The sequence below is a fragment of the Schistocerca piceifrons genome, chromosome 2, assembly GCF_021461385.2.
Source record: "Schistocerca piceifrons isolate TAMUIC-IGC-003096 chromosome 2, iqSchPice1.1, whole genome shotgun sequence".
Lineage (NCBI taxonomy): Eukaryota > Metazoa > Arthropoda > Insecta > Orthoptera > Acrididae > Schistocerca > Schistocerca piceifrons.
The window spans coordinates 176625646-176693124 of NC_060139.1; the positions used below are offsets into that span (position 1 = coordinate 176625646).

Consider the following 67479-nt stretch of genomic DNA (forward strand, 5'->3'; position numbering starts at 1 on the left):
GATTGCTCTGTAGGACAAAATGGTGGTTGGTTTATTTGTCTTTCAGTAAGAATGCCAAATTAAATCATTAACAGTTCTACAAACTCAGACTTCTTTAACTTAAATGTGACCATATTTCATTACAATAGCTAATCATTGTTTCTTTTCTGTTAGGCAAACAATGGAGATTTATTGCCAGAAGTGCTAAAATTTCAAGAGGGGTGCTCATTTATAAGATGGCAGAGCGAAATTGATCCTCTAGTTACCACCTAGTATTTCTGACACTGGGTTATCCGAAGTTTTAAAATCTGTCATCTATCACCCATTATGCGATTGTTTGTAACATAGTAGCATTCTTTCTGCTGCAAAATATAGCTGTAGGAGGGAAAAATCTACTGCTCATGCTCCTGATTCTTTAATTAAAAAGGTGCTTAGTGCTTATGAGGAGAATAATGTGGCTTTGGCTACTTTTTGCGACCTTAGTAATGCTTTCGATTGTGTAGAGCATGAAATTTGTTCGCTATGGAATCATTAATAACAATATTGGTAACACTTTTGATTCATTTCTTAATAACTGTAAACAAACTGTGTTTACTGAAAAGGAGAGATCATAGATAGCTGACACTAATTGTGGTGTGCTACAAGGTTCTGCTTTGGGACCATTGCTATTTATTCTGATGATAAATGATTTACCATTTTATATAAATATTCACTCCATTCTCTAGGCTAATGATAGCATTTTTTCAGTGTCAGTTTAGATGTTGATATCCTTCTTACTATGACTAAGGACAGGAATGCAAGTATCAATCTGATTTTGAGTTAATGGATTTTTTTCAGTGAGAGCAAAACTAAACAAACTGTATTTACTTTAAGAGATTTGTCAGTAGGAGACTATTTAGACAGTTTTTAGGTATTGTTATTGACAGTAAACCTCGATTGGGATCTACACATTAAATATGAGTATAGTAGTACAAGTTTGGCTATAACAGTGTACTTGTTAAGAAATTTAAAAGAGCCATGCACTTTTGGTTTATGTAAGATGAGCCTATTTTGCTTTTTTTGCAGTATTATGTCCTATGGGCTTTCATTTTGGGACAATAGCACTCACAATATGGGGATTTTGCTGCTGAAAAAGAAAGCTATAAGGATCATTACAAACTCAGACCTGTGTTTACTGACCTAAACATATTTACTGTAATACATTTGTACATTTACACTGTTGTCTTTGTACACAAAGAACAGCTTATCAGAATACTATCTTAGACAGGATTTACACTCTCATAGTACTAGAAATAATAGGCATATTGACATACAATAATAGGCATATTGACATACAATACTATAGACTATCTAAATCAAGGAACAGCTATTGAAATGTTACATATAAAGATGTTTAACAAACTGCCTCTCAAGGGGTGGAACAATCATTCGATTTATTTGAGCACAGATTGTACAGTTGGTTATCTATTATGCAGATCCTTTTTACTCTGCTAAAGAATTTTTCTTTTCATCAGTCTACTGACTGGTTTGATGTGGCCTGTCACGAATTCCTCTCCTGTGCTAACCTCTTCATCTCAGAGTAGCACTTGCATCTTATGTCCTCAGTTATTTGCTAGATGTATTCCAATCTCTGTCTTCCTCTACAGTGTTTGCCCTCTACAGCTCCCTCTGGTACCATGGAAGTCATTCCCTCATGTCTTAACAGATGTCCTATCGCCCTGTCCCTTCTCTTTCTCAGTCTTTTCCACATATTCCTTTCCTCTCTAATTCTGCATAAAACCTCCTCATTCCTTACCTTCACTCCACCTAATTTTCAGCATTCGTCTGTAGCACCATATCTCAAATGTTTCGATTCTCTTCTGTTCTGGTTTGCGCACAGACCGTCTTTCATTACCATACAATGCTGTGCTCCAGATGTACGTTCTCAGAAATTTCTTCCTCAAATTAAGGCCTATGTTTGATAGTAACAGACTTCTGTTGGCCAAGAATACCCTTTTTGCCATTGCTAGTCTGCTTTTGATGTCCTCCTTGCTCTGTCCATCACTGGTTATTTTACTGCCTAGGTAGCAGAATTCCTTAACTTCATCTACTTAGTGGTGATCAATACTAATGTTAAGTTTCTCGTTGTTCTCATTTCTACTACTTCTCATTGCCTTCGTCTTTCTTCGATTTACTCTCAATCCACACTCTGTACTCATTAGACTGTTCAGCAAATCATGTAATTCTTCTTCACTTTCACTCAGGATAGCAATGTCACCAGCGAATCATATCACTGATATTCTTTCACCTCGAATTTTAATTCCACTCCTGAATCTTTTTTTATTTCCATCACTGCTTCCTCTATGTACAGATTGAACAGCAGGGGTGAAAGTCTACATCCTTGTCTTACACCCTTTATAATATGAGGACTTTGTCCTTGTTCGTCCACTTTTATTATCACCTCTTGGCTCTTGTAAATATTGTATATGACCCATCTCCCCCATATAGCTTACCCCTACTTTTCTCAGAATTTCGAACATCTTTCACCATTTTACACTGTCGAACGCTTTTCCCAGGTCCACAAATCCTATGAATGTGTCTTGAGTTTTCTTTAGTCTTGCTTCCATTATTAACCACAGTGTCAGAATTGCCTCTCTCGTACCTTTACTTTTCCTAAAGCCAAACTGATCGTCATCTAGCGCATCCTCAATTTTCTTTTCCATTCTTCTGTATATCCTTGTAAGCAACGTGCGTGCATGAGCTGTAAGCTGATTGTGCGATGATTCTCGCACTTGTCAGCTCTTGCCATCTTTGGAATTGTGTGGACGATGCTTTTCCGAAAGTCAGACGGTATGTCGCTAGACTCATACATTCTACACACCAACGTGAATAGTCGTTTTGTTGCCACTTCTCCGAATGATTTTAGAAATTCTGATGGAATGTTATCTGTCCCTTGTGCCTTATTTTATCTTAAGTCCTCCAAAGTTCTTTTAAATTGTGATTCTAATACTGGATCCCCTATATCTTCTAAATCGACTCCTGTTTCTTCTTCTATCACGTCAGACAAATCTCCCCCTTCATAGAAGCTTTCAGTGTATTCTTCCCACCTATCTGTTCCCTCCTCTGCATTTAACAGCAGAATTCCCGTTGCACTCTTCATTTTACCACCCTTGCTTTCAATGTCACTGAAGGTTGTTTTGGTTTTCCTGTACGCTGAGTCTATCCTTCCGACAATTATTTCTTTTTCAATGTCTTCGCATTTTTCCTGCAGCAATTTCGTCTTAGCTTCCCTGTACTTCCTATTTATTTCATTCCTCAGGGACTCATATTTCTGTATACCTGAGTTTCCCAGAACGTTTCTGTACTTCCTCCTTTCATCAATCAACTGAAGTATTTCTTCTGTTACCCTGTGATGGCACTTTTTTGAGATGTTCACTCCTCTTCAACTGTTTTTCCTACTGAGCTATTCTTTATTGCTGTACCCATAGCCTTAGAGAACTTGAAGCGTATTTCGTCATTCCTTAATACTTCTGTATCCTACTTCTTTATGTATTGATTCTTCCTGACTAAATTAAACCTACTCTTCATCACTACTATACTGCTATCTGTCTATATCTACTCCTGGGTACGCCTTACAATCCAGTATCTGATTTTGGGATCTCTTTGTGACCATGATGTAATTTAACTGAAATCTTCCCGCCTTTTCCAAGTATACCTCCTCCTCTTGTGATTCTTGAACAGGGTATTCGCTATTACTAGCTGAAACTTTTTACATAACTAAATTAGTCTTTCTCCTCTCTCATTCCTTGTCCCAAGCCCACATTCTCCTGTAACCGTTTCTTCCATTCCATACCCTACAACTGCATTCCAGTCCCCCAAGACTATTAGAGTTCATCCCCCTTTACATACTATATTACCCATAAAAATCCTCATACACTTTCTCTATCTCTTCATTTCAGTTTGTAATGCCAGCGTGTATACGTCAACTATCAGCTGGCCGCAGTGGCCGAGCGGTTCTAGGCGCTTCAGTCTGGAACCGCGCGACCGCTACAGTCGCAGGTTCGAATCCTGCCTCGGGCATGGATGTGTGTGATGTCCTTAGGTTAGTTAGGTTTAAGTAATCTAACTTCTAGGGGACTGATGACCTCAGATGTTAAGTCCCATAGTGCTCAGAGCCATTTGAACCATTTTGAACTATCGTTGTCTGTGTTGGTTTGCTGTCGATTCTGATAATAAAAACCCTATCACTGAACTATTTACAGTAACACACCCTCTGCCCTACCTTCCTATTCATAACAAATCCTCCTCACACTCTACCATTTTCTGCTGCTATTGACATTACCCTATACTCATCTGACCAGAGATCCTTGTCTTCTTTCCACTTCATTGACTGCTACTATATCTAGACTGAGCTTTTGCATTTCCCTTTTCAGATTTTATACTTTGCCTGCCATGTTCAGGCTTCTGCCATTCCACTCCCCGACTCATAGAACGTTATTATTTCGTTGAGTATTCAATCTTTTTCTCATGGTAACCTCCCCTTTGGCAGCCCCCTTCCCAGAGATCCGAATGGGGGACTATTCCAGAATCTTTTGCTAAGGGAGAGATTATCATGAGACTTCTTCAATTACAGGTCTGTGGATACCTGTTATGTGTCTTTAATGCAGTGGTTTCCATTGCCTTCTGCATTCTCATGCCGTTGATCATTGCGGATTCTTCCGCCTTTAGGGCAGTTTCCCACCCCTAGGACAAGAGAGTGCCCCCTGAACTTCTGTCTGCTTTTACGCCCTCTTTGACAAGGCCATTGGCAGAATGAGGGCGACTTCTTATGCCACAAATCTTTGGCCGCCAATGCTGACTATTAATCAAAATTTAAGTAGCGGCGGAATTCGAACCCGGGAGCAAAGACGTTTTGATTATGAATCAAAGACCCTACCCATAGACCATGGTTGCTTTTTATTTATTTATTTATTTTGTTATTGAAAATTGGGCAGCCTAGTGGTCATTGTGTAGAGAATGTACCATAATTTCTTTAACATTGTTATTGTAAGAGATTTTGTCGAAATTGTTTTAGCTTGAATGGTATGTAACTTCTATTGGAACTTATTTCAGTTTTAGCTTTCAGTAACTAACCTTTTTTATGTATATACTGTATATTTATAGGCCTACACATTTTTAATTTGATGTTACATGTTGCTCTAAAGTTGAACAACAGAAAAACGAATTTATTTTATTTTATTCACAAAGATAAGCTTAACTTATTAACACTGGAGTAAAAACCAAGTTTGTAAAGTCACTACTCTTTGAGCTACAATTGAATTCTTAAATAAATTGGTGATTGTGTCTTGCTTATAGTTCTGTGGTCAGATTTTATAATTCCTCACTAAAATAAATCTTGTCAGACATCAGAGCACTGCTCTATCTTTCTTTATTAGGAGACTGATAATGGGTTTTGGGAATAGGATTCCAAGATTTCTAAGTTCTGAGAGTAATAATTTTCAATGTTCATCATGCTTTAGGCAGGTGAAGATTAAACGGTCAATGTCCTCCACATCTGAGTCTTCTCAATCACAAGTGTCAGAATTCCTAAGTTGTAGATGTAATAAATTAAAAGGAAAGCTGCTGTGATTAAACCTCATCCTCATGATTGTGGAAGGTCCTGTAAATTGTTTCTGACGTCTTAAATTTTTAGGTTAGGTTCCTCCCCATGGGAAACAAACGGCTGGCTTGAAAAATTACCAGTTCATGACACTGATATGGGTGTGCCAACTGTAAAAGTTGTTAGTTCACCTAAACAGGTCATTTCAAAGGATTAAAATGTGCTTAATCTCATGTTAGTAAATTGTCGAAGTGTCTGTAGCAAGAACCCCCTAGTTAATCTCCGAAATAAACAGTAGCAATGCCAGTATTGTATTAGGTAAAGAAAGCTGGTTGAAACCAGACATGAAAAGCAGTAAAATTTTGAACTCGGATTGAACAATGTTTAGGAAGGATAGGACTGATGCTATGGGAGGTAAGTGTTCATTGCAGTTAAAAGCTGTTAAACACAGTTGAGATCGGTACTGGGTTGGACTGTAAAATAGTCTGGATAAAGCTGTCAAACTGATAAGGATTGACCATTGTATAAGGATGTTTTTGTAGACCACCAGCATCTGCAACAAAAGTTGCAGAACGTTTCAGGGAAAGTCTTGAGTACATAGGAAGTAAATATCAAAATTATCCATTAGTTATAGGTGGAGACTTTAATCTGGCATCCATTGACTGTGAAAATTACATGTTTATCACAGGGGACAGAAGGAAAGATTTGTGTGAAGTTATTCTAGGAGCGCTCTCAACATACAGCATTAAACAATTGGTTAGAAAACCAACTCGAGATGGGAACACATTAGATATCTTGGAGACAAACAGACCTGATCTTTTTGAGGAAGTTAATCTAGAAGAAGGTATTAGCGACCATAATGTTGTTGTGGCTTCTATGTCAGGGGAAGTTGCAAAAAAAAAAAAAAAAAAAAACAAAGAATAAGTGTAGAGTTTTCTTGTTTGGGAAAGCAAATAAAAGTGTCATTAATGAATATCTTCATAGTCAGCTCCAAGCACTCACCGCGGGACACAAAGATATCGGGCATCTTTGGTCGGAATTTTAAGGTATTGTCCACCATGTGCTAGAGAAGCATATGTGCCTAGCAAAAGTATAGGGGAGGGAAAGGATCCACCTTGGTACAACAAACATTTTAGGAAGTTGCTGAGAAAGCAGAGAATTTTGCACAGTTGTTTTAAACGTAGTTACTGCCTCGCTGAGAAACAGAAATTATGCGAAATGAAAGCAGCTGTCAGAAGGACATTGAGAGGTTCTTTTAACGAATTTGAAAGCAAATTTTTATCTCCAGATTCTAAAAATAGCCCCAAAATATTTTGGTCGTATGTAAAATCTATGAACGCTACGAATAATTCAATACCTCCTCTTGCTGACAGTATGGGTAATATAACTGATGATGATAAACAGAAGGCCAACATTCTAAACCTAGCTTTCAAAAACTCGTTTACGACAGAGGACTGCAGCACCATTCCCCCTTTCAGTTATCGAACTAACAAAAGGATAGCTGACATGATGTTTAGTGTATCTGGGATTGTAAAACAGTTAAGATCCTTAGACGCCAGGAAGGCATCTGGCCCAGACAGTATCCCTGTAAGATTTTATGTTGACTATGCTACAAATATAGCACCATTCTTATCCGTTATCTATCAGAGATCATTGGATCGGCAGAAAGTTCCATGGGACTGGAAGAAGACCCAGTTCATAGCAATCTATAAAAAGGGTAGAAAATCGGATGCACATAATTACCGGCCAATTTCACTAACATTGATTTATTGTAGAATCATGGAACATATTTTGTGTTCAGACATAATAACCTTTCTAGATTCTGAGAAGCTCATCTGCAGAAACCAGCACGGTTTTCAGAAACAGCAGTCATGCGAGACACATGATTTGTGCATTATATACAACAGGCTCTAGATACTGGCTCCCAGGTTGATGCCAAATTTCTCGAATTTCGAAAGACGTTCGACTCAATTCCGTACTGTCGCTTGCTGCAAAAAGTGAGCACTTACGGTCTATCCGATGACACATGCTGTTGGATAGAAAGTTTTCTAACAGACAGGGAGCAATATGTCGTCCTGAGCGGGGTGACTTCAACAGAAACAAGCGTTAACTTCAGGTGTGCCCCAGGGCAGCGTAATACGTCCTCTGTTTTTTACGATTTTCATAACGATCTGGCTGATGGTATTGACAGCGGCCTTAGACTATTTGCTGATGATGCTGTAGTCTACAGGAAAGTAGTGTCACGCGAAAGTTGTGAACAAATCAACGAGGATCTGCAGAAAATAAATGCGTGGTGTAATGACTGGCAGTTATCTCTCAATATTAGTAAGTGTAACCTACTGTGTATAACAAGGCGAAAAGCCCCATTAATGTACGAGTACGAAGTAAATGCCCAGTTTTTGGAAGCGGTAACGTCCGTCAAGTATCTGGGTGTAACTATTCGAAATGATCTCAAATGGAATGATCAGATTACACAAGTAACGGATAAGACGAACTGTAGACTGTCGTTTATTGGTAGAATCCTGAAGTGATGCAGTCCTTCAACAAAGGATATAGCTTACAATATGTTAGTTCGTTCAGTCTTGGAGTATTGTTCGTCCGTGTGGGATTCTTACCAGTTGAGTCTGATTCAAGAGATTGAGAAGGTCCAAAGAAGAGCGGCAAGATTCATGACTGGTACATTCAGCTATCGCGAGAGCGTTACAAATCTCATAGAAAGTTTGAAGTGGGATACACTTGCAGATAGACGGCGCGGTAAACAGAAGGGGCTGCTCACTAAATTTCGAAATCCGATCTTCATCGAGGATGCCTTTACAAATGTCTGCTTGTGTCTGTGTATGTGTGGATGGATATGTGTGTGTGTGCGAGTGTATACCTGTCCTTTTTTCCCCCTAAGGTAAGTCTTTCCGCTCCCGGGATTGGAATGACTCCTTACCCTCTCCCTTAAAACCCATATCCTTTTGTCTTTCCTTCTCCTTCCCTCTTTCCTGACGAGGCAACCATTGGTTGCGAAAGCTAGAATTTTGTGTGTATGTTTGTGTTTGTTTGTGTGTCTATCGACCTGCCAGCGCTTTTGTTTGGTAAGTTTCATCATCTTTCTTTTTATATATATATATATATATATATATATATATATATATATATATATGAGAGAGAGAGAGAGAGAGAGAGAGAGAGAGAGAGAGAGAGAGGCAGGCTTCTGTGGAATCTAGGATGTAATGTATTTGTCATATAGTGCAACTGCACTATAGATAAACTGTGACAACAGATAGGAAGCATCGAACTTCAAAATTTTTGAAAATTCAATTTGTATACTGATGTGCATGCATGTTCTGTCATATATAGCAAATTTTGAAAAGTTGTGTACATTGTAAGTTATGCGAGATAAGTTTTCTATATGGCTGTTTATTCAAAAAATGTTCAAATGTGTGTGAAATCTTATGGGACTTAACTGCTAAGGTCATCAGTCCCTAAGCTTTCACACTACTTAACCTAAATTATCCTAAGGACAAACACCCACACCCATGCCCGAGCGAGGACTCGAACCTCTGCTGGGACCAGCCACACAGTCCATGACTGCACTGCCTTAGACCGCTTGGCTAATCACGTGCAGTGGGCTGATTCATGACATGTTTTTCAGGTACCTGGCAAGTGGTGACTCCTTTCTGACAATGGCATTCAGCTTCCGACTTGGACATTCAACTGTCCATTATATAGTGAAAGACGTCTGCGAGGCTATAATTGATAAAATACTCCCTGAAGTAATTTCAACTACAACAGACGAAGACGTATAGCACAACAGTTTTGGGATGTCTGGAACTTTCCCAGTTTTTAGGTGCAATTGATGGGCAACATATTGCGATTGTGGCTCCTACAAACAGTGGATCCCAGTTTTTTAATTAGAAACAAACATATTCTATAGTTCTTGCACTAGTTGATGGGAACTATAAATTCATAACTGTAGACATTGGGTCTTATGGTAAAAATAGTGATGGGGGCATATTTGCCCATTCCAAGTTGGGGAAAGCTTTGGAACTTGGCAAACTGCATGTGCCAGAGGATAAGGGACTTCTTGGTACTGATTTTGTAGTACCACATGTGATTGTTGGTGATGAAACCCTCCCATTGAAATATTATTTATTAAATTCGTATCCGAAAAATAAAGCAAATGGAGATATGAGCATGACTGCTTTTAATGCCAGGCTATCCAGAGCTCGTCGAGTCTCTGAAAATGCGTTTGGGCAGTTAGCTCAGAAATTTAGATTTTTTTAAGGAGAATTAACGCAATGCCAGAGAATGTGGACATGATAGTTATGACAACATGTAGTTTACATAAATACATTAAAGAAAATGTTCCTGCACAACTTGGGACCCTCATGCTGCAGTAACTAGGTGGACAAGGTGGTTCCACTAGATCATCTGCTTTTATTGTGAGGGAACAGTTCAAAGATTTTTTTAATTCCCCTACTGGTGGACTCCCATGAGAGTAATTTAAATTTGTGTTCAAAAAGTTTCCAAACAACTTCCTCTATTTGTTTTTTTAAAAAAATGTCTGTAATTCTACTATACATCACAGTGAGTGACTGCCTATGTTTGTGTGTAACTTTTTCCTAATACCAGATCACTTGAAGTGCTCAGCTGTGAGTAATTAAAGATAAAGTTAGGAGAAAAGGGGTATCATGTATTCAGCCATTTAACACTCTGGTAGCTTCCTACTTCATTGGGACAGTGATAACTGAAGAATAAAGAAACTGAAATAGTACAGTTTTGTGTTTTATTCACAAATAAGTGGCCACATACAATTATTCCCCATCCGTAACCTGGAAAATAGGCTCGGGCACTACAATTTTCCATATATGTTTTTCTTTGAATTGGAGTGAAAAAGGGCTATATACATTCTCACTATGAAAAGGAATTCATATCACAAGAAAAAACTTGTTGCCACTGTAAGGGATTAACATGATTTATAAGTATGTCTTCATCTCTCAAGTTATTCCACCCTCCCCAACTCGATCAATCAAAAATAGAGCCTAGTCTAGCTTGAAAGAAAATCCCTTTTTAATATGATGTTAAGTCACTATTGACTTGGCGTTTTGGTTCTCTAAAATACAAGTCATCAGCATAAATAAGTCACAAACACAACAGAAAATACTTTGGGTGTAAGGAATAGGTGATCATGTCAAAAATTTGGTTAGTAAGACAGAATCATATTTTCAAAAGACTTTTTATTTAATTCAATTTATACATACAATCAACATTACAGGTTGTAACAAACAACACTGTGCAAGGTGAATTACCATTTATACTTTCCAGTACGTGCTCCCTTTCTAGGGCAGACACTATTCCATAAATTTCATCTTTAGCTTTTATCTGTCGCATTGGGAACAATGTTTTTATACTGGTTCTTATCCCTCAAAGAAAATTGTCAATACGATTTTCCTTTGGCTGCACTGTTAGAATATAATTCATCAGAGAAGCTGATGCGGATTCTGCAATTCTCCTTTTTATGCCTCTTGCACTACCCTATTGCATATTAATTGTCTCTGGCCTCGAATCACTGTCAATTTCACTGCCCAGAATAGGTGATGAAGACATATCCTTGTTTTGTTCCTCATCTGAACAAATGTCAACAGTCACATTAGTAACTGTTTCCCACTCCTACATGCATGGGCGCAGGAAAGCCATAACCTCCTCATACTTCCATGGCTTCTTGGGTATGGCACCTTGGCAACTCTTCGTGTTTTCATTCACACATTTTCTAAATTGGTCTCTCAGTGACACCCATCATCACTTGGATTCAGGGCCTGAAATCAGAGAACATACACAACCGTTAATAGAGTGCATAGAGAAGTCAAAAGCTTTTTTAAAAATGACTTAGGGACACTCCAAACTTTTAACGAGAACACCAACTGTGGTTTGCTTTCTTCTATTTTTTACAGCTTTCCAGGAATATGAGGTAGTTTACATTTGCTATGCTGTTAAGGAGAACATAGTATTATACTGTGCTAATTTTCCGCAGCACTTTTGCAAATAAATGAGTTATTTCCTAACAACACCATAACATAACTTTTGCTACATTTTATAGTGTTGTTGCTAACAAAGGAATGCAGTTGGCAGGTGTCTATAAAAACATAATTTTGTTCAAAATTTTTCATTTGTAACCACACACTACAAAATTTTTAATTATAGCCTATACACAGCTGAAGAAACTTTATAAGCCTAATGTAGTAATGTATACTACAAACAAACATATTTGCATCCTGTAGACTACTTCTGGCTCCATATGTATATTAGAATAGGACAAACAGGGATCCTTTAAATGGTAGCTACGAAAATGATTACCTATGTATTTCATTGTCACATAGCTTCATTTTTACAAATGAATTATTGTAGTCAGTGACTCTATATTCTGTGATCCCTTTAAAGGTTTTTTGATCACTATCCAGTAACAGAGAATAATAAATACTTTCAGAAATGTGTCTGTCTCAAATTACAATTAATTCCCAACAAATGTGCCTTTTATACATTAAAAGTGTTTCTTCCTTCTGTTGAAAACAGCAATAACACTTTTGTAATTTAAAACATGCACATGTGTGCGGACCCATGTCCATTTTCCTTCACTGGAAATTGCCAGCTTTACTATATGGCGTGTTCTTTACAGAAATATTAACAGTGTGGAATATTTCGAAATTATGGGAACAGTGTTGCATTTTATGAAGCATGTCTTTTACTTTTCGGATTTGTACACTGTGCAGCCTAAAAATTTCTGCTAAATTACCGAATACTACACTCAGAAAAATACTGGAAATATTCAGCACAAAAAAATCTGACAAACTATCTGCTGTTCGAAACAGGATCCACGTGCAGTACACAATTTAACAGGTCCTGAAATGCTAGGTTCAAGTCAATACAACAAAAATTCAGTTAATTAATACTGTGTATTTATGTTACTGGCGTTTGCAAAGCTTTTAAAAAAAGGTCGTATATAACGTTTTTACTGTGGCACACTGCATACGGTAGTCCACTCATAGATATTTATCATTGTACTGAAAACTTTCACACATACATGTAAGTACCATTTAAAAGTCCTTACTAGAATGTGTTTCATTTACCTCTAATTTACCTCATTTACCTCTAATCTAATTTCCTTCCACAGTGATTCTTTCCTAAGGGAATCATTGTATCTACGATTGATCATGTTGTACAGCTCTGAGTGTGAACGAACTAATTCTATTAACTACTCTTCCAAGTCCATTGTCAGCTGGTCCTGGTGGAGGTTCGAGTCCTCCCTTGGGCATGGGTGTGTGTGTGTTTGTCCTTAGGATAATTTAGGTTAAATAGCGTGTAAGCTTAGGGACTGATGACCTTCGCAGTTAGGTCCCATAAGATTTCACACACATTTGAACATTTTTCCATTGTCTAACCAAAAAACGAAATAAAATAAAATAACAAGCACAGGAAGATACATGTAATTAGGATAAATAACAAAGCGAAACTTTGAGCAATAAAAATTGATACTTACATAACCAAATCCTTCGTACTTCTCCCCTCTATAACCTCACCCTTTCCAAATATTTACATGGCTCGAGCAAGAACCAGAGATGTACATCACGTCGACTCGCCGTCATGAATGGGAAACATTCTCCAAAAGAATGCGTGACGGTGACGTTACGGAGAGGCTCCGGGCCGGTGACGTCGAGTGTGGACAGCGCCATTAGAAACGCAGGGGACAATGTTTTGACGTGACGGGCGTGACGGAGACGTTCTCTTAAGTGTGAATCGACCTTAAATCCGTTTCACTTGCCTCCTTTTACAGTCTCAAAGAACTGCTAAACTCCATCACCTTCTCCACAGTGAGAATAGGACAGTAATAATTTCGTACACCAATCACTTGAATGGGAGATATTAAATAATGAATGGACATATGCCCTTCTGGCCAAGCTCTGCTCAGTGCTAAAAAAGTAAAGATATCAAAATGTGACAAAACGAAATCAACCTTAACGTATCTACTGTTTTTCTACAGAGATCATAATATTCCTTGTGGCACTGAAATTATTTATTGTAACGGTTTACTGCCCTCTTGGGCGAAGTCTGTGCAGTTCACATACAGCCGGCCAGTGTGGCCGTGCGGTTCTAGGTGCTTCAGTCTGGAACCGCATGCCCACTACGGTCACAAGTCTGAATCCTGCCTTGGGCATGGATGTGTGTGATGTCCTTAGGTTAGTTAGGTTTAAGTAGTTCTAAGTTCTAGGGGACTGATGACCACAGATGTTAAGTCCCATAGTGCTCAGAGCCATTTGAACCATTTTTGAGTTCACACCCACACTGTCAGCCCAATGATTCTCTTCACAAAATGTTTGCTACATACTGTCTTTCACTTGTGCCAGAGTTTTCTTGGGTATTTGAAAACCTTAGTATTCATAATGGTATTGCTCATGTTGCTTTGATGTTCAATGATCTCGTAGATGGTTCTTTCACATATCAGTTTTTACAATAATGTGAAATGGTCTTTCGTTCTGCTCTTTCAATTATGGTAACAAACAAAATATTGTCTTTACACATAAAAATCATTCTAACTTATCTAATTATATTGCATAATTTATCTCTTATCACATTATCTTCATATAATGTGATTTCTCTCTTTGTACATATTTTATACCTTCATATTCAAATAATATAATAAAATAATTGTTTTCCAGTAAAATAGTTACAGTTCCTCATACCTGAAATGAAAATAAGAAAAAAATACAAGATTCCTACATTGTTTTATGTTCTCTCCAGGTGTTTCAAGTCGAAGGATGTATCATGAATGGTGCAAATCAGAATGTTGGGAGAGGTCCCGAGAGTCATGTACCTTTGATACCTGTACCAGAAGCACCTCAAGTACTATCCTCTCCTTTTGATCGTATCTCCTCTGCAGAAAGTACAGGAACTGTCATTATCTATACACTTGACTGCAAGTGGTTTGTCATTGGTAGATCTAGGCACCTTGAACAGGATGGATGGAGACTAGGGAGGATTCTTGGTGTTGTAACAATCCCCCTAACCAACAAGTTAGATGTGTTGTCTTTCATTGAAACTGAAACAAAGCCAGTGGGACTCACTTCATCTGTTTCGGGGAAACACGTTTTGTCCAGCATCAGGAGGAGGCAAATGCAAAAGGGTGGGGTCTATTAATTGTTGGCAGTTCAAATGTACGGTGAATGATAGTACCCCACTGGGAAATGGAAGTAAGGGACAGGAAAGGACACCTAGTACACTCAGTATATATGCCTGGGGACTTCAACATGTTGAAGAAGCTATTGTGGCAGCCATTGAGGGAACAGGATGCAACCAACTGTATATTGTGGCACATGTTGGGACAAATGATGCCTTTCGTTTGGACTCTGATGTCATTCTTCGATCATTCCAGCAAATTGCAGAGAAGGTTGACAAGACCAGCCTTGCACATGGAGCTTACAATTTGCAGCATTGTCACCAGAACAGATCGTGGTCCTTTCGTTCTGAGTCGAGTGGAACGACTGATCGAGATACTTCGAAGGTTCTGTAACAGGCTAGTCTGCGACTTCCTGGACTTGCGCCATAGGGTTGAAAACTGTAGGGTCCCCTAAATAGGTCAGTTGTGCACTACATATCAGAGGTTGCTACTCAGTTAGCTGACTATGTGTGGGGTGCACACAAGGGTTTTTTTAGATTAGGCGACTCTCCATCCAGTCCAGATAACGATAGCTTAGGAAACCCAGAAGTATCAGTGTAAGATCGAACGAAAGAAATGCCTCCCACAGGTGAGAATATTAAAATCGTAATGGTAAACTGCCAAAAGATTTGCAACAAAGTGCCAGAGTTTGAAGCGCTCACCAAAAGCAGTGAAGCTCACATAATACTGGTGCAGAAAGCTGGTTGAATCCTGGAATTGATAGCAGTGAGTTTTATGTTGAAAAGTGTACATCGAAAGGACAGGCAAATGGGAAATGGGGATAGTGTCTATGTCGCAATAGACAAGAAAGAGATAGAAATTGTAGCTGTACGTGAATTTGTTTGGGCAATACTCAGTATCAGGAGTGGGCATAAAATGATAATTGGATCCTTCTATTGGCCACTAGACGCATCTCCTGATGTAACAGAAATCATTAGAGAAAACTTCAGCTCACTAGTACATAAGTTCCCCAAGCATACTGTAATCATTGGTGGAGACATTAATCTTCCAACAATTAATTGGGAAAATTAGTTGTGTTAGTGGTGGGGATGATAAGACATCTTGTGAAACTTTACTAAATGGCTTCTCTGTATACTATCTAGAATGTAATTAGGAATCCCACTCATGATGGAAATTTATTGGAGCTAATCGCAACAAATTGACATGACCTGTTTCAGGATATCCACATCGAAACTGGTATCAGTGACCATGATGCAGTTGTGACAACAATGATTACCAAAGTACAAAGGACAATTCAAACAAGCAGAAAGATATGTATGTTCAGTGAAGTACATAAAAATCGGTAGTGTTATACCTCAACGAGGAACGTGAGACTTTCAGCACTGACATGAGCATTTAGATGAAGTCTGGCTCAAGTTTAAAAGAATAGTTGACCATGCACTGAATGGATATGTACCCAGTAGAACAATTCATAATGGGAGGAAACCTCCATGGTATACAGTCACTGTACAGACACTTCTAGAGAAAAAGAGATTACTCCACAACAGCTGAAAACAATAGGGGCCGGCCAGGGCGGCCGAGTGGTTCTAGGTGCTGCAGTCTGGAACTGCGCGACCGCTACGGTCGCAGGTTCGAATCCTGCCTCGGGCATGGGTGTGTTTGATGTCCTTAGGTTAGTTAGGTTTAAGTATTTCTAAGTTCTAGGGGACTGATGACCTCAGAAGTTAAGTCCCATAGTGCTCAGAGCCAAAGCGTAGGGCTATAAGTAGAGAGATGCTGAATGAAACACATTTGGCCATCAAGAGAGTAATGAGAGCAATATGTGATGCCTTCCATGATATTAAAGCAGAATACTGTCAAGTGACATTTCACAAAATCCAAAAAACTTCTGGTCATATGTAAAGGCTGTTAGTGGCACCAAAGTTAGTGGCCAGTCCCTAGCGAATGAGACTGGCACTGAAATTGTGGGTAGCAAAGCAAAAGCTGTTTCACAAAGGAAAACCCAGGACAATTGCCCCAATTTAGAAGAGATGAAGGAAATAATTGTTAGTGTCAGTGGTGTTGAGAAACAGCTGAAACTGTTGAAACTAAACAGAGCTCCAGGTCCTGATGGAATCCCTGTCAGATTCAATACTGATTTGCAGATGAGTTATCCTCTCCTCTAACTATAATGTATCATAGATCCCTCAATTAAAAAACCATGCTCAGTTCTTGGAAAAAGGCACAGATCACACCTATCTACAAGAGTAATAGAAGTGATCCACAAAACTACCATCCAATATCCTTGTCATCAATTAATTGTAGAATCTTGGTACATATTATGAGCTCAAACATAATGAGGTATCTTGGACATCAATGCCAACCAGCACGGATTTCGAAAACATCGAATGTGTGAAGTCCATCTCGCACTTTTCTCACATGACATTCTGAAAGCTTTGGATCAAGGCAACCAGGTAGATGCAGTATTTCTTGATTTCCAAAACAATTTCACTCAGTGCTGCACCTACACTTATTGTTAAGTATGATCATATGGGTTATCAAGTGAAATTTGTGACTGGGTTGAGAACTTTTTGGTAGGGAGGACACAGTATGATATCTTGGATGGAGAGCCATTGTCAGATGTAGAAGTAACTTTGGGTGTGCCCCAGGGAAGTTTGTTGGGAATCTTGCTGTTCATATTGAACATTAATGACCTTGCAGACAATATTAATTGTGAAATCAGGTTCTTGGAAATGATTCAGTTATCTATATTGAAGTACTACCTGAGAGAGGCTGCATAAATGTTCAGTCAGATCTTGAGAAGATTTCAACATAGTTCAGAGACTGGGATTGGAAACTTGCTCTAAATGATCAGAAATGTAAAATTTTGCACTTCACAAAAAGATGAAAACGTAGTATCCTATGACTATAATATCAGTAAGTCACTGTTGGAAATGGCCAACTCATACAAATGCCTGGGTGTAACACTTTGTATTGATATGAAGTGGTATGATCACATAGGTTCAGCTGTGGGTAAAGCATGTTACGGAGTGGCCATGCGGCTCTAGGCGCTACAAGCTGGAACCGCGTGACCGCTACGGTCGCAGGTTCGAATCCTGCCTTGGGCATGGATGTGTGTGGTGTCCTTAGGTTAGTTAGGTTTAAGTAGTTCCAGGTTCTAGGGGACTGATGACCACAGCAGTTAAGTCCCATAGTGCTCAGAGCCTAAAGCATGTGGCAGATTCCGGTTTATTGATAGAATACTGGCAAAGTGCAATCAGTCTACAAAAGACTCATGTGACCCATTCTAGAATATTGCTCAAGTGTGTGTGACCCATACCAGATAGGTGAAATGTACTAGCAGATTCTTCAAGATAAACGTAAACTATGCCGAGAAAGTCTATGAACAAACAAGTTTGTCTATGTGGCCATCCTCCACAGCAAGCACAGAAATACTAGTTTTGTAAATAAAACATCAAAATCATTAATAGATGTTAGTTTTCAACATATCCTTCGTTAGGTTGGCATCATTTAGGTAAACAAACCAAATAGGAGGAAACACATAATGAACTCACAATATTTACGTTTTTAAAAGTACAATATTCGAACAAATAGCTATAATTAGCGACAAAAGAATAATAGTGCACCATAAAGAAGAAGGAGAAACTTGATGAGTAGTGTGGAAGGAAAAGTTCGGAATACAAAATTGTGCTTTTGTTTCGGAAATGAAGGGGTAGTGCCACCTTCAGACCAAATGAGAGAAAATGCTGATGCCAACAAACTGTAAGTAATTAATTATTTAAATTAAAAAAACGCGATGTGAACTGTTCGATAATCTAACAATAACAAAACTGTATCGTTCTAGATACCAATGAAGATACCTTAGAGTAAGAAAAATGCGAAACACGACAGGCAAGTATAAATTAAGCTGCAGCAAGAAAAGGCGGTTTTATTTGCAAAACAAGTATCTCTATTAACAAATTTTCAAGACCCGCCCATAAATAAGTACTCTAGGGATATACCGCAACTCCCTACGTTTCGCTCACACAAGGATCGTGAGGATAAGAAGGTCAGAATAATTACTGCTTGCATAGAGGCATTCAAACAATGAATCTTCCCGCGCTCCATAGTGAGTGGAGTAGGAAGAAACCCTAATAACTGGTGCAATGGGATGACCCTCTGCCACGTACTTCACGGTGGTCTTACAGAGTATAGATGTAGAGGTAATCGATTAATAGATATTTTGGTCCCCCTAAACCTGTTTTACACATTCTGCAACCTTCGAAATCTGTCGCAATAGACCACGGTAAATTCCGATGCGTCGTCAAGTTATTATTGTTCATCTTACTTTTTCTGAGAGCTTTCATCACCGTTGCGTCGTTAACTGACATTTAATGTACCAAGGTAACATGTTTGAGATTAATGTTCAGTGCATCATTGCCCTCAAACAGCACACTATTTACCAGTAGATTGGGACCTTTGAAACGGACGTCAGTGTGGTATTTCCGGAGTTGTCGATGATATGAGTACAGCAAAGATAATCAGCGGAAATATACTCAGTTTCTTGTAAGGACTCTGTCAGACCCGAATGTCAAATGTTAACCCATGCAAGAACAAGCATGTGCAATGAGAAAGAAACCAGTGCGTTCAACAGGTCGCCAGTCACTTCTCTTTACGTAGGCCTACATATATCATTCAAAATGGTTCAAATGGCTCTGAGCACTATGGGACTCAACTTCTGAGGTCATCAGTCCCCTAGAACTTAGAACTACTTAAACCTAACCAACCTAAGGACACCACACACATCCATGCTCGAGGCAGGATTCGAGCCTGTGACTGTAGCGGTCTCGCAGTTCCAGACTGTAGTGCCTAGAACCGCATGGCCACTCCGGCTGGCACATATATCATTCCAGAAACCAGTATTGTTTCACATTTTGTTCTATTTAATTAGTGAATATTTATCCTAGTCAACGGATTCTATGGTAGTTGGTGGGATAATCCTAAATTCCAACTATTGTATCAAAAGTTCTTTCATTTGGCTTAAGCAGTGTATTATGTATAATGTGACCATCTATTTTTTTTTGCCAGAGTGGGACGTTTGGAGGGTTAAGGAAAAAATTACTATTTATAATTTATTCAAAAACAAGGACATGATAACAATGTATTAATAATATACAATTTGAATTAATCAACATTAGATTGCAGTTGCAGACTCATTTATTATATATTTGCTGGCGGAGGAAATCAGTTGCAAAATGTCACATCTAGATGCCAAGTAGGAATGGAGCTTATCACTTGATTTGTTGATGTTTTTCTTGGCAATCAAAATGGCTTTCAAAACTTTGACACTTAGCTGTGTTTTGTCACTTGTCATTAGAGAAAAAACTCTTTCGACAGGCAAACATAAAAAGTATTAGATAATTATACAAAATTTCGTACAGTTCAGATTGTTTTCACGGAAATATGTGAACAATTCCACCCAAAGGTCTTCAGTATCAACATTTTTGGTGTCCCAGCTTCATACTTTCTCACCTGTGTCATAGTTGGAAATAGACGAAAAACCCATCGAATAAGTCCGTACCTTGCTCGCTACTAAGAAATCCTTGAATAATCAGCAAGTATGTCACATTCTGTATTTCTTCCCACGCAGGTGCTTTTGTCAAAGTTGGCCATCAAACACTACTAAGTCGGCATTGAACTGACACTATTGATCCAAATATTCTGTGCTACTCTAATAAATTCAGCCACCACAGTGTCTACACCGTGAGCAACAGCGTCGGTTTCCTGTAATTTTGTTGTTAGATTACGAACGATGTGAGGAAGAAAAAGCGAACTCTCTTTATGTTATCTTGGAGATGCTTAATTTCCTTTGTAGATTCTACAGCAGACACACATTGTGCTTCAATTTTTAACACCGTTTGGTGAAAAGTCACTGCCGTTGCGTGCAAAAAGCGTAACCATTTCCAAGGTGGAATTTTCGAAAAATGTTTTTTAAAATATTTATCGATGCTCAGAAAATAGATTTTTAAGGGCTGAAATATTTTTAAAGTTCCTTCAAGTGCCTGCATTAACACGAGCCACCTGGTACGAGAAATGTTCACAATAATACAATCGAAGTCTACAATCCCAATGAGTTGCTTTCCGAGTAATAGGTTCAGTTTTGCGTAAATGTTATTACTTCCTTTTCTATTCTTTCCTTCAAAATTGCAGTTAGTATTATCTCCGCAAAGTGCCACAATTTTCTTATTTAAATCATTGCACGATAATCCCTCCTTCAAATAATCGACAAAAATATCTTATGTTTCATCAGGCTGCTCTTGAAACTCTAAAATCTTGATTTTCACACCTTTGTAAGGTAAAAAATATCGAATCAAAACAGGAAATAATTTTACTGAGCCATGATTTGAAGCACCCGTTAATAAAGATATGCAGTGGGCTTCACAGAGATGCTCTTTCAATTCATTTCTTCAACATGAATGCCAGCACATTTACAACAATATCCCAAGATTTTGTACGAGCACATCTAAACTTTTTCTCAAAACGTGTTTCAATTAAATTAGAGGCACAATCATTTGAGTGAAAGCCGTGGTTTTCTTGAACAATGTGATATATGCACCTTCCACTGCAGCTACATCCAAATCTTTCAAATTCGGCAAATCGGTTCTTTTGAAAAATTGGCGGGCTGGAAGCAGCTACTTGATCGGAAAGCCTGTGTTTTTTTCCGATTTGAAATGTTTCTCAATATCGCTGGCACCACCATGAGCAACACTAAAATCAGTACGACACTTTTCACATGTAACATCTGAAGCGCCTGCGACCGAACAGCCGAATCTTTCCATCAGTAAATGGGGTATGTTCTCAACTGACTCGGTTGTTTTAACCCCCTCCACCGACAGAATGACCCGCTTCCTACTTCCGTATGTATAAAACCGATACGGACTTGTAGCTGTCACGCCTTTGCGCTTACTGCTACGTGTTTTAACCGTAAATAGCTCAGTCCTAATGGTAAGAGGTAGTAGTGGATTCACGTTATTAATCTTTGAAGACAGTACAGCTGCCACAAGCTCAGCTCACTTTTACTCCACTCCTACCCTCGCCATTGCACCACATTAACTAGGTGCTACATGGACCTTGCTAAATTCACTTGCGTATACATTTTTGACCGTTACTCGCCAGTATTTACCTATTGGATTAGTACACTCCTAACCGGACTATTTCTCAAAGAGCTGTGATGATTGAACGGGTTCGATCCACGGCCTACAGTGCCCTACAGTTCACACGGTAACACTGCCTACCTGACCCACTTAACTTGGTAGTGAGCTTATGTATCCAATCACCACTGCTAACAGCAGTGGGTAATCCTATCAGCACGACGAGAGCAGCAGACTTACCGTCGAATCCTCCTGAAATTACTTATAACTATGGTCGCCAGCTCTGAAGGAGCAAAAGAATAAATCAATTTTTTGGCTCGTTTCAAAGTGAAACGGCTTGAGTTGAATTTTAAACTTAATTCTGAATATTACTATTTCTGATCATTCTAGGTGATTCTACAAAGCAAATACTCTCTCAATTTCTGTGAGTTGGCTTGGTAATTACCACCAAGACAATTTAAGCAACTTAATTTAACAAACTTCTACCCTTCAACTTATTTAACGATTTTGGGATATTACTCTTTGGACAATTGCTATAGAATTAGTTAAGTGACTTTACTTGAAAGGTTACTCAGAAAAATTTAAGTAACTATAAATAGGCGACTCATTCTGGTGTGACCATTGCTCTTTTCTACATTCTTAAACGCTAAAGTATTCTACAACCAAAAGAATTGTAAATGAAAGAGGCGATGGTGGCCTCAGTCTGATTTCACTACACTATGTTTCAGGTTACTACACTTTACAATGAACAACATGCGTCGTAATTTTACTCATTACTATATTCTGTCCTCTGCACTTGCACAAAAGAAAACTGGTATTCTCCTTTTACATGTATACAAAGTTCGACTTAACAGTTTCAAGCAGTCTTGCCTTGGGTAGACGTGTCGGTGCTGGTGGTGAGATGCCTGTGGCTAACGCAGCTCTTCACGCCTCATGCCCTTAATGGCGGCTGGAACTACGAGCTGTAGCACTCGTATAAGCTACTGCACGTCCGCCATAAAATCTGGGCGCAGGAACTCTTACAATCAGCCCCAGTGGCATAGAGACGGCTTCGACAACCATTCGTTGCGTTCTAGTCCACAAACGGCGACGATATTCGCCTCTTCGCTGTTGCACAATCACTTTTGCGTGAGCACAGTTACGCACGTCCGATCACGTCAACACTCCCCAGGCCATTGCATTGTTCAGTCCCTGTGTCTCCAGCTACCTCTAGCTATGCTTGTATCACCAAGAGTGGGGGCGTTCCCCTACCATCTTATCACCGAAATCATTTAGTATTTAAGAATATTTATATTTATTACCCTGGAGTTCATACCAGTCATAATAATTTACTACTAGCGCCTTATAACATTAAATCATACACTAATAACTTATAATTACCAAGAAAAAGAATACATTTGACTCCGAGAGCTTAGCGCATTGTCTGAGACAGCGCTAATTCCCAGTTTCGCCAATAGATGGCATCAGGGTGCACTCCCTGGCAGTCTCACACCAGCGCGCCCGTCTCCGACGCGCGGGCTCCAAATTACTGTCAGCCCACCATCATTTCAGTTCCGTTACACATGCCCCACTTCTTATTGAAGTATCTAACAGTGATAATTCAATAAGAAGTCTCTCCTATAATGAATCTGAAATTTTCATTAAGCTTTTTACCAAGGGTTTTCCCTTTCTTACTGATACACCTCGGTACTTATATTACTTATTTAAAATTAAACACCAATTCTTTCTATCTTTCCTGCTAAACATTACATAAATGATTTGCATATATTCTTTACAATTTTCTTACATCTAAACACAGTACACTTTAAACATCTTTTTTACAAAAATTTTAAATACACTTCTTTTATCTCAGGCAAGTAAAACACACGTTATACGCCTATTACTTTATAGCCCGTCCTTTTCACTTTACCTCCTCACTTTTCTACCTCTTCCACAACACTTATTTACACATCTTTCTTAGAAGCTCAGTCTTTCCCAGTCTGTTTAGTCTCTACTTAAACTAGAAGTTTCATTAGAATACTGCAACATATTTTAGTGAACATTTACCTTTCACATAGAACAAAAGAAACAAAACTATTTACATATTGGTTTACTTTAATATTTATTTATATATTTATTTTCAATCTGGTAGAATTCGTGGCTCATACCTTTTGAGATCCACTATGTTTCTTACTCCCAGGCGTTTGTCTGTTAATGGGTACTCTAAATAATAAGCATTCACATTGGGTATGGACACTATTTTAAATGGTCCATTATATATATATTTAAATTTGCTGATCTCGTTATTAATTTCACTTGACTTTTCATGTGTTTTTACAAGAACGAGATCACCTATTTTGAATTTAGGATTCCTTACTTTTTCGTCATGACGACGAATTCTCGCATCTGCTTGTTTTCTCATCTTGTCTTTTACTAAGTTCTTTTTACTATCATAATCTAATTCAACTCTATCTGGAAATTCTAGTAGGTCTTCTACTAGACTTTTACTTCTCGTCTTTTTCAGGATTTCTTCTGGAGTAAATCCAGTGCTCTCGTTTGTTAATGAATTCATGATTTCTTCGAATTCACTCACATACATACCCCACTTCTTGTGGTTGCTATGGCAGTACGTCCTAAATAACCGACCTATCTCACGCATATATCTTTCTGCCGGATTGCTTGATGGGTGATAAGCTGAGATATGTACCACTTCTACCTGTTTCTCAGTTATCCCATCCTTCCACATTTTTGAGCAAAACTGAACACCATTATCTGATAGTATTCTCTTTGGCTTCCCTACTTTCACAAAATAATCACACACCATTTTATCATACACAGCTCTGGCAGTAGCTTTTCTCAAGGGATATAGCTTTATATACTTTGAGAAAAGTTCAACTGCTACAAATATGTACACAAAACCCCCCATGGTTTTCGGTAATGGTCCAAAGATATCTACTGCTACTATTTCTAATACTTCATCAGGTTTTATTGATTGCATGGGCCCTTGATTAGTTGCATTGGTTACTTTCGCCTTTTGGCATAGATCACAAGATCTTATCCTCTGTGCTACCCTTCGTGCCATGTTGTTAAAGGTAATGCATTCATCTAACTTATCGGTACACTTCCGTGCACCACAATGGCCATATGCCAAGTGAACATAATCTATCAGCACTTCAGTGTGTTGTTCTGGCCAACATACTCTCCACTTCCCTGGATTATTTAATCTTTGAAGATACAGTACACCTTTATGTATTTTATATGAAGCCCTTATGTTAGTTGCGTCCGGATTGTCAAACTTGACCTTTACCGACTTGAGTGCATCATCATCACTTTGATATCTTCGCATATTCCGACATATTTCCCTAATTTTTTCTCTTCCTTCCGCTTTTTTTAAGTAATTCACCTCAAAAACATCTTCCCTATTCTTTACATTTTCTAGTGTCTCACATCCTTCCGGTAATCTCGACAAAGCATCCGGTACTGCATGTTCTTTCCCTTTAACATACTTGATCTCTATATCAAATTGTTGTAAAAACAGCGCCCATCTGGTTAACCTGTTATGTAACAATCTGCAGTCCTTCAAAAATATTAAAGCTTTGTGGTCTGTATGGACCACAGTCTTATGCCCCCATAAGAAAAGTTGAAATTTCCTAAAACCCCATACTATAGCTAAAGCCTCCTTCTCTGAAACCGTATAGTTTCTTTCGTACTTAGACATGGTTCTACTCGCAAATGCTATTTGTCTATGAGTTTTTTCCCCATCTATCATTACCTCCTGAAATATGGATACTCCCAATCCATAATCTGAACTATCTGTTGCCATGTGGAATGGTTCACACAGGTCAGGGTGCCATAACTTTATGTTTTTAGCCAAATTGTCTTTTAGCCGGTTGAATGCTGTTTCACATTTCTCAGTCCATATATACACACTGTTCTTCTTGAGTAGGTTGTTCAGATGTGGGCTATTGAACACCTGATCATCCACATACTTACGATAAAAGGAACAAAGTCCTATAAACGACTTTAGTTGTTTTTTATTCTTGGGAGCCGGACAATTTCTTATTGCTTTGACTTTATCGGGATCCTTTCCAATTCCCTCTGGTGTTACTATGTGACCTAAGAACTTTATTTCTTTCTTCACAAACTCGCATTTTTTCAGGTTCAGTGTCATTCCTCCTTTAATTATAGCTTTGAACACCCTGTCGCATAACTCCATGTGCTCTTCCCATGTCCTTGTAGCAATTAACAAATCATCTACATAAACCGTGATTATCGAACTAAGTTCACTCCCTAAAATTTTGTCTAAAGCCCGAATGAACACTGAAACGGAAGTATTTAGGCCAAATGGTACCACTGTGAAATGGTAGCATTTGCCATTGAATAAAAATGCCGTGTACTTCCTAGACTCCTCACTTAATGGGATTTGCCAGTATCCTGCAGTTAGGTCTAAACTAGTCATGTACTTTACACCATTAAACTTCTGCAATAAATTATCTATGTTCTCTGGACGATCCAACTCTCTCTTCACTACTTTATTCAGAGTACGAGCATCTATCACTATTCGTACACTTCCATCCTTCTTACCTACTATCACCAGTGGGTTATTATATGGGCTAGAACTCCGTTCAATGACCCCACATGAAACCATTTTATCAATTTCTTTTTGAACTGCTTCTTTCTTAGACACGGGTACATTATATGGTGGTTTAAAGAAAGGTTCATGCTCCTCTACCTCCATGCAGTACTCATAATTTATCACTCATCCCGGTTTGTCCGAAAATACTTCCTGATTTTCTTTCAGAATTTGCCATAGATCCTCCCTTTGGGCATCAGATAGTCCTTCCGTTTTATCCACTACATTTCGAAGGAGTGTCTCCTTATTTCCATCTTCAACTATCTGCCTCACCAGACACCAATCGAATTTTTGACCTATTCCTGAATCATGATCATCTCTAAATTCTACCCATCTCACCTGGTTCTCTTCCATTACTCTAGATGATTCAAATGGTATTTCTAATACCGCACTGTCAACTTTACAAACTATTATCCCTTTGTCACAATCTATAATTACTTTCTGTTTTATTAACCAGTCAATGCCTAAAATGATCTCGGCACTGAGCTCTGGAACTACTAAAAATGCATTCGAAAATTGCTTGTTTTTTATCTTAAATTCCATCATCACTTGATGTTTAACAGGTTTACTACATTTACCTGTCGCCCCTATCACTTTAACACCTGTTACTGGCATCATGACTACTCCTCGTTGCTCTTTGATCATCTCAAAAAATGCCTGCGAAATAGCACTTATTTGAGCACCCGTATCCAACAATACATATAAATCGTACCCACATACATTAATGGGCAGGATTGTTTGCATCCTATTGTCCTCTTTCATACTTTCTTTATCTTCCCATAATAAATCCTTTTCCACCGCCAAGTCTTGCCATATTATTTTTCCGGTTTTTATACTGACCATTCCATCTGGAGGTTTCTTTCTCCTTTTCATCCTAAATTCTTTCACCACTTTTTCCAATAGTCCTTCGTCTAGGCTCTTTAATGCCATCTCGTTCTCATTCGAATCTGTCATGCCTGAACTCTCGGTTGCGGAATCGGAAACTTCCTCTACTTCTTTTTCTCCCTGGATGCTTTCTGATGATTCTGACGATAATTCCTCCTCCTTAGAAATATTACCTTCTTCGGATTCAAATAATTCTCGCAAATTATAATCCATTTCTCTACTTTCCCTTTGTTGGATAGTGCATTCGCCACTCTTACTTTCATTATTTTCCCCTACTAATGGAATTCCAGTCTCACTCAACTCATATGCTTCAGTACTACAGGGATCACAACACTCTTTCTCTTGGTTAGATACACTTTCTCTAATTTCTTTAAAAGAATCTTCATCACAGTCATGTACTCTTGCTGTCACTAGGTACACATCATAATCGGTATGGCTCTCTAACACTGTCATATTCGGGTCCAAATTAATCACTTGAGTGGAAGATCTTTCTAATTGTGCTGGCTGGCTTTTGAGCTGATGTACATATTCTGCATACGAGGTAATTTCTGAATCGGCATGCGTCTCTGCACTATGCCCCTTTTTCTTATTCACCCTTTCCTCTTTAATTACTTCTCGATGCGATTCGTCGACTATTCGTACGAACCTTTTACCATAAGTCACATCACTCCTACCTTGCCCCTGCCTCTCTGCACAGTTGCCATCCCTACCGACAAACAACGCCTTCTCTGACTCTTCCATCATCAATTCGTCACTCTGACCTCGAATTGTACTTATTTCATTCACGTGAGCCTTCACATCCGACCGATATTCTTTTCCTACTTCATTTCCCTTAATAATTCCTCCCTGCTCTCTCTCCTCTGTTTGTATCCCTGCATTATACTTCGCAAAGTTTCGTTTATGTAACTGCTCTTCAGGCGAACGACGCACTATCCTACTATAGTACTGACTACTCCGATCTTCCCTATATTTGGGCCATTTCTTTCTTTCCGCGCGCGTTAGGCCCTTGACCTGCGCGGTATTTAGTTTTCCTGATTTTGATAATGCATCCCGTTTCCCTGATAGTGTCCTCTCCCTCGCTGAGAGTTACCTCCTCGACCTCTTCCTCTCATCATGTTAATTTGCGGTTCATTCCTACCACCTTTTACTATTCCATTCTGATTTCTGAAACCTCGAAACTCTCTAGTTTCACGCCACCTATCTTCATTCTCGATTTTTTCTAAAAATTCATCGAATGTTCGATGAGTGCCTCCTACATAACGCTTTGAATCGTCAGGTAGCTTTTTCCACAACTCCCACACTATCTCCGATTCTGATCTACGATCTTTAAGATACTCCAAACGCTTGAACCATCCTTCACAGTATTCTTTCATGAGCCCACGCCCATGTTCTGGCATTCTGGCGACAACGAATTCTCTCCACAACCTATCCCTCTGTTGTGTGCCCCAGAATTCCTCAAGGAACTTTTCTTTGAAGTCTGTAAACTTCAAATTGTCGATATCCAAATTCAATCCCCAACGTTTAGCATGACCTGCTAAAGCGTCTATTACTAAATTAATTTTTTCTTTATCCGACATGTCTGTTGGTAAGACACGTTCACAATTTTTTATAAAATCCATTGGATGCCATCCACCTTGTTTCTTTTGAGGATCGTATTTTTCCTCCCTACTCAGTATTTCCGATTTTTGCATTACCAATGGGATACCACTACAGTTAAGAAACGTCTGATTCTGAACTTGCCGACTTAACAATTTTATCTCATTGCGCAGTGTTTCAATATCAGCTGCCGTTTCTTTAACAATCTCTTTCTTTACCACTGGTACTATCACCTGTAATTTACTTTCAATTATCGGTTCTAATTTTTTACTAACCAAAGGTTCCACTGATTTCTCTATTTTCTGAATTTCGGTATCAAATCTTTTCTCTATTTCTGTGACTTTTCTCTGAACATTTGTTATTTCAGCCCTAATGCTATTTACTGATTTGTTTACCTCTGTGATACGTTGGCTTTGCGTATTCAAAATATCTAAATTGGCGTTTATTTTACCAGATAGGTTTTCATCCAGTTGGGATATATGACTAGCCATTTCTGCTTTCAAACTAGCATTCCCTTCTCGAATTTGCGCCATCATACTATTTAACAAACTTGTTAATTCCATATCCTCTCCCTTGTGACTTGCATCCACAGATACATTGGGTTCACTTTTCACTACCTTTGGTTTCACTTCCCGTTCCTCCTGTTTTGTGGGTGTGGATTCATCTATAGTATTTTCCAACCCTACAACAGTATCTATGGTCCCTAATTCTGGGTCTGACCTTGTAATGTTTTCGTCTTGCTTGTTACTATTCGACTCCATCTTATGCTGCTGTATTTCGTGCCTAATTGAAATGTTGATTAAACCAAGTATTACTTGTTTAACTCCTACTATTGGACTTTCTTTTGCTGCTTTGCAGGTTGTCGTCTTGAACTTACCAATTGTGGTATATTTGTCTACAACAGAAATTAAAATTTAAAATTTTCTTGAAACTACAAGTTTATATGAAACACTTTTATTGCAGCCATTATTCTACAAACTTGGTAAGTCCTGTCACGGTCGCCACATGCGACCGAACCGCCGAATCTTTCCATCAGTAAATGGGGTATGTTCTCAACTGACTCGGTTGTTTTAACCCCCTCCATCGACAGAATGACCCGCTTCCTACTTCCGTATGTATAAAACCGATACGGACTTGTAGCTGTCACGCCTTTGCGCTTACTGCTACGTGTTTTAACCGTAAATAGCTCAGTCCTAATGGTAAGAGGTAGTAGTGGATTCACGTTATTAATCTTTGAAGACAGTACAGCTGCCACAAGCTCAGCTCACTTTTACTCCACTCCTACCCTCGCCATTGCACCACATTAACTAGGTGCTACATGGACCTTGCTAAATTCACTTGCGTATACATTTTTGACCGTTACTCGCCAGTATTTACCTATTGGATTAGTACACTCCTAACCGGACTATTTCTCAAAGAGCTGTGATGATTGAACGGGTTCGATCCACGGCCTACAGTGCCCTACAGTTCACACGGTAACACTGCCTACCTGACCCACTTAACTTGGTAGTGAGCTTATGTATCCAATCACCACTGCTAACAGCAGTGGGTAATCCTATCAGCACGACGAGAGCAGCAGACTTACCGTCGAATCCTCCTGAAATTACTTATAACTATGGTCGCCAGCTCTGAAGGAGCAAAAGAATAAATCAATTTTTTGGCTCGTTTCAAAGTGAAACGGCTTGAGTTGAATTTTAAACTTAATTCTGAATATTACTATTTCTGATCATTCTAGGTGATTCTACAAAGCAAATACTCTCTCAATTTCTGTGAGTTGGCTTGGTAATTACCACCAAGACAATTTAAGCAACTTAATTTAACAAACTTCTACCCTTCAACTTATTTAACGATTTTGGGATATTACTCTTTGGACAATTGCTATAGAATTAGTTAAGTGACTTTACTTGAAAGGTTACTCAGAAAAATTTAAGTAACTATAAATAGGCGACTCATTCTGGTGTGACCATTGCTCTTTTCTACATTCTTAAACGCTAAAGTATTCTACAACCAAAAGAATTGTAAATGAAAGAGGCGATGGTGGCCTCAGTCTGATTTCACTACACTATGTTTCAGGTTACTACACTTTACAATGAACAACATGCGTCGTAATTTTACTCATTACTATATTCTGTCCTCTGCACTTGCACAAAAGAAAACTGGTATTCTCCTTTTACATGTATACAAAGTTCGACTTAACAGTTTCAAGCAGTCTTGCCTTGGGTAGACGTGTCGGTGCTGGTGGTGAGATGCCTGTGGCTAACGCAGCTCTTCACGCCTCATGCCCTTAATGGCGGCTGGAACTACGAGCTGTAGCACTCGTATAAGCTACTGCACGTCCGCCATAAAATCTGGGCGCAGGAACTCTTACAATCAGCCCCAGTGGCATAGAGACGGCTTCGACAACCATTCGTTGCGTTCTAGTCCACAAACGGCGACGATATTCGCCTCTTCGCTGTTGCACAATCACTTTTGCGTGAGCACAGTTACGCACGTCCGATCACGTCAACACTCCCCAGGCCATTGCATTGTTCAGTCCCTGTGTCTCCAGCTACCTCTAGCTATGCTTGTATCACCAAGAGTGGGGGCGTTCCCCTACCATCTTATCACCGAAATCATTTAGTATTTAAGAATATTTATATTTATTACCCTGGAGTTCATACCAGTCATAATAATTTACTACTAGCGCCTTATAACATTAAATCATACACTAATAACTTATAATTACCAAGAAAAAGAATACATTTGACTCCGAGAGCTTAGCGCATTGTCTGAGACAGCGCTAATTCCCAGTTTCGCCAATAGATGGCATCAGGGTGCACTCCCTGGCAGTCTCACACCAGCGCGCCCGTCTCCGACGCGCGGGCTCCAAATTACTGTCAGCCCACCATCATTTCAGTTCCGTTACACATGCCCCACTTCTTATTGAAGTATCTAACAGTGATAATTCAATAAGAAGTCTCTCCTATAATGAATCTGAAATTTTCATTAAGCTTTTTACCAAGGGTTTTCCCTTTCTTACTGATACACCTCGGTACTTATATTACTTATTTAAAATTAAACACCAATTCTTTCTATCTTTCCTGCTAAACATTACATAAATGATTTGCATATATTCTTTACAATTTTCTTACATCTAAACACAGTACACTTTAAACATCTTTTTTACAAAAATTTTAAATACACTTCTTTTATCTCAGGCAAGTAAAACACACGTTATACGCCTATTACTTTATAGCCCGTCCTTTTCACTTTACCTCCTCACTTTTCTACCTCTTCCACAACACTTATTTACACATCTTTCTTAGAAGCTCAGTCTTTCCCAGTCTGTTTAGTCTCTACTTAAACTAGAAGTTTCATTAGAATACTGCAACATATTTTAGTGAACATTTACCTTTCACATAGAACAAAAGAAACAAAACTATTTACATATTGGTTTACTTTAATATTTATTTATATATTTATTTTCAATCTGGTAGAATTCGTGGCTCATACCTTTTGAGATCCACTATGTTTCTTACTCCCAGGCGTTTGTCTGTTAATGGGTACTCTAAATAATAAGCATTCACATTGGGTATGGACACTATTTTAAATGGTCCATTATATATATATTTAAATTTGCTGATCTCGTTATTAATTTCACTTGACTTTTCATGTGTTTTTACAAGAACGAGATCACCTATTTTGAATTTAGGATTCCTTACTTTTTCGTCATGACGACGAATTCTCGCATCTGCTTGTTTTCTCATCTTGTCTTTTACTAAGTTCTTTTTACTATCATAATCTAATTCAACTCTATCTGGAAATTCTAGTAGGTCTTCTACTAGACTTTTACTTCTCGTCTTTTTCAGGATTTCTTCTGGAGTAAATCCAGTGCTCTCGTTTGTTAATGAATTCATGATTTCTTCGAATTCACTCACATACATACCCCACTTCTTGTGGTTGCTATGGCAGTACGTCCTAAATAACCGACCTATCTCACGCATATATCTTTCTGCCGGATTGCTTGATGGGTGATAAGCTGAGATATGTACCACTTCTACCTGTTTCTCAGTTATCCCATCCTTCCACATTTTTGAGCAAAACTGAACACCATTATCTGATAGTATTCTCTTTGGCTTCCCTACTTTCACAAAATAATCACACACCATTTTATCATACACAGCTCTGGCAGTAGCTTTTCTCAAGGGATATAGCTTTATATACTTTGAGAAAAGTTCAACTGCTACAAATATGTACACAAAACCCCCCATGGTTTTCGGTAATGGTCCAAAGATATCTACTGCTACTATTTCTAATACTTCATCAGGTTTTATTGATTGCATGGGCCCTTGATTAGTTGCATTGGTTACTTTCGCCTTTTGGCATAGATCACAAGATCTTATCCTCTGTGCTACCCTTCGTGCCATGTTGTTAAAGGTAATGCATTCATCTAACTTATCGGTACACTTCCGTGCACCACAATGGCCATATGCCAAGTGAACATAATCTATCAGCACTTCAGTGTGTTGTTCTGGCCAACATACTCTCCACTTCCCTGGATTATTTAATCTTTGAAGATACAGTACACCTTTATGTATTTTATATGAAGCCCTTATGTTAGTTGCGTCCGGATTGTCAAACTTGACCTTTACCGACTTGAGTGCATCATCATCACTTTGATATCTTCGCATATTCCGACATATTTCCCTAATTTTTTCTCTTCCTTCCGCTTTTTTTAAGTAATTCACCTCAAAAACATCTTCCCTATTCTTTACATTTTCTAGTGTCTCACATCCTTCCGGTAATCTCGACAAAGCATCCGGTACTGCATGTTCTTTCCCTTTAACATACTTGATCTCTATATCAAATTGTTGTAAAAACAGCGCCCATCTGGTTAACCTGTTATGTAACAATCTGCAGTCCTTCAAAAATATTAAAGCTTTGTGGTCTGTATGGACCACAGTCTTATGCCCCCATAAGAAAAGTTGAAATTTCCTAAAACCCCATACTATAGCTAAAGCCTCCTTCTCTGAAACCGTATAGTTTCTTTCGTACTTAGACATGGTTCTACTCGCAAATGCTATTTGTCTATGAGTTTTTTCCCCATCTATCATTACCTCCTGAAATATGGATACTCCCAATCCATAATCTGAACTATCTGTTGCCATGTGGAATGGTTCACACAGGTCAGGGTGCCATAACTTTATGTTTTTAGCCAAATTGTCTTTTAGCCGGTTGAATGCTGTTTCACATTTCTCAGTCCATATATACACACTGTTCTTCTTGAGTAGGTTGTTCAGATGTGGGCTATTGAACACCTGATCATCCACATACTTACGATAAAAGGAACAAAGTCCTATAAACGACTTTAGTTGTTTTTTATTCTTGGGAGCCGGACAATTTCTTATTGCTTTGACTTTATCGGGATCCTTTCCAATTCCCTCTGGTGTTACTATGTGACCTAAGAACTTTATTTCTTTCTTCACAAACTCGCATTTTTTCAGGTTCAGTGTCATTCCTCCTTTAATTATAGCTTTGAACACCCTGTCGCATAACTCCATGTGCTCTTCCCATGTCCTTGTAGCAATTAACAAATCATCTACATAAACCGTGATTATCGAACTAAGTTCACTCCCTAAAATTTTGTCTAAAGCCCGAATGAACACTGAAACGGAAGTATTTAGGCCAAATGGTACCACTGTGAAATGGTAGCATTTGCCATTGAATAAAAATGCCGTGTACTTCCTAGACTCCTCACTTAATGGGATTTGCCAGTATCCTGCAGTTAGGTCTAAACTAGTCATGTACTTTACACCATTAAACTTCTGCAATAAATTATCTATGTTCTCTGGACGATCCAACTCTCTCTTCACTACTTTATTCAGAGTACGAGCATCTATCACTATTCGTACACTTCCATCCTTCTTACCTACTATCACCAGTGGGTTATTATATGGGCTAGAACTCCGTTCAATGACCCCACATGAAACCATTTTATCAATTTCTTTTTGAACTGCTTCTTTCTTAGACACGGGTACATTATATGGTGGTTTAAAGAAAGGTTCATGCTCCTCTACCTCCATGCAGTACTCATAATTTATCACTCATCCCGGTTTGTCCGAAAATACTTCCTGATTTTCTTTCAGAATTTGCCATAGATCCTCCCTTTGGGCATCAGATAGTCCTTCCGTTTTATCCACTACATTTCGAAGGAGTGTCTCCTTATTTCCATCTTCAACTATCTGCCTCACCAGACACCAATCGAATTTTTGACCTATTCCTGAATCATGATCATCTCTAAATTCTACCCATCTCACCTGGTTCTCTTCCATTACTCTAGATGATTCAAATGGTATTTCTAATACCGCACTGTCAACTTTACAAACTATTATCCCTTTGTCACAATCTATAATTACTTTCTGTTTTATTAACCAGCCAATGCCTAAAATGATCTCGGCACTGAGCTCTGGAACTACTAAAAATGCATTCGAAAATTGCTTGTTTTTTATCTTAAATTCCATCATCACTTGATGTTTAACAGGTTTACTACATTTACCTGTCGCCCCTATCACTTTAACACCTGTTACTGGCATCATGACTACTCCTCGTTGCTCTTTGATCATCTCAAAAAATGCCTGCGAAATAGCACTTATTTGAGCACCCGTATCCAACAATACATATAAATCGTACCCACATACATTAATGGGCAGGATTGTTTGCATCCTATTGTCCTCTTTCATACTTTCTTTATCTTCCCATAATAAATCCTTTTCCACCGCCAAGTCTTGCCATATTATTTTTCCGGTTTTTATACTGACCATTCCATCTGGAGGTTTCTTTCTCCTTTTCATCCTAAATTCTTTCACCACTTTTTCCAATAGTCCTTCGTCTAGGCTCTTTAATGCCATCTCGTTCTCATTCGAATCTGTCATGCCTGAACTCTCGGTTGCGGAATCGGAAACTTCCTCTACTTCTTTTTCTCCCTGGATGCTTTCTGATGATTCTGACGATAATTCCTCCTCCTTAGAAATATTACCTTCTTCGGATTCAAATAATTCTCGCAAATTATAATCCATTTCTCTACTTTCCCTTTGTTGGATAGTGCATTCGCCACTCTTACTTTCATTATTTTCCCCTACTAATGGAATTCCAGTCTCACTCAACTCATATGCTTCAGTACTACAGGGATCACAACACTCTTTCTCTTGGTTAGATACACTTTCTCTAATTTCTTTAAAAGAATCTTCATCACAGTCATGTACTCTTGCTGTCACTAGGTACACATCATAATCGGTATGGCTCTCTAACACTGTCATATTCGGGTCCAAATTAATCACTTGAGTGGAAGATCTTTCTAATTGTGCTGGCTGGCTTTTGAGCTGATGTACATATTCTGCATACGAGGTAATTTCTGAATCGGCATGCGTCTCTGCACTATGCCCCTTTTTCTTATTCACCCTTTCCTCTTTAATTACTTCTCGATGCGATTCGTCGACTATTCGTACGAACCTTTTACCATAAGTCACATCACTCCTACCTTGCCCCTGCCTCTCTGCACAGTTGCCATCCCTACCGACAAACAACGCCTTCTCTGACTCTTCCATCATCAATTCGTCACTCTGACCTCGAATTGTACTTATTTCATTCACGTGAGCCTTCACATCCGACCGATATTCTTTTCCTACTTCATTTCCCTTAATAATTCCTCCCTGCTCTCTCTCCTCTGTTTGTATCCCTGCATTATACTTCGCAAAGTTTCGTTTATGTAACTGCTCTTCAGGCGAACGACGCACTATCCTACTATAGTACTGACTACTCCGATCTTCCCTATATTTGGGCCATTTCTTTCTTTCCGCGCGCGTTAGGCCCTTGACCTGCGCGGTATTTAGTTTTCCTGATTTTGATAATGCATCCCGTTTCCCTGATAGTGTCCTCTCCCTCGCTGAGAGTTACCTCCTCGACCTCTTCCTCTCATCATGCTAATTTGCGGTTCATTCCTACCACCTTTTACTATTCCATTCTGATTTCTGAAACCTCGAAACTCTCTAGTTTCACGCCACCTATCTTCATTCTCGATTTTTTCTAAAAATTCATCGAATGTTCGATGAGTGCCTCCTACATAACGCTTTGAATCGTCAGGTAGCTTTTTCCACAACTCCCACACTATCTCCGATTCTGATCTACGATCTTTAAGATACTCCAAACGCTTGAACCATCCTTCACAGTATTCTTTCATGAGCCCACGCCCATGTTCTGGCATTCTGGCGACAACGAATTCTCTCCACAACCTATCCCTCTGTTGTGTGCCCCAGAATTCCTCAAGGAACTTTTCTTTGAAGTCTGTAAACTTCAAATTGTCGATATCCAAATTCAATCCCCAACGTTTAGCATGACCTGCTAAAGCGTCTATTACTAAATTAATTTTTTCTTTATCCGACATGTCTGTTGGTAAGACACGTTCACAATTTTTTATAAAATCCATTGGATGCCATCCACCTTGTTTCTTTTGAGGATCGTATTTTTCCTCCCTACTCAGTATTTCCGATTTTTGCATTACCAATGGGATACCACTACAGTTAAGAAACGTCTGATTCTGAACTTGCCGACTTAACAATTTTATCTCATTGCGCAGTGTTTCAATATCAGCTGCCGTTTCTTTAACAATCTCTTTCTTTACCACTGGTACTATCACCTGTAATTTACTTTCAATTATCGGTTCTAATTTTTTACTAACCAAAGGTTCCACTGATTTCTCTATTTTCTGAATTTCGGTATCAAATCTTTTCTCTATTTCTGTGACTTTTCTCTGAACATTTGTTATTTCAGCCCTAATGCTATTTACTGATTTGTTTACCTCTGTGATACGTTGGCTTTGCGTATTCAAAATATCTAAATTGGCGTTTATTTTACCAGATAGGTTTTCATCCAGTTGGGATATATGACTAGCCATTTCTGCTTTCAAACTAGCATTCCCTTCTCGAATTTGCGCCATCATACTATTTAACAAACTTGTTAATTCCATATCCTCTCCCTTGTGACTTGCATCCACAGATACATTGGGTTCACTTTTCACTACCTTTGGTTTCACTTCCCGTTCCTCCTGTTTTGTGGGTGTGGATTCATCTATAGTATTTTCCAACCCTACAACAGTATCTATGGTCCCTAATTCTGGGTCTGACCTTGTAATGTTTTCGTCTTGCTTGTTACTATTCGACTCCATCTTATGCTGCTGTATTTCGTGCCTAATTGAAATGTTGATTAAACCAAGTATTACTTGTTTAACTCCTACTATTGGACTTTCTTTTGCTGCTTTGCAGGTTGTCGTCTTGAACTTACCAATTGTGGTATATTTGTCTACAACAGAAATTAAAATTTAAAATTTTCTTGAAACTACAAGTTTATATGAAACACTTTTATTGCAGCCATTATTCTACAAACTTGGTAAGTCCTGTCACGGTCGCCACATGCGACCGAACCGCCGAATCTTTCCATCAGTAAATGGGGTATGTTCTCAACTGACTCGGTTGTTTTAACCCCCTCCATCGACAGAATGACCCGCTTCCTACTTCCGTATGTATAAAACCGATACGGACTTGTAGCTGTCACGCCTTTGCGCTTACTGCTACGTGTTTTAACCGTAAATAGCTCAGTCCTAATGGTAAGAGGTAGTAGTGGATTCACGTTATTAATCTTTGAAGACAGTACAGCTGCCACAAGCTCAGCTCACTTTTACTCCACTCCTACCCTCGCCATTGCACCACATTAACTAGGTGCTACATGGACCTTGCTAAATTCACTTGCGTATACATTTTTGACCGTTACTTGCCAGTATTTACCTATTGGATTAGTACACTCCTAACCGGACTATTTGTCAAAGAGCTGTGATGATTGAACGGGTTCGATCCACGGCCTACAGTGCCCTACAGTTCACACGGTAGCACTGCCTACCTGACCCACTTAACTTGGTAGTGAGCTTATGTATCCAATCACCACTGCTAACAGCAGTGGGTAATCCTATCAGCACGACGAGAGCAGCAGACTTACCGTCGAATCCTCCTGAAATTACTTATAACTATGGTCGCCAGCTCTGAAGGAGCAAAAGAATAAATCAATTTTTTGGCTCGTTTCAAAGTGAAACGGCTTGAGTTGAATTTTAAACTTAATTCTGAATATTACTATTTCTGATCATTCTAGGTGATTCTACAAAGCAAATACTCTCTCAATTTCTGTGAGTTGGCTTGGTAATTACCACCAAGACAATTTAAGCAACTTAATTTAACAAACTTCTACCCTTCAACTTATTTAACGATTTTGGGATATTACTCTTTGGACAATTGCTATAGAATTAGTTAAGTGACTTTACTTGAAAGGTTACTCAGAAAAATTTAAGTAACTATAAATAGGCGACTCATTCTGGTGTGACCATTGCTCTTTTCTACATTCTTAAACGCTAAAGTATTCTACAACCAAAAGAATTGTAAATGAAAGAGGCGATGGTGGCCTCAGTCTGATTTCACTACACTATGTTTCAGGTTACTACACTTTACAATGAACAACATGCGTCGTAATTTTACTCATTACTATATTCTGTCCTCTGCACTTGCACAAAAGAAAACTGGTATTCTCCTTTTACATGTATACAAAGTTCGACTTAACAATTTCAAGCAGTCTTGCCTTGGGTAGACGTGTCGGTGCTGGTGGTGAGATGCCTGTGGCTAACGCAGCTCTTCACGCCTCATGCCCTTAATGGCGGCTGGAACTACGAGCTGTAGCACTCGTATAAGCTACTGCACGTCCGCCATAAAATCTGGGCGCAGGAACTCTTACAATCAGCCCCAGTGGCATAGAGACGGCTTCGACAACCATTCGTCGCGTTCTAGTCCACAAACGGCGACGATATTCGCCTCTTCGCTGTTGCACAATCACTTTTGCGTGAGCACAGTTACGCACGTCCGATCACGTCAACACTCCCCAGGCCATTGCATTGTTCAGTCCCTGTGTCTCCAGCTACCTCTAGCTATGCCTGTATCACCAAGAGTGGGGGCGTTCCCCTACCATCTTTTCACCGAAATTATTTAGTATTTAAGAATATTTATATTTATTACCCTGGAGTTCATACCAGTCATAATAATTTACTACTAGCGTCTTATAACATTAAATCATACACTAATAACTTATAATTACCAAGAAAAAGAATACATTTGACTCCGAGAGCTTAGCGCATTGTCTGAGACAGCGCTAATTCCCAGTTTCGCCAATAGATGGCATCAGGGTGCACTCCCTGGCAGTCTCACACCAGCGCGCCCGTCTCCGACGCGCGGGCTCCAAATTACTGTCAGCCCACCATCATTTCAGTTCCGTTACACGCCCTTCTTTGTTTTATAAATGGATACTTATTTTTCAAAGTAATGTTAAAAGACTTGAGTTTGGGCATTTTTCTAATGTTACAAACCACAAACATGAATTGTATGATTGTACACGTGTGTCCGAACATTCCAGTGCAAACTAAAACTAAAAAATGTTGCCGCATGTCAAGTTCGCACTCGCACAATGTGACAGTGGCAGCATCTGTCTTGTCGTCGCATTTTACTCGCTCCCTCTTCTTCACGCCGCCAGCTCTGCCACTATCACCAGCCGGTTTCGAATGTAATGAATATAAGCAGGTAGGGGATACATCTGATCAGTTATAGTTCGGTCTGTTTGTAAAAGCGGGACACTTTTGCTGTGGCTGGGGATAACGGGACAGCCTGGAAGCTGGACTGTCCCGCCAAAAACGGGACGTATGGTCACGTTAGTTATAGACAACAACGAAACACTTCTCGATACTCAAGTTTCGTACGCAGACGAATCAAAATGTAATAAACGCTGATATTATTTTGCTGCTTTTTAATAAATGTGTAGAATTAGAAGTTTTTCTGGATGCACTTAAGGTATCAAAAATTGTCCCAGTCTATAAAAAAGGATACAAACATCTTCCCCAAAGCTAGACACCAGTCTCCATTGTTCCTACATTCTCAAAGATATTTGAGGCACTGATACACACAAAAATAAGCAGCTTCTTTGAAAAACACAATATCCTATGTAGCAATCAGTTTGGTTTTCAAAGGGGAAAAACGCAACAGGGGCTGTCCTGGAAATCACTGACCAAACCTTAACAGCTTTTGAAAACAATAACATGGTATCACTGATTTTACGTGACCTAAGCAAAGCTTTCGATTGCATTCCTGTTGATGTACTACTGGGGAAACTAGAGTTTTAAACAATTTGTTTCAGTCAGAAAAGTAAATTCTTCCATAATGGAAATCAGCACAGGTGTGCCATAAGGGTCTATCCTTGGACCCTTCTTCTTCATTGTAGCTATTAATGATTTACCTAAAAACATAGCCCACCCTGCCATGTGTTACGCTGACGATACAACACTACTTACCACACATCAGAACATTTCAGATCTGAATAACCTAACAAAAGAAACACTTGATAAGGCACTGGGTAGGTTTGCAGCCAATAAGCTCCTGTGCAATCGTGATAAAACCCAACAACTTATAATGGGAACATCAAATTAAGTGGGCAAAAAGTCGGTAAAACTCTTAGGTATTCACGCTGACTCAAAACTCTATTCGGAGGAACATGTGAATCACTCTCAGGTGGCATACCTCATCTTGAATCTGAGGGAGGTAGTGACTTGGAGTATCTTAGGGTGACATACTTTGGGCTATTCCAGCCACATATTTCATATAGTCTGATTATATGGGGGCACTCCCCTCACATCAAGGACATCTTGAAATTACAAAAAAAAGTCTTACACATAATATGTAAAAGAGGTCATAGGAGCACTGTTGTCCTCATTTTTTCCAGACTCAGAATACTCACAATTATAAATTTATACATCTATGTGTCTGTACTCTATGTCCAAAATAATATTTCAGAATTTATTGACAGAGGAGAAATACATGAACACAACACCAGGGCTAAGGGTAATTTAAACATACTGCGCTGCCACAGATTAGCAAGAACAGGAAATTCCCATGAAGTAAACCCACTCAAAATGTTCAATAAACTGCCAATTCATGTTCAGTCTATGGACATTTTTTTTTTTCAATTAAGTGGTACAGCTGGTTGTCAGATCTTCCATTCTGTGACATTAAAGATTTCTTTTTAAATGCCTGAGGAGGATATTAGCATTTAAAATTTGTCTGTAGTTAAACATATTATTGTGTGCTGTGGTTAACCGTGTGTAATTACATAGTGTGTACAACAAACAATACAATACTTATTATATTAGATTATAGTATAGCTTATTGCATTAACTTTTAGAAGCTATCCTGGTGTAATCTGATACACTGCCATGCTTGAAATGTATTCTATAATGTACTGATACTTGTTTATTTTATTATTCTGTATGTACTAGTACATCCTGTATGACGAAGCCAATATCATTGTAAAATGATCTATGATGGATAAAATCCTTGATTCTTGATAGTGGAACCAAGTTCTTGAAAAATAATTAAATCAGATTTATTCATAGAGTATGCACCTTGATTTAGAAAAAATTCAGAAAATATCTGTTCCACAGCATTTTGCACCATTTGTTAATTGCGTGTACAACATTTCATTTTAATGGCTTTAATAGCCAGTGAGAAAATGTATAAATATTCAAAAATTTAAAGTTCCTAGGAAGCATAAAAGAATAAAAATTTAGAAGCATGACTTGGGTATCTCATTAGAGAAATAATTTTTGGATGCACTTCTGCTGCGAATGCAGATCTAACAATTTGAGATTCTATTTCTATGATATACATATAAAATATCAGTTGCTTTTTAAAATCTCGAGATTTTGATGGAAAAATACATTCAAATTAACATTGTTATATTAGTTTCTTTGGCACAACTTCCATTTTCTCACAACAAGATGGCAAGTAATGTTCCTGCTGTGTACTTGCTGGGCTAACTTCACAGCTTCTTCACTGTAATATTACATTCTCTCTTACACTTAGCAAACTCTTCACTGAATAGAAGTTTGCTATTCCTGTCCTCAGTACAGTCGTTGGCACATTGTTTATTGCAACTGTGAAGCATATCACTTCTGATTAATCCTGCATAAATCAAAGTCTACTTTGCTTAGAACAGCAAGGCCTGTATCTAATGGGGGTAAACCGGGATACCTGCCCCGGCGGCAATTTCAGAAACGCCAAATTCATATTCCTGAAGATAAAAACCTTGTTTCACAAAGCGCCCATCATCCAACACAAGGTGCTCTATTGATTATTCATATGATTTTGACACGCATCCCAGTTGGTTTTGGAACATTTTTGAACATATTCTAAGTTGATTTCTGAAGGAATCGTAACTTGATTTTTTGGATGCCTTCATAGTGTACGAGATGTCTCTGTCTCTTTGCCAGGGGAATCCCCGTCGCATCTAGCTAAATTAAATACTTGCAGCCGGCCAAAGTGGCCATGCGGTCGCTAGGCGCTGCAGTCTGGAACCGCGAGACCGCTACGGTCGCAGGTTCGAATCCTGCCTCGGGCATGGATGTGTGTGATGGCCTTAGGTTAGTTAGGTTTAATTAGTTCTAAGTTCTAGGGGACTAATGAACTAAGAAGTTGAGTCCCATAGTGCTCAGAGCCATTTGAACCATTTTTTGAAATACTTGCACACTTCAAATGAACGCGGACGGGTGAGTGCCAATTGCTGTTTGTTTATGTGGTTGATTGGGTGAGCGAATGATCAGCGTTGTAATAAGTATTAACGGAATCCATAGACTCAAATTGCCAGAGTAGAAATAAACGACTAACTGGTAAGAAAGACTAAATATTATCTTCTCGATGTAACCAAGAGAATGAAATTTTGACAGAAGATTTTCGCCGAATCGCTTCACTACCTGTTGTACAAGTCCCTAATTAGCAGCCGTTTTAAGTTCTATTCTGGGAACAGAGCAGAAAACGCGTGGTACGAACACGTAATAACGCCTAACCGGAGAATAAACGTGGGGTAAGTGAACCTGTGATACTGGTAGGGTTAGTAAAATAACCGGAGAATAAGTTTTGACAAGGGCAGGATTAGTTACAGACTTAGTGTTGACGAGATAGTTTGTTAGAACGAGGAAGGCGAAGAAATGGGACATCACACAAATTGTATGGAAGAATATGAAGATTCCAAATTAGGCCTAATTGGCGTTTGATATTGGTATTTCGTGAATTGTGTGCAATCGTGTTGTTTATGTAGATGAGGTACATTAAAATGACCATTTATGCTAAAACAGCCTAAATTATTTGGCGTGTGTTACAATTGCTGCAATATTAGAAAGGCCTATTTCGTTTTATTTAGCAGACAGTGACAAAATAGACGTAATCAAATCGAGAAACCATGACAGTCTTGGGTACTGTTCGTATCAACAGCTTTTTCAGTATTAGACAACGACTTTTTGATTTTTCGTGAAGCAAAACGTTTGACGAGGTAACAGATTCTTTCACAGAAAGGAAAGCGCGCCGTGTGAAGCTTTAGCAAGATTAGAGAGAAAAAAAAATACTGGGACATAAGGACTGAAGAAATTTGAACTGTCTTACTTGTCTCTTTTGTCTTTACTGGTTTTATGTTTCCTATATTTAATTTTATGTCACACAAAAGAGAAAGTTATTAGCTAATAGGCAATAAAGAATGCAGATTTTCTGAAGAGATCTCATTCTCCCGGTCACAAATAATACCCCTCGGTATTAATTGTTTATCTTTCTTTTTTTTTCAAGCGGGTTAGGATGTCAAACAGGCCGACTGGGACCAGGAGGGGCACCACGCTTCAGCTCCACAGAACGAAATACAGGGATCTGCGACAGAAGAATGTTGTGGGAAGAGGCGCAGCACTACACTTTGACACCCTTACAACCGAATAACATGTCTTACATTTCGTCCAAAATATATGTTTTATACATCAAACTCTTCAGAAATATATGCGCTACAAAATGAACATATTTTTGAAAAACTTTTTATTTTTGACGTCCTATTTCAAATGCTCATGGGGGGTGGTGGAGGGGGGGTACCACATCAAGTTTTTGCCCTGGTTCGGAAATATCTTAGATCGTGGGCTTTGAACAGCATCCATAATTATTGAGAAGTTGCGATAGTTTGCTGATGTTAGCCACACTGCAACATCGTTTCCAGTAACGCTCTCAACTGTTTGTAATGTGGAGTTGATTCCTGGTCCTGTGTATGTGTACACTTATGAGCCCAGAAAGCAAACTGCTTTAGTTTGATTTGTAATGCTTTTTAATTCAGTCTAACAATACAGCTTCACAGGATGTCAAAGTGTGTCTCAAAATCTTATTGTTAATTCAACGGAAATAATTTTTCTTTAACCTACATGGATTTTAAAGCTTTCTTATAGTGAAGAAAACATAGCCAAATGATTGTGTAGAAAGTCATACTTCTGGACCCCAAAAAATTACTTATTTACCAATTAAATAGTATCAAAAAGAAACCAGAGTTTGATTTGATAATACTGCTTGTTCACGACCAACTGGTAGGAAGCACATCTGTTGGTTTCACTTGTCAGATAAAGCTGCCACTGATTTCACTTATATTCCAAGAAAAAAAACCAGTCTCGGAATTTTTTGACTGCACAAACCTTCCTCATGAATCAGTGTACCTGTTAGAGAAAACTGTATCAAAATCCCTACATTAGCTCCTGAGATTTTATTTATTTATTTTTATTTATTTATTTATTTACGTCCTGAATCTTTGTGGTACATATACCATACCTTAGATGTTGGACAAAATGATATTACATTAATATACTGTTACATTGGTGTATACATTACATTTATAAATTGTTACATTTTTATATTGCTATATTGTTACATTACATTTTTATATTGATACAACCAACTTATTTTTCAAGATACTGTGTTACTGAGTAAAAACAATTTTCCAAGAGATATGATGTTACAGATTTTTTAAAGCTATGGATCTTGTTTATGGCCTTTAGATTACTTAGCAGCTTATTAAACAAATGTGAACCTGAGTGATATACACCTTTCTTGCACAGTGTGGTATAACAATGATGTCTGTGTATGTCACTATTTGCCCTTGTATGGTGTTCATGTACAGATTTATTTTGAATAAATACATTTCCATTTTTTAGCATGCTTTTCTTTAGGAACATTACAACTTCTAGTATATAGATACATGGTAGGGGTAGAATCCCCAGTTCTTTAAAGAATGGTTTGCATGATTTTCGGCTGTTGGCATTTTTCATTACCCTCACAATCTTTTTTTGTTTCCGAAATGTGGTTATGCAATGAGGACAATTTCCCCAGAATATGATGCCATATTTTAATAGGGAGTGTATGCAAGCGTAATACACAGCTCTAACTGTTTCAGGACTTGTGTTGTTCCATATAATCCTCATCGCATAAGTCATTTTGGATAGTTTAGAATTTAATGAAGTGATGTGGGAATTCCATTTAAGATTGTCTTGTAAGTAGATGCCAAGAAATTTTGCTTCACTGACACTGTTAATTCTTTGGTTTTCCATTGACATGTTTGGTTTTAATGGGTTTTTATTTTGTTGTGTATGGAAGTGTAAGACGACTGTTTTTTGAGGGTTTATCAGTAATTTATTCCTCATAAACCACTCTGAGACATTTTCACTTGTGACTTTAGCATTTAAACTTAGAGCCATTTCATTTTCACCTTCAATTAATATGCTTGTGTCATCTGCAAATAGCACTGGTTCGGAGTGTTGAACGTGTAGGGGGAAGTCGTTTATGAAAATTAGGAAGAGAAAGGGACCTAAAATGGAGCCTTGTGGTACACCGTGGGTTAATGTGGAAGGTTTCGATTGATAAGCTTGGAGTTCGTTTTTTCCCATGTGTTTTACCTCTGTTATCTGAGAGCGATTTTCTAGGTAGGATTTCAGCCACTCGTGTGGCAGGCCTCTTACACCATACCACTCTAACTTTCTTAGGAGAATTTCATGGTCTATTAGATCAAATGCTTTTGTTAAATCCAGGAAAATCCCAGAAACATTTTTGTGACTATCCACTGAATTTAAAATACGATTTATGAGGCTAAAAGTGGCTGTTTCAGTACTGCACTGAGGCCTGAAGCCATGCTGACATCCTGAAATCATATTTTTTTTGTTAAAGAAATCAGTTAGTTGTAGCAGAACTAGTTTTTCAATGATTTTTGAAAAACCTGATAGGAGTGACACAGGCCTATAGTTGACCATCTGCTGCCGATCGCCCTTTTTGTAAAGGGGTACAACTTTTGCACTTTTTAACTGTTGTGGGAAAATACCACTTGATAGTGAAGAATTGCATATATCTAGCAGTGGTGCGAGTATCTGTTCAGCTGATACTTTTATGATATAGTCTGGCACATCGTCAACTCCGGCTGAATATTTATTTTTTAATGACTTTATACTGTTTAACAGTTCTTCCCTACTTATTGGACGGAGGAACATGGATGTATTTGTTACACTATTTCCAGAAATTTCCTGTAATATTTTGTTTGATGTTTTTCCCATTTGTTCCTTCGCTAACTCACGAGCAATATTGGTGTAGTAAGAATTGAAGTGGTTAGCAATTAATTTTGGATCAGTGATCTTGCTGCCCGCCTGTGACAATACAATATTTTTGTGTGTTTCCACCTTTCCAGTAAGTCTCTGTACCGTATTCCACATTGTCTTAGCTTTGTTTGATGATTCCATAATAAGTTTGTCATTTTCCCTTAATTTTGCTTCCCTTATTACACGACTCAGAATTAACTTGTATTTTTTGAAGTGGTGAGCAAATTCAGGGCTGCTATCTGTTTTTGATAGTGCAAAAAGTTCCCTTTTTCTTCTACATGATACTTTGATCCCTGATGTAATCCAAGTTTTGGGTTTACTGGGGCCTTTACAAATTATTTTCTTTTTTGGAAATGCAATTTCGAAACAATGTCTATAAATTTCCATGAAATTATCCAGCTTTTCATCTGTGTTGTAACTGTTGTAGATTTTATTCCACGAGTGGGTACTTAGCATATGTTTGAAATGCTCAATATTTTGCATGCTGAATTTTCTCTTGTAGATAGCACTTCCATTGCTAGACAAATCAACACTTCCGCATATGGCAAGTAGCTGTGCATTGTGGTCACTGTAGCCGGTATTAAAGTTTTCTGAGGTGTGCATGTCAGTGTTTACAAAGATCGGATCAATAAGTGTAGCACTAGTTTTTGTTACGTGTGTAGGGGAGTTTATTTTAGTGCACAGGTTATATTCTTGAATAATATTAAGGAATTTTTCTCTTTGGTGGCTGTGTGTTAAGAGGTCAATATTAAAATCGCCACACAGAACTATAGTTTTGCAAGTATTTTTAAGTTTCCCTAGTGCAAGGTCAAGTTTTTTAAAGAAAATGTTTACATTGCTGTTGGGTGATCTGTAAACACACAATATTAAAGTTTTTCGTGATGTTATTTCAATAGCTGAGGCTTCAAAGTGTTTTTCGCTTCCTAAGTGATGTACACAGTCTATTATCTTATAGTCTATGTTTTCTTTTACATAAATGCAGCTTCCTCCAAGCTTTGTTATTGATCTGCAAAAGTAGTTTGCCAGAGTGAAACCGGTTATGTTTGAATACTGTAAATGGTCCTTCTCTAGCCAGTGCTCACAAAAACATAAAACTGATACCTCCTTCCACTCATTCCTAAGAAGTACATTTATTTCATCAAGTTTGTTTGGTAGAGACTGTACATTTTGGTGAACGACTTTTAAAGTGTATGTATAAGTTTGTTCTGTAACACATTCCCCTGTGGCACCCTCAGCTACTCTAAAAAACCTTTACCTGTCCCTTGGAGTGTGTTTCTTCCCAACCATTTATCTAATGTGTTTTGGCCCATTTTTGTGTTATTCGTTCTTTCCTTGGGTTTCATCCTTCCTTGTGAGTCAATTTGGACCCCTTTAACATGTTCTGCTTTATTTTTTGAGCTTTCATTGCCTGTTATGAGCCAATTATCCAACGTACTGGTAAGTTTTCTAGTGTAATGCTTTACAAAATTATATATTTTCTCTGTTAGGTATTGTTTACCAGCATAATTTAGATGAAGTCCGTGTCTGGTGTGCATGGATTTTTCAAGAGTGCTTACATCTATTACATTTGCATGCTCAAATTTTCCACAAACATCCTTTATGTCAGAGTTTATCTTAATCACTAATTGATTCACACATGACCAGGAAGGTAGGTCATGCCTCTGTGGTTGGTTAATAACTAACATATTCGTGTGGGTTGTCTGCTTCAGTACACATTTAAGAGCTATTTTTATTTCGTTGGCTTGATCCGTTGCAACATCGTTCGCACCTCCAAAAATTACCACGTAGTCTGATGGTCCAAAGTTTTTACAAGAGTTTTCAATTGGTTTTGTTACTTCCGAAAAACAAGCTCCTGGTTTCACGAAACCCATGACATTGTAGCTTGGTAAAAGGCTTGACACTCTTTCTGCAATTTGACGACCGTGACTGTCGGCGAGTATAAGGACCTGTCGATTAGCTTTCTCATGCAGACAGAGAAAATATGGCTGGGGTCTTTTATTTGGTAATGTATACAGATGCTTCTGCATGAATAATTTATGCTAAAGCCAACATCAGACCGTAAATTATCCTCTGACTAATGAAGTTTAGTGAAATACTACATGAACAAGAATTAGGCAATTTTATGTACACATGGTATATGTATTATGCATAATGTGGAAAAGAAAAAAATATGTATTTATTTAAGGAGCAAAGTTGTTACAAATAGTGCTGTTCCACCCTGCTATGCCTCAAGCCTGATGATGGTGCTGTTGGATCTGTCTCCACCCTGGAGAAGTAAATGCAAATTAGGCCACTTTGTGCTTAATTTAGTATGGAAGGATCTTGTATCCAGCAGATCCACTGATGTCAAAGCAACCTCATTATCAGTGGAATTCTCAGTGGCACAGCACTGCATGAAATTTGACTTGTGAAGAGAATGGTGCCATCTGTGCAGTATGCCCTCTTCTGACAAATTAGTCAAATGTATACACCTGTTTGTAGATGGTACAAACAATACAACACACAGCAAATCATGTATAGTCTAAGAAACATCAGTTGAAGAAATTTTCTTCAACATTAACAAATGGCTCCTATTGTTTAAAAAAAAAGTCCTACATCCTGTTTAGAAATTGTAAGATGTTTCCAGCCAGTATATGTCAAATATATGACAAACAGATAGAAGGAGGTGACAATGTTAAATTCTCAGGGTTAAGCTTTACAGTAAATTCATCTGGAAGGAGCATACCACAGAACTACTGAAGCACCTAAGCAAATATCTATTTGCAATCCAAATGATGTCAGGCATCGATGATATAAAAATAAAAAAGCTAGCTTGCATTGGAGTTAACTCATCAATCCAAGGTAGACTTTTCCAGTACAAAATCAATACTGTAAGAATTTAAAAAATTTTCTGAAATGTATTTTATTTCTTCCAGACATTTTTGCCTTCTACTTTAATGCAATTAGTGACAGAAGACTAACACAAAGAACTGTTAGTAATCACATACTTACATAAAAAATGTGGAGCGTTCTATAATCTGCAAATATTGCATATGAAAACAAAACTGAATCATTCTGGATTCCACTGAATATGCCTAAAGTAAAAGCGAAATGTGCCTGGAAAATTAAAATATATTGCAGCAAGAAAAGGCAGTTTTTATTTACAAAACAAACATTTCAATGAGAAACACTGTATTTGTGGTGTGAACTCAATAACACCCTAGAAAGGCTTTTTAAGGAATTAGGAATACTAACTACTGCTTCTTAACATATTTATTCCATAATGAAATTTATATTAAAAGAATATCTCTTTTTCCAAACCAACAGCTCAGTTCATGGAACTGACAGTACAAATAAGAATAATCTTGACAAAGATTTAAAGTCAGTAACTTTGGTCCAAAAAGATGTCAGTTATTTAGAAACATACATTTTCAATAACTTTCCAGCAGTCATAAAATGTTGACTACTAATAATATTATGAAAAGGATAGTTGCTACTAATCTTATAGCAGAGATGCTGAGTCGCAAATAGGCACAGCAAAGAAACTGTCACAATATGAGCTTTTGGCCAACGAGGCCTTTGTCAAAAGTAGACAACAGACACACACTCAAACACACACAGCCTCAGGCAAATGCAACTCAGACACACTTGAGCACAGTCTCTGGCAGTTGAAGCCTGCCAGATACTGTGGTCATGTGTGTGTGAATGGCATTTGAGCATTCACATGAGTGTGTGTGTGTGTGTGTGTGTGTGTGTGTGTGTGTGTGCGCGCGTGCACACACACATATGCACAAGCACATGCATGACAATGCCACATATACGTGTCCCTGGTCCTAGCTGCCAGAATTCTTGTCAGCCTGACGCTGTAGCCACAGATGTGATACCTAACATATTCAGCAATAAGACCAAACATCTCTGGAAAGTGTATATCAGACATTATAATACCCATCTCAAAACACAATAATATATTCGTGAACTTCACTGTCATATCCATATCTAACAAAAAAGCAATAAAGAAATTAGACTTCTTTCTCCACAACGAACACCAAACTAACCAGACCTAACAAAAGCACCAAACACATAAACAAAACAAAACGTTACTAACTCACTGAAAACACTTCCACAACCCACATTACCATACCAACAACCTAAATTCAAAACCAAGTTAGTGCTATCACAACCAAAACTCAGGTGACCCAAATACCACTTGTTAAATTCAACACATTCACATCCATCATCAGATGGCACGATCAAATACAACACAACTGGAAACACTGCCAACTCAAAAACTCCCCGCCATAGTGGCGTCACTCACCACAGCACAGGTCAAAACAGGTGGCTGTATGGGAAATGGGAATATGGATAACTGTGTACGCAACAAACTGTTCCCATAAATGTCTATACATACATATATTTCAGCACTAAGAAAGATACACGTGTACACTGTACAAGGTACAAAGGCTGACTGGAACATTAACATGGCGGCTCATCAGAGCAGTTAGAGTTCAAAGATCATGCTTTACGTGGTCGATGTGACCTATTGATGACACTCAGCCCCCTCCGCAGTACGGACTACAGCCTGTGAGGCCTGAGTGGAGGTCGTGTGGGCGTCGGCGTCAGAGTGAGTAGTGCCAGGTTGCAGGCGCACGACTGGAAGCTCCATCTGAGTTAGGGCGGCGTGCAAAGGTTCGGTGATGGGTCGCAGGTCCACATCGTAATCAGGCAGTGAGCGAGGGTGGATGATGCATTGGCTGGCCCGGGAGTAGAGGTGTGGGGAGGGGTGCGGCGTGCAAGCGTGCCTACCCCTAATGCAGATTGAGCCGTCCGAGGAGATGAACAACCGAACCCTTGGTGGATTGCGCTCTCGGGGGAGGGACAGGCTATGCACTATCTCGACATCTAGTTCCTCACACAGTGTCGAGTCTGCAATGTCTGAAAGGAGCACGAGCACACGGTCGTCAAAAGTGACAATCGACACGTCGTCGGCGCGGTTAAGTGATACATTTCAGCACAAGTTCACAAAGTTGAGAAGCAAGTCTCTCCAGTAGATGAAACGTCATCAAAACCTGCGCATGGGATTGATGACGACATGCTTGGGAAACTGGCGAACTGCGGTGACAATTTATCAGAGGGAGAAGACCCTACCATGAGATGAGCTAATTCATTGTCGGGCTCGGCAATGGAAAATTCCGGATGGTCCGACTGCGATGACAGAGGGTGCATCAGAGGCCATGAAAGCAGGCTTGAGCCTGTGAAGCGACACGGTCGGTGGGCGATCTTTAACCATAATGTTGAACGTCGTCTCGCCCCTCCGGAGTACTTCAGAGGGGCCGAGGTATGGGGGTTGCAGGGGTTCTCTAACAGAATCGTCCCTGAGCATAACGTGGGAGCATGTGTTGAGTGTGGTTGGCCCATAAGTGTCCAGCAGGGAATGACTGACAGGCAGGTGTAGCCGTGCGTGTCTAAAGGGGGTGTGCATTCTATTAATAAAGTGTGGGGAGGTGGGAAAATCCTAGGGTGCTTGAGGCGGGATAAGTTCCCCAGGTAGAACCGGGTTCTCGCCGAAAATGAATTCGGAGATGGTTCCCTGTAAGTCAGGTTTAAAGGTTGAACGGAGACCGAGTAACACCCAAGGAAGCGTCTCAGACCAGAGGCAGTCATGGTATCTGAGTGCTGTTTTAAGAGTGCGGTGCCATTGTTCCGCTAAACCGTTGCTGTGTGGGTGGTAGGCTGTTGTATGAATTTTTTTAATACTGTAAAGGTTACATACAATCGTGAAAAGTGCAGATACGAACTGTCGACCTTGGTCGGTGGTGAAGGTGGACGGGCAACTGAACCTAGCGATCCATAATGAGATGAATCCCTTGGCCACAGTTTCTGCTGTGATGTTGGGTAAAGGAACAGCTTCCACCCAATGAGACATGTGGTCGATTTTGGAGCAGATATATCAGTGGCCCTATGACGGTGGCAGAGGGTCGATACATGACGAAAACGTCCTCGCGGAATGTCAAACTTGCCAAGGGGAGGGGGGGGCGAGAGTTGTGGCGTCCGATTTTGTTGCATTTGCAGGAAATGCAGTTGCGTGTCCAGATTTGACAGTCCTGTTTAACTGACGAGGCATGTGGTGGCGCAGATGCCAGGTTCAAATGGTTCAAATGGCTCTGAGCACTATGGGACTCAACTTCTGAGGTTATTAGTCCCCTAGAACTTAGAACTAGTTAAACCTAACTAACCTAAGGACATCACACACATCCATGCCCGAGGCAGGATTCGAACCTGCGACCGTAGCGGTCTCGCGGTTCCAGACTGCAGAGCCTAGAACCGCACGGCCACTTCGGCCGGCTCGGATGCCAGGGTGTGCGAGGTTATGCAAGGTGTCGTAGGCTTGTCGGCGCAACATGGGAGGGAGCAACGGCCGCAGAGTGCCGGTAGGAGAGTCACACCACACTTCGTTTGAAATGCCGGGGAACTTGGCTATGGTAAACACAAACAATGTCTGTGTATCCGTGAGGAGAACTTGAAATTCCTCATCAGAGGCCTGGAGAGAGGCGAGGTCTGATAAATCGACAATGTGTGAGACAGTATTGATCCGCGAAAAGAAATCAGCGGGAATGTTTTCCATGCCTTTGATTTAGCGTATGTCCGCAGTAAATTGAGAGACCAGGTCGAAGTGGCGGAAAAGCCGAGGGGGTGGGTCCTCGGGAGGGCTGCAGAAGCTATCCACCAGTGGTTTGTGGTCAGCAAGATTGAAGAAAGAATGGCCCTCGATGTCAGGGCGAAAGCATTTGACGGCTTCATAGACTGCCAGAGGTTCTCTATCGAATGCGGAGTATTTCTTCTGTGCTGTAGACAGTTTTTTAGAGAAGAAATGAAGGGGTGAAACCGTGTCCCCTTTGCGTTGCTGTAATACTGCCCCGACCGCGATGTCGCTGGCGTCCGTGCTGATAAACAACTCAGCAGACAGATCGGGGTGGGCGGGTACAACGGCTTGAGCTAACGTTGTCTTTAGAGCCCTGAAGGCCTCTAGCATAAGTTCAGTCCAACGGGCTGGCTTAAGGCCCGAAGTCTGTTTGCCGGACAGCTAGTCCGTCAGCGGGGCATGCACAGCGGCGGCAGAAAGCAGATGTTGGCAGTAGTAATTTATAGTGCCCAGGAAACGTCGGAGTTCTTTGTATGTAGCCGGCGAGGGCAATGACATGATAGCCTGCACGCGGGATTTGGGAGGCTGTATTCCGTCTGCGGAGATGGTGTAAACCAAAAATGTCACAGAGGACTGGCGCGATTGGAATTTAGCTTTGTTGACCTCGACACCGTTAAGAGTGCAAGGTCTGGAGGACCTGGGATAAATGATCTTCGTGGTCTTCAGTCGACTTGCTGAAAATGAGGATCTCATCCAGGTATGCAAAGCAGATCTCGAACTGTCATAAGTCTGAATCAATGAAACATTGCCACGTTAGTGCCACATTCTTTAAGCCAAATGGCATGAAGTTGTATTGGAACAAACCGAACGGTGTAGTGATAGCAGTCTTTGGAATGTCTTTTGGCGCTACGGGAATCTGGTGATAGCCACGTTTACAGTCAATCACACTGAAGATTGTGGCAATTGATAACATATGGGTGCAATCGTTTCTGTTCGGTACTGGGTAATTGTCCATGATGGTACGAGCATTTAAGTGTCTGTAATCGCCACACATTTGAAAAGAACCGTCGTGGTTGGTGACAATGTGAATCAGTGAAGACCAATTGCTGTCTGATAGCTGTAGAATGCCAGCCTCCAGAAGTTCGTTAATTTGCTGCCGGGCCGCATACAACTCAATGAGTCCGCAGCTCGTGGTCGTGCGGTAGCGTTCTCGCTTCCCACGCCCAGGTTCCCGGGTTCGATTCCCGGCGGGGTCAGGGATTTTCTCTGCCTTGTGATGACTGGGTGTTGTGTGCTGTCCTTAGGTTAGTTAGGTTTAAGTAGTTCTAAGTTATAGGGGACTGATGACCATAATATGTTAAGTCCCATAGTGCTCAGAGCCATTTGAACCATTTTTTTGCAACTCAATGGGGTCGAGGTGTCTAACGTTGTGCCTAATAGGAGGGCCAGCAGTGGTAATTATCTTGTGTGTCGTTCCGTCAGTGACGGAAGAGACTGAGAACTCCACACGAGGCTGAGTAATGTTCTGACGTGAAGTTTTGGGACAAGTGGGGCGCAATGAGGCGTAGTCCTTAGCGCAAGTGGGAAAAGGCAGCATGAAAGTCACATGCTTATTATGTGACCGCGGCGTGCGCGTGTTTGGAGAGGTCGGCTGCGCGTGCAGCACAGAGCGGCTCAGGGCGATGTGCGTCTCGCGGGCCCCGAGGAATCGCTTCATGACGTCATCAGTAAGGCTGAAAGCGTGACAGCGCTGCCTGGTGACGAGACCTGTAAACAACTCTGTTGATGTAAGTGACGTCACACGTTGGCCACAGCGTTTATACAGACTTGCCATCAGCTATTGTTTTGGAAGTCAAATCAATCCAGATTGTCTGAATGAAGCTTCCATTAACAGAATTAAATGTAGAAAGAAGGTTTGAATGCGAATAATCTGGATTATGGTGACATAATAATCCGCAGCGTAGTCAAAGTTACACATTAGAATCTTAGGGTCTAGTGTAGCAGGGGATACAACCCGTCGGCTTTGAACAATGACGTCACAAGACGCCAGAGAGCGTGTATTACAAAGATGAAAGAGCTGAGGAGAATGTTGAGAAACAAAGGAATGCGAGAGAGATAAACATTGATCTTGTCAAAAGCCGAGAAGCGATTCTTCTTAGTGTTGTAGCTCCCTTCAGTAGCTGATAAGTGTTTTTTGGCTTAAAAAAAAAAATCTCACGAGATAGAATAAACTGATCCTACTTTATTAAGCAAACAATAAAAAAACTAAACTAAAACATAACAGCAAAAGCTGTTATGTTTTAGTTTAGTTTTTTTATTAATGAAATAGGATCAGTTTATTCTATCTCGTGAGATTTTTTTTAAAAAAAAGCCAAAAAAGACTTATCAGCTACTGAAGCATCTGTATCTTAGGATCAGTTTATTCTATCTCGTGAGATTTTTTTTTAATAAGCCAAAAAACACTTATCAGCTACTGAAGCATATTGGTGGAATAAGAAAGTGAAATATGGTAAAATAGTGAAATATAGATAAACGATCGCTTTTAGATTCACATTCAATTATTTTAATGATAGTGCTTATTAGAACACAGAACTGCTTTATTATCTATGCCTCGAAGTGAAGACATTACTATCTATGACTAAGGAATGACGTCATTGTTCAAAGCCGACGGGTTGTATCCCCTGCTTCACTAGACCCGTTTCCCCAGTAGGCCTATAAACCATGAAACAGACAAAAAAAGCCTACTTCTCGTTGTCTTCTCTTCCTTGGACTTTCACTTCAGAAACTCTGAAACATCCATTACAAAAACACATTACACCATTCACAAATCTTGATTCAGTCACTGCAATTCATATCTATTTTACTGTCAAAAATACTGACTATGATCAATGATTAATTGTGAACATTCAAAAGTTTTCAAATGTGCAGGTTACTGTTAGAATACAGTTACTACACAATTTTTGATCAGGAAAAATTTACGATGATTGCAACTTAAATACCGAAGCCATTTGTTATGAGAATACGCCGTTACCACAGATAATCCACATAGATGCATTGAAAGAAACTTTACTGAGTAACATAATGCATCAGAATACTATAGGCACAAAGAATGAAATTTCTGTAGATTTACCATACATTTTACTTTTCTTGCGCATGATAAGATTACTAACGGAAGTTACTTACTGGGCATTGTCTGGAATATAAACCATCCTTTCTCCTCTGCAAACATGTGCTTTTGCAGCAAGTATTATCAATTTTTTTCCGTGATTGAAAAGCTTTAACGCACACAAATCCCGCCATCATACACAAATCCACAAGGCATCAGAATGCCATGTTCAAAGAATATCCGCGTTTCGAAAACTACCAGCGATATTGGCTTGTGTGAGAGGCGACGTCATGCCATGATATGACGTCATGATTCCTCGGGGCCCGCGAGACGCTTCCCTCAGGGCGTGCGGTGACTGTGTTGTTACCTTTTTGCCTTGAGTAACCAGCACGGACGAGAGAGGAGTTGGCATCGCGCGGGGAACGGCGATGGCTGCCGAATCATGTGGTTGATGCGTGAGAAAGGGGGAATGTTTACCAACACGGTGGGCGTGTTTGCATCGTGTGCGCGACTATCATTAGAAGCACTGTTTGAAACACATGGCACTGCACGTAGCGGGCGTGTGGCGGATGCAGAGATCACTGAATGCGACACGTCACATGCAATCAATGTCTTTGAACTAACCTGATTAGTGTCCGTGCTGGTGTCTGCTGATGAGGGTCGATCAAGTGAATGAACTGTGGATTGCAGTTGCCGCAGTGAGGTACGAGCTGCGGTGAGCTCGTCGAAAGTGTGAGCAATGTGTTGTTGCAACTCATCATTTTGCCGACGGAGTTGCGCTGCTACGTCGTACTCTGACACTAGATTAGTGACTCAGGTCACAATTTTGTAGGCGAGGATGGAGCACTCATGAACCAAATCACATGTTGCGATGGAAACGGAACGACAAGCATAAGTGCCTGAGCACGGTATCTGATTGTCAGAAGGGTGGTGTAACACTGAACCTTGGACTATGTTTGAGGAGATTTTGTAATGGGACAAGAAATCCGTACCGGACAAGGGTACATCTAGAACCGGAGGCTCAAGGATGCAACAGTTTTGTTATGAAAACACTCTTATCGCTTGCTGTTGGCGGCGCGCCAGCGGGGACGCGCACACCTAGTACGGCTAGTGTGCGCGTTGTAGTGTCCCTTTTGCAATATTCACCCTTATCGAGATAAACATAAATAAAGATGACTGTATGTGACCGAAAATGAACTGCAAACATCGATTTATCTGCGGAAGGTAATAACACTAACTGTAAAAATATACAATATAGATCGATAGATGCAGAAAAGACATTATTTTTTTGTGTATGAGATTATAATGTGTAAGTAATTAAAAGAAGTATTATCATTTCTGTAAGAGTATAAAACGCAATGCAATGTTCGTTCTTCTGTCTAGTCTGTTTTGTTCTGTTCGTTCTGGTGTTAGCTGGAATAAGGTACACAAGCTATTGTGCTGCGCCAGCATTTGTTTCTGTCGTAACGTAATTGCAAATATTTAATAGTGTAAACTGTGTCCTAGTAATAATGTATTAGTATAAAGTGATCTCCTTGTGTTAATTCAAGAACCTACGCCACATTTATCTTATGAAAAGAATATTTAATGAAAATTATTTAGCATGTTTCCAGCTGCTGCGGAGAGAGTAACAGTGATCTCTGATTGTTAACAATTAGCCGCCATTACGCGCTACATTTAAAAATATTTTTCCACAGCACAATGTCTGATAGCCGGAGCGGAAGAAATTATGTAAAAATATTCAATGAGATTAATTGAAGTAATCCAGTGAAATAGTTTTATTAAAACTTGTCTATTTTCTATGATAGTGAACTGGAGCTGAGTAATACTACGCTATTGCATTTACAGTAATTTGTAGGGAGCCTGGCGCTCGATAAACCAGATATAATACGTAACTGGCAACCTACAAAATTCATTATTTTGCTTATTATATCTCTTTTGTATTTTTTTGAAAGCTAAAAGTAGAAACTAACTCCACTGAAAATCAGTAACAGATCACGATAAATCAAAGAACAAACAAATTTACTAGGAGAGTGTTTCCTCTAAATAAATAGTTACATTGCTTTTTTTAAGAGATATAATAGCGTCCATCATAACGTTCTGCTGGCCACTGCGAAAGCTCTAAGTCCTTATATAAGGTCAATGACCTCGCACAGTATATAAGCGAGCGCGCTCTTGCGCTACGCTCAGTCTGTGTCTTGCTGCTGCACAAGAAACTGCTTTGAATGCCACCAACATGCCCTACAGGAGGTATCGTCGTACCCGCACAACAGTCTACAAAACCATAGAAAACATCGAACTTACAACAACATCAGGAGACAAGAAAAATCGCATTCCAGTGAAGAGTGTTGCAGCCCACGCCCTTGTCGATGCACCTTGTGTATTTCTTGGATGTTCTCTTAATTTTAGCTTGGATATAAATGACACTTTCTCACATGGAAATGGATGGTTCACCGTTGCCATAGTAAGAGGTAGGTGATGTAAAAAGTCCACGGGAAATGTAGAGAAGAAGATAGATGCACCATAACTTTAGCAGAGCCAACAGTTTGCAATGTTGATTTGTTCACAGCGAGTAGAAGCGACTTCGTCGGTGAAAAAACGGGAGGAGCCAACGATGTAGGTATGATGGACACGTCAGCGCCTGTGTCGACTAGGAAAACAAGCCGTGACAAAATGTGGGTCACGTATAAACGACCGCTCGGCCGAGAGGACGAGTGGACAGAGTGCCATGTTTGAGGACGCCTGTTAAGTTCCCCGCAGGACTCAGCGTCTTTTAGGTCCTGCGGTCGGCGTTTGGGTGTTGGAAAGGTAATCTGCAATTCTTGGCCTCATCCCTGTCAATCTTGTGGTACCAACAGTACGGATGAGCCGGATGTGGCGGTGGCAGTGATTGTGGCAGCAGAGGAGGTTTGTCCTCGTTGATCTGTTCTGGAATGTAAACCAGGACGTATGGTGCATGTGGGATTCTTGAGTGCTCGGAAAGAGGAGTGAGCAGAAGAGTACTGCCCGGTGGTGTAGATGGCGTGGAGGTGGAACAAGCCCTGCCTCTGCCTGCAGATGTCCGGTAAACAGGCGGCGTAGTGCCAACCAGTGGTGAGAGGTGTGCTGGTTGTCTTTGTTGCAGTAGTGCATACAGCTGATCTGCGATGTGAAGGCAAGACCCGATAGACTCGAAGGAGTGTGGTAGCAGGTGTATCCGCAGGTCAGTAGGTAACTTGGCAAACCATACCACCCACAGGGTAACGTGCGGCATCGTGTGTTCACTCACAAGTAGCCAAAGGGGGCGCCAGAGTTGTGACGAAGTGCGGTCCCCCAGGTGTTCCTCGTACAGGATCTTGATTATTAATTCCTGTGGCGAGCAGGCGAGTCGGTCCAATATTGTCTTCTTGGTGAATTCGTATTTTGGCGGTGGCAGTGGCGAAAGGAGGTGGTCACAAATTAAATCTGAGTGGTCATGGAGGTGTGTGATGAGACATAGAAATTTAGAGCTGTCGTCGGTCACCTGATGTAACTCGGAAAGGTGCTCCACAAGCGCGAACCATGAAATGGGGTTGTCCTCGTATAAAGGAGGTAGCTTCGGCCGACGGCCAGGAGGGGGTGGCTTCGGCTTATCTTGGAAGGCCTGCTGTCCCGTGGTAGGATAGGCTGTATTGTAAACTGGCACTACTGGCGTGGGCGTGTTACTAGCAAACACATCCCGAACAACGGCCGGTTGCAATGTCCCTGATGTGTCATGGAAGCACGACACGCCAGGCATGGTCGGTACCATGGGAATTAACGGATGAGCGCCATGTGAGGTAGGCCCGCAAACTGGACCAGATGTTAAAGGGACAGTACTTAAATTGTCCACCTCGGAAATGACGCGGAAGGCCGGCACGGCAGGTGCAGATGGTACTGCGGAAGGAGCGAGCAGCTGTATGGTCGGAATCGTGACCCCCGTGATTGAGGTGAGGAGGGGGGGGGGGTAGGTGGGGGGTTTGGTACTTGGCATGGCAACAGCGAGAGTTTTCTGTGAGCATCGGAAATGCACCCCATGTGGTAGGACCATAAATCACTGGTGAAACCTGCTGTTGGTCACTATGTTGTGGTACAACATTCCTGGATGGCAAAGTGCCGTCGGGTGTTCTCAAACCCAGATCTGGTGGTTGACAGATCTGGTGGTTGAGCCTGGCGAACTTGATGTATAAAAATGTCCGTTATTAAATTGTGAGGAAGGCAAACCTGGCATAGCTTGATAGCAGTTGACCGCATGTGCGTTTTGCACAAATGGCGGCATTGCACATGGCATTACTGTAATCAGCGTTGCGGCACATAGAGGATCAAAGCACGTGTGCGAATTTGAGTCCCGTTGATGCGCGATCGATCGTTACACGATTCTGGAAATCGTCCACTTCACCTTTCACATATTGTCGTGCACAGTCCGGCAACACAAAAGCTGAGTCCATTGTTTGAGGTAACGGTTTAACACTGGTCCATTGTAGAGCTGCAAAGTTTGAGGTTAACTTCGTTGGAGAATGCATATCACTGTCCGTTAGTAGTGAAACAACTGTGGGCAGGGGATTGGAGTGGCCTGGTAGTAGTAGCTGAGCCTCCAAATCCTCATATAAAACGTTGGGTGAGGCAGCCGTGGTGTCGAACGTAAAACCTATTGACTCCACACAGCCAGTGCGGAAGATGTAGAAACTTCGAGGTCACCAATATGGGACCCAGGAATACGGATAACTGTATATGCAACAAATTGTTCCCTATACATACATATATTTCAGCACAAAGAAAGATACACGTGTACACTGTACAAGGTACGAAGGCTGACTGGAACATTAAGGTGGCTGCTTGTCAGAGCAGATAGAGTTCAAAGATCATGCTTTACGTGGTCGATGTGACCTATCAATGCCACAGGTGGAATCGGACACTTCAGTTGATGAATTTCTTAATTTCAATAAATATCAAATAATGCAAGCATTAGTACAATCTAACTTTGATACAAATTGAGTATAGTAATGAAATCATTGTAAGTAAGTGTTCTGTTTGATTATGCGTGTCTAAGAACTGTCTTGTGCACCCCAGTTTATTGAACATTTACAAGTTTTGTGACAAGTTACATAATAACTTATAAATGAAAACATGTTTAAGGTTTTTTTGACTTATCCTATATCTATGAGGACAATTTCACTTGGAATCTGTATAAGGAACGTTAGTATATTTTTTTCTTTGTAAATATGTTTCGTTTATTGTGTTTTCTGGCATATTCTACATCCTGGTGGGTCTCCTCACTAAGGATCTATTGGAATGAAAAGAACACCCGACCCAGTCGACTGTGGTCTGTACAAGTGTCTGTGAACCATCTACAGCCCTATTATGGACTTGACCTTTGCTTTTCCATGAACTTTGAGTATAGGACACTATCCATCAGCTGGCTGATTTTGCTGTACCAATGTACACTCTGTATCGGACACTCCCTTGTGTTATCCTGCCAGCTGTTAATGACCTCTGTGTGAATTAAGGTTGTGTGTCACTGAACATTACATGTTGTTACCATCAGACTGGGGCCTGTTGAGTATCAGACTGCATAAGCCACTGAAGTTCAGTATGATAACTACAATATAGAACTTCTACTTTGATCAAATGACTGATTTTCTCAGAAACTCTGTCAAGGTTTTTGAACATGCTCTGGAAAACATGTCACAGTATCGTATTAACGGAGATGTGGCCTCTGGAATTTACTGAGTACTCAAAAGCCAAGGCTAGATTGGGAAAAAAATTCTTTGGATGGTTCACACAGCTCATTCAATGGTGTCTGAGAAATAAGCCATACTGAAATGGCCTCTGAAATCACAAAAGCATAAAGGATTCCAGTCTAAATGTGTTGAAAACATCTTAAGTGACTACCACAAGTGCAAACAATGGACAACCAACTAGTGCCAGTTAGAAATATACCAAATACCTAAGCCAGAAAGTGATGGCTGCACATGCTAAAAAATACTTTTGGATATGGCACCTGCTGAGAGTAACTAATTTGATAGCATTTTGGTGTGATCATCTTCATTGATGAAGTCTTAGCGACGTTACCTGCACCCATCAATATATTATTATTGGATAATCCATTGAGCTGTTTTATTGTTGGTATTTACTTGGGGCATTCAAAAATGACTGGTGCAACATTTTTTTTTTGTTTCACAGAAAACATTTACTGAACTAACAAATATAGATTATGTTAAAGGTATTCCCCACTAATGTGTATGCGCTTTTTCCATCTTTCTTGCAGCTCTCATATTTGTGTAGGAAACCATTCTTTGGGGTATCCCTGCACCGTTGGTGGACAACTGCCTGAAGTCATCATAGGTTGTGAACTTCTTACCATGTATGACTTCTTTCATTGCAGTAAATGGAGCATAGTCACTAGGAGCCAGATCCAGTTAATGTGGAGGATGATACAACACAGAAAACCCTAATTCACAAATGGTGGCAATGGCCTGGTGACTCATATGGCCACATATTGTCATGTCTGATCAGAATGACATGCTCCCATTTTCCATGGCGGTGTTGTTAATCCATTGGCTGACTCTGTGCAGCGAACTGCAGTCCCGATCACTGTTGAGGGTCATACTGGGAGGGAGCCAATCCACCAGCAGTATTCCTTCCTGAACCCAGAACACAGTTGCTATTTGTTTCTGCCCAAATAGTCCAGGCCCTGACTTCTTGGGATGAGGGCTCCCAGTATGCTTCCACTCCACAGACCGAGATTTCTTTTCTGTAGCCTCAAAGAAGAACCATAACTCATTGACAGTGACCAGATGCTCCAGGAATTCTGCTGGATCTGCACTGTACTAATTATGGCACCAACTGTTGGCATATCTCCATACACTTTCATTCCTTCACATTGGTGAGGGAATGGCACACCCATTGTGCATACACATTCTTCATCTACAAATCCTCAAGGATGGTGGTGTGAAGCATCCCTTGTGATAGACCTTTCGCCTTCTGTAGTTTGCCAAAAGTGATTATCAAGTATTGACACACTGAGCATTGCTTGGTCTGAGTGCAGTTGCTGGACGCCCAGTGCTTTTGCATTTTTCAGCACAGTCCCTGCTGCCTCTGAATTCTGAATCCAACAAGACATGGATCTGGAACTTGGTGCTGTTTCCCCACCTATGGCTTTTGATGTCTGTCCAGAGAAACCACAGTGTCCACCATGGCCCATGCCTGTGTGCTCCCATTTTGTCTTGTCAGTGCCCACCAGTGTACTCACAAGCCAAAACAAGAGTTGCTGCAAAGCCCCACCAGTGGGAAGCAGGAACACCCTCTAGTGTAGTAGACAGTACTATAGTCTGTTCATACTTACATTGACACACATTTCAAACTTTTACTTTGCAGAAGTTATAGGAAACGTGCCAATCAATACTGAATAACAATATAATGGAAAAGATAGTTGCTACTCACCATATAGCAGAGATGCTGAGTTGCAGATAGCACAACAAAGAGACTGACACAATATAAGCAATAGGTATGGGAAGGGGAGGCTGGCAAAGCTTATAGGTGACAGTGTAGTGAGTAGGGTGGTGGTGGGATCACTCATGGAAAAATTCTTGTAGTAGTTGGTGTTAGAGCTGCACCTTTTTTAGATTGAAGTCAGCTGATGGTATGCTTGCTTAAAGTATGTTCCTCTGACTAAGGGCTCACCTTCAGGGGATGTCAAGTAGAGAAGGAATTAGCATATTTCATCAAAATACAAGAGTTATTAGAGATAAAGTTAGTGAACTGCTTATAGATGTTGACTCTGAAAGTATTGATATATCAGAGCACCACTTAAATAATTTGACAATTCAGAGGCTTCCTTTACCAGGACGCAGATTAGCTGGCTATTTACAAGGAGTTCCTTGTGGGGTGGGGGAGTGGCTATGTATGCAAAAAACAGTATTCTGTTTGTGTCCATAGGCGTATCATGGCACTGCACTGAACAGATATTTGAATGTTGTGCAGGGGCAGTTGAATTTAGTGAAACTAAATTTCCAATTGTTGTTGTTTATAGGTCCCCTAACTCTGAATTCAGAGCATTTTTGTTCAAGCTAGAAAGGGTTCTTGATTCATTTTGTAGGGAGTAACAGAAATTAGTTATATGTGGTGACTTCAATATAAATTTTGTATATGATGATGCAAGAAAAAGGATGTTGGTGGATCTCATAAATTCATATGATCTGATGCAGATTGTGTTTTTTCCAACTAGTGTGCAGGGGAACAGTAGCGCAGCCATAGACAATATTTTTATTCATTCTTCATTACTAGATGGGCATTTTGTTAGTAAAAGGGTGAATGGCCTTTCAGACTATGATGCACAAATTTTAACACTAAAAGGCTTTAGTACTCAAACAAATGTCACATTTAATTACAAACTATGTAGGAAATTTAATCCAACAGCAATAGAGAGTTTTTTAAACCTTGTCAAGGAAGAAGAGTGGCAGGATGTTTATAGTGCCAATAACATAGATGATAAATATAATGCTTTCCTTAACAAATTTCTCATGCTCTTGAGAGTTGCATTCCAGTAGAACGTTCTAAATGTGGTACTAGCATTAATAGGCAGCCCAGGTGGCTGACTAGTAGGATAAGGATATCATTAGAACAAAGTGGGAATTGTATCGAAATGTTAGAAGTAGTCACAATCAAGCTACAGTAGCCCATTACAAACAGTATTGTAAGGCACTTAAAAATGTTATTAGGAAGGCAAAGAGTATGTGGTATGAAAATAAAATAACTAATTCACAGGATAAAATTAAAACCATATGGTCAGTTGTGAAGGAATTGTGTGGTCAGCAGCACAAGGTCAACAATATAAAGTCAGTTCACAGTAAAAATATTTCTGTTACTGACAAATCAGATACATGTACAGTATTTAACTATCATTTTCTGAGCATTGCTGGTGAATTAAAAGGACTCTCACGGTTATGATGGAGTGCCTAGCAGAATATTGAAGTACTGTGCTGCACATGTTAGCCCTGTATTTAGCCATATTTGTAATTTTTCCTTTAGGAATGGTCAGTTTCTGAGCGATTGAAGTACTCAGTAGTAAAGCCACTTTATAAAAAAGGAGAAAGAGATAATGTAGATAATTTTAGACCTATTTCTATGCCATCAGTGTTTGCTAAAGTTATTGAAAAGGCTGTATAGGTAAAGATAATTGATCATTTTGTATCACATGATTTGCTATCAAATATGCAGTTTGGCTTTAGAAGTCTAACAACTGAAAATGCTGCATTCTCTTTTCTCTGTGAGGTACTGGAAGGGTTAAACAAAAAGTTTCAAATGCTAGGCATATTTTTTGATTTAACTAAGGCATTTGATTGTGTTGATCACAAAATAAGTGATGTGGGGTCTAAGTGGGGTACAGTGAAGTGGGGGGTGCCCCAGGGATCAGTGTTGGGGCCACTCCTGTTCCTTCTTTCTATAAATGATATGCCCTCTACTATTACGTGTAACTCTAAAATTTTTCTGTTTGCTGATGATACTATCTGGGTAGTAAAAGACATGTGCAGCATTGGCTCGGTTTCAAGTAGTGCAGTTCATGACGTAAGTTCATGGCTTGTAGAAAATAAACTAATGCTAAATCACAGTAAGACTCAGTTTTTACAGTTTCTAATGCACAATTCAACAAAACCTGACATTTTAATTTAACAGAGAGGGCATATGATTAGTGAAACTGAACAGTTCAAATTTCTAGGTGTTCAGATAAATAGTAAGCTGTCATGGAAAGTCCACATTCAGGATCTTGTTCAAAGACTTAATGCTGCCATTTTTACTATTTGAATGGTATCTGAAGTGAGTGATTGTTCGACATGAAAATTAGTCTATTTTTCTTATGTTGTATGGTATTATATTTTGGGGTAACTCTTCCCATTCGAAAAGGATATTTTTGTCTCAGAAACGGGAGTTCAGGCAATAAGTGGTGTAAGTTCACGAACCTGTTCACAAGGCTGGGTATTTTGACATTGCCCTCTCAATATACATATTCCTTACTGTCATTTCTTGTTAACAATATTAGCTTATTCCCAAGAATAATCAGTCTTCGCTCAGTTAATACTCGGTAGAAATCAAACCTGCATTTGGATCCGACTTCCTTAACTCTTGTGCAGAAAGGTGAGCAATATACTGCTGCATCCTTTTTCAATAAGCTACCACTCAAATTCAAAAATCTTAGCAGTAATTCAAATCAAAACTGAAGTGTTCTCTCTTTGGTCACATCTTCTATTCTGTCGAGGAGTTCCTTGAAAAATTAAGCTGA

At 39.7% G+C, this 67479-nt stretch overlaps 1 protein-coding gene across 1 annotated transcript; it reads right to left on the reverse strand.

The window, feature by feature from the left end:
* Positions 1-10786: 10786 nt before the first annotated feature.
* LOC124775226 (intracellular protein transport protein USO1-like) lies at positions 10787-49505 on the reverse strand. The gene is made up of 9 exons (XM_047250064.1): positions 48734-49505; positions 37474-38270; positions 35731-36661; positions 29036-29832; positions 27297-28352; positions 12681-12794; positions 11349-11361; positions 11116-11172; positions 10787-10968 (listed from the first exon to the last, which is right to left on the reverse strand). Exons 1-9 carry the CDS (start codon positions 49503-49505, stop codon positions 10787-10789), a joined length of 4719 nt encoding a protein of 1572 aa, XP_047106020.1.
* Between the last annotated feature and the right edge of the window lie 17974 nt (positions 49506-67479).

Coding starts and splice junctions, on each gene's coding strand:
- LOC124775226 (XM_047250064.1), bottom strand. CDS start 49,505: ATGCAGAAGCATCTGTATACATTACCAAATAAAAGACCCCAGCCATAT. Junction 28,353..29,035: donor ACTGTAGTGGTATCCCATTG/GTAATGCAAAAA, acceptor AATACCGCGCAG/GTCAAGGGCCTAACGCGCGC. Junction 12,795..27,296: donor AGAAACCTCCAGATGGAATG/GTCAGTATAAAA, acceptor TTGGAAGAGTAG/TTAATAGAATTAGTTCGTTC.